This window comes from Pinus tabuliformis, chromosome 5_1 (assembly GCF_031772625.1).
Source record: "Pinus tabuliformis cultivar Carrire ecotype Pingquan chromosome 5_1, CPIR1, whole genome shotgun sequence".
Taxonomy (NCBI): Eukaryota; Viridiplantae; Streptophyta; class Pinopsida; order Pinales; family Pinaceae; genus Pinus; species Pinus tabuliformis.
The window spans coordinates 648,714,034-648,786,122 of record NC_142305.1 but is presented as its reverse complement, the minus strand read 5'-3'; the positions used below and the strand labels follow the sequence as shown (position 1 = coordinate 648,786,122).

General features: G+C 35.0%; 1 pseudogene; it reads right to left on the bottom strand.

Annotated features, from left to right (window-relative positions):
* Positions 1 to 44,441: 44,441 nt before the first annotated feature.
* LOC149166662 (hydroquinone glucosyltransferase pseudogene) lies at positions 44,442 to 46,044 on the bottom strand (annotated as a pseudogene).
* Between the last annotated feature and the right edge of the window lie 26,045 nt (positions 46,045 to 72,089).

Genomic DNA, 72,089 nt, shown 5'->3' with positions numbered 1-72,089 from the left:
CTGCTCAACGGCTTCTCTGGTTCATGGCGGACGTGCGGTTCGTGCATATGGGTTTCTGCTCCAGGTAAGTCTCGATAAACGCTTGCTTGCATTTTCATATTTCTGTATTTCACAGCTTTTACATTTTCCTCAACAGTATGTGTTTTCGTATGCTGTTTGCCTAGCCGATATACTCAGACTCTAGTTCCCTCCCATCTTGCCAGAAGGATGTTAAAATCTTTCTTCTACAAGCTTCGGAGTCACTTCATAATTTACAAGCCCTGCAGTGATATCCGCTTTAAAATTGGCTATTGGTGGTGCATTGTAAAAGTCTACTGTTGTTGCATCCTTTGCGATGAACAGCCACAGTAATTTTACTCTCCTCGAATCCTAGTCCTCTGCTCATCCTCTGCAAGCTCCCTTGGAGCAATTCGAACTAGGATCCCCTGAAAATTTTTCCGACTGTCTCTCTGGCCGTCTCTTTCGTTTTCCGGCGCCTGCATGCATCCAGGCATTACTCTCTCCAGCTACCCTTTGTCTGATAGATCCGTTTCAGGATTCGAATTGTCCTTCGTACAATCGAAGTCCGTTCCTCTGTCCTTTTCCTCTATTTTCACTTGCTGGAACATTTATTCCTTCCATTCGCTGGAAGCGATTGGTGGTTGAGCCTTGTCAGAACCTTCGACTTAGTCCATTTTTTTCTTCTCCTTTGTACTTCCTCCTCGGTTGTGCCCCTTTTGGCGGTGCATGGAGGAAGCATACGGCTCCATTGCATCAGAGGACCTCATCAATGCCACTGTCAATGCGGAGAATGAGTGGACATCTGCCACCCTGGCAACTTTGAATAGCCTGCTTGTCAATCCATCTTTGCCCAAAGCAACTCCACGTCACAGGAACATGGATCGTGGGCCCAAAAGACAGCTCAAGGCTGCGAATACTTCCTCCCCTCCACGTGCGATTCGCATCGACATCGCACAGCTGGACGAAAGACTAGAAAGTCTTCAGCAAAATGCTGTTGTTGGGAAATGGCATTTCCCAGAAATGTCTGACGCGGAAATGAGGACTTGGATAGCCAAATTTTGGAAACCGGTCATTGGATATGTACCGGTTATTTCTAGCCTTATGTGTGACTGGTATTGCTTTCATTTCATCACAACTGAAGATGCAAGCACAATCCTTGGTCGGCCCTGGGTTTATAAACGCAGCTTCCTTGCACTGCACAAGTGGTTGATGGGTTTTAATCCGCTGAAGAACACCCCGGTAAACAACTTAATCTGGGTTAAATGCCCAAATCTTCCTCTGGAACTATGGTCTCCGGAATCTCTTCAGATGATTGGCAATGCTATAGGCCGATTCGTTTATGTTGATCCCTGGTGCCTTGGCGAACGAGATAAGCGAATTGCCTGGATTCTTATCTAGAGAACATATAAGGGGGGATTCCCCGATCATATTGAAATCAATTTGAAGGATCAATCCATCTCCCAAAGATTGGATTTTTGGGGAATCCCATTTCGTTGTGCTGCTTGCAAAAAGACAGGTCATCTGGTAAGGAACTGCCCCAGTGCCAAGTTATATGCAAACAGGAAAGGCCTCAGGAAATCTTTCCTCAATGGAAGCCAATCGTCCCCCTCCTCCCCTGTGAAATCCCGGGCCCAAAGTAATACACCCCCCCCCCCCTCCGCCCGACTCAAGCTCCCCCCTCTGTCATGCACTCCCCTCCCTTCACTGAACCTTTTGATGATCCCCCTGTTCCTTCTCCGCAGCCGGCGGACCCAAAGAATTTCTCCCCCGCCCCCCAGCATATTCCTCCGCCCACAAAGGATTTTTCAGTTGGAACCATCCCTATTCTCATCTCCTCCTCGTCCCCGGGGGCCAGACCAGATAAAGGGAAGGGGAAAATGCAATTTGCTGGCCCCACCCCTCCTAACTCCCCTTTCTCCTCCCCTGTCAATCTTTTTGACAGTGATCTCGACCTCTTGTAAACCAGGGCTTCTATCCAGCTTGAACCCCTCACGATCCATAAACCTGGGGCTTGCTCGCCTGTAATCAACCTGGAATCGGCCAAGAACATTACGGTCCGGAGAAGGGGTCGGGGCAACTCTCGTCACTTCAGAGGCAGAACCATTGTGACAAATGAACGCATCCGAAATCTTTCTCTAGTTGAAGTTCCTGTTCTTGATGATACATCTTCACAGCCCCTTAGAGCACGCAAGACTGCCAAATCTCCAAAATGATCTCTGTTTTATCTTTTAACATTCGCGGTCTTGGCGTGGACCCAAAATTCATCACGCTAAAGAATTTTCTCTTCCATTCCAGGGCCTCAATTATTCTAATACAGGAAACGATGCATGGGAAGGAGGACTCTCTGTCATATTTCCGTAAGATGCTACCCTCCTGGCACATGGCTGCTACAGAAGCGTCCGGACTTTCGGGTGGCATGATCTCCCTTTGGGATCCGTCAAAGGTCAAGGCGAAGGCCTACAGTTGCTTTGCTGGAATTCTTATATCAGTATCAATCCGTGGTATTGATTTTACTATCAACATTCTCAATCTATATGCCCCGTATAAATCCCGTATCTCTTTCTGGAACAGGGTTTTTGCTTCTGAACTCTTCAATCTAAACAGTTTGATCATTGCGGGAGATACAAATGCTGTTTTGTACTCAAACGAGGTTTGGGGGATGGGCAAGATCAACAGTGCCTTGGCGGACCTCATCTCCTCTGAACTGATAAATAGGAACATGGTTGACATCATCCCTACCCAGCACAGGCCGACATGGTCAAATGGTAGGGTCGGCAAAGCCTACATTGCCAAGCGTTTGGACAGGGTTTTCATCCACTTCAGCCTCATTGACAAATTAGGCCTTCCAAAGTTGTCTGTGGAGAATGTCATGATCTCGGATCACCTCCCCATTCTCTTAACGTGGCCTCACAAGATTTTCAAAAGAGGCTACTCTTTCAAGTTTGATAATAGCCTCCTCCTGGACTTCAATCTCTTCATTCAGAAAGCATGGAAAGATATAAAGGACCGGGAGCAAAGGGATTTTATTTTTACCACCTTCAGGGAAAAACTATCCGAGCTCAGGGACCTGGTGAAAAAATGGCAGTTCCAAAGACATCAGGAAGACAGGGCGACCCTAAAGCGAGTTCAACAAGAAATTCAGTCCATTATGGAATCCACTGATTTTTCCTCTTGCTCTCTCGAGAGGAAAGCTTGCATCAGGGATCTGGAGAAACGAAGATCTTGTTTACTAAAACAGGACGAGGCAAAATGGAGGCTCAAAAGCCGTGCCACTTGGCTTGAATTGGGCGACAAAAACACGAAATTCTTCCACAAGTTCGCCAATGCTCGTATGGAGAGGAACTGCATTTGGAAAATAAAGGATGAACTGGGGAATGAGGCGATCTCGCAGGAGGACATCACTCGGCTCACGTTAAGATTCTTCAATAAAAAGTATAGCAGATCAGATGATATTACTTTCAGTGATATTCGATGGGGGATTGATCCTATGCCTGTGATGTTTGATCATGATATGAATGAGGAAATTTTCCGTCCTGTTGATGAGGATGAACTTCTTAGCGCCATGAAAACTTTCAAAAAGGACAAAGCCCCTGGCCCGGACGGCTGGACTATTGGCTTCCTCACTCACTTTTTTGACCTCTTTAAGAATGACTTGCTAAGCATGGTCTACGCCTCCAGATAGACTGGCCAAATCCACAGCCATACTTCCTCCACTCTCATCGCCCACATTCCGAAGAAAGATGAGCCTCAATCTTTCTCTGATTTCCGCCCTATTTCGCTTTGCAACATCTCCTTCAAGATCATCACAAAGATCATTGCTCTCAGAATAAAGGGAACTCTGGCCCGTCATCTCTCTCCAAACCAGCACGCTTTCCTCAAGGGTCGCAACATTCATGATGTTGTCGCCTCCACTTAGGAATGTCTCCATTCCATTGCTGTCAATAACACCAACGCAGCCATTCTGAAAATTGACTTGCAGCGGGCTTTCGATGTCATCGATTGGGGATATCTTTAATGTCTCCTCGCCAAAATTGGTTTATCTCCTACTATCATCCGCTGGATTATGGGGTGCATTGAAAATGTAAACTATGCAATTCTGGTGAATGGACAACTTTCCCCTTTCTTCAAGGCCGAGAGGGGCCTCCGGCAAGGATGCCCTCTGTCCCCTCCTCTCTTTATTCTTGCCATTGATTCCATGAGCCTCCATATCAATCGTACTGTGGCTCTGAAAGAAATGATTCCGATAAGAATCTGCAAGAACATCAAGATGTCACACAACCTCTTCGTCGACGACGTGCTCATATTTGTTATGCTCTCCTTGGCTACTTGGTTATGCATAAAATCCATCCTGGATCGTTTTCACAAAGCCTCGGGGCTGGCCATGAACAAAGCAAAAACAATCATCTACCATAATGGTGTCGACGAACTTCTCATCAGCCGGATTGCCCAAATTTTCGACATTCAATATAAGCCTCTCTCAGATGGAATCAAGTATCTTGGCTTTAGGTTAAAGGGACGCTCCTACAAGTCGACGGACTGGCGCTGGCTCGTTGATCGCTTTCTCATCAAGCTCGCTCTCTGGAGCTTCCGCACCCTCTCTTTAGGAGGCAGGGTTGTTCTCGTTAAATCGGTCCTAACACAGCTCTCAGTCTTCTGGGGTCACCTTTTTCTTCTCCCGACTTGCATTATCCAAGCAATCAACAGAATTATTTCCTGCTTCATTTGGGGAGCAAAGGCTGAGCGTTGCAAAATACACCTCGCAAAGCTGGCCCTTCTCACCCTGCCGAAAAATTCTGATGGATGGGGCATTCTGAACATCAAAATTTTTGGGGCTGCGCTTATCTGTAAATCCCTTTGGAGGGGTATTTATGGTACCAACCTGTGGAGCGACATCATTCGAAAAAAATATCTAAGAGGCAGGGGAATTGAATTCTGGTTCAGATCAGATTCTATTGGCATCAAAAGAGGCTCTGCAATCTGGCACAGTTTTCGTAGGGTCCAGCATTATTTCCTCAGCAATCTAAAATGGAAAATTTACACTGGTAGTAAGATTTTCATTGGTTTCGATTCCTTCGCTGGATTCAGAGGATCATTGCAGGTTCCCCCTCCTCTTCTTTTCTTCCTCCGCAGATCTGGCTTCTTTACATGGAACCGTATCATCAAGGAATGGAATGGATCTTCGCCCGTGCTTTGGGATGTTGATGACATTCGTCTCCCAATCGACCTCCGCCCTCTTTGGTCCGATCTGTCTTCCTCTCTTCAGCGGGGAGGCTTACAGCGCTCCATCATTGACGACCACCTGATCTGGTCCCTTCCTTTCTCTGTTCCGCACGCAAAAGTAAAGGACATATACACAGATCTCATTTCTGTTATCGCTCCAGCAAGCCGGCGCTTTCCAGTCTTCTGGTGGAAGCTTGGATGTCCCCTTAAGATTATCTTATTCTCCTGGTTGGTGCTCTTCAACAAGAACTTAACTTGGGACTCCTTGAGGCGGCGGTCGTGGCACGGCCCCAGCAGATGTGCTCTCTGCAATATGGATGAGGAGACAAACTTCCATCTCTTCTTCAAATGCTCTGTTTCCCAACAAATCTGGTATGACCTTACACAATTTTTCTCTTTTGATCATCTTAATTTCATCTCTGTGGATGCAGCGTTTGTCTGGTGGGGGCGCCAAAAAACTCTCCGGCCCATTCTGCCCATCACCATCTGGTCTCTTTGGAGGTGGCGGAACCTGAAAATTTTCGAGGACTCCTCTCTATCCGCCGATTTTGTCCTATCATCTGTGTTTGCTCATTATCTCCCCATCAGTTGAATGGGTCCTATGGTTTTTGTTTTTTGTTCTGAAAATGCTGTAAAACAGGTTCATGTTTTTCATGGTGGTTATCTGCTCAACATGGTTTTGAGATGCTGTCTAACGCTACTATAAGGCGTTTTTTCAACAATCATTCAGAACTATCTGAACATTTTGTTATATATTTCCTCAATATAATATCAATATTTTCTTTCTAGAAAAAAAAGATTTTGATACGGGTAAATATTATGCTCTAGCTCTCATGGTTCATAAGTTACAAGTTATAAATGATTCTATAACTTTAAATATTTTGTTTTAAATGAAATATGTTTATATTGAAATTTATTTCGAATATGTTATTATTGAATTAATTGTTTTTAATTTTTCAACCAGATGATATTTTTGGTGGAGCCATTGATACAATTTGGTAAAAGTGGTGCTTCTAATTTTGCACAAAGACTAAAGGGAATGTATGCTCAGCTTCTTGTAGCAAAGTTTGCGGTTGTGGATTCAAAATCTAGTTAGTGAAATATTGCTCGTACAAGGCTTTTCCTTTCTATCCATAAAATGGAGAGACATATAGTCACCCATGTTCACAGGATCGATGGATGTAAATTAACTATACAAAAGATTACAAATAACAGAAAGATGTCAATATCTAGATTTTGTTCTTATCTCAATGTGACAATGGTTTATTGTACTAAGGAGATCTATCTGGTTTGTCACTACCAGGTGAAGTCACAAGTAGACTCTAATGTCTAACTGGTGCCTATGATTGGAAGTGATCCTAACATACCCTTTTTTAAGAGTCTACTATATCATATCTCCATTACCTTCCTCTGTATAAATTATGTTTATCCCTTATGGACTCATATGTTGTGCATCTTATCAGTATGTGTGTATCTTATAGATGTAAAATATATGAGGCATTCTCCATTCTCCAATCCTCTATTGATTGTTCCTATTTTCACCTTTGATGCAAACAAGCATTGATCCCATGTGATCATCAACTTTCTTCTCCATGATAGTGTTGTTATAGGATGTATGATGCATTCATGCATGCTTATGTATGTTTGATTGCATACGAGATAGAGAGAGATAGATAGATAGATAGATAGATAGAGAGAGAGAGGGAGAGATGTGAACATTGGCATTTATTTCTTTCAGGGGGAGAGAGGTAGCTCCCATAGTGGTATTTTGAGAAAGGTGTGCATCTCAATCATTTTCTATTAGTTTTGTGCCATATCAGTTTTGAGGTTATGCTTACCTTGTGGAAATGGAAAAGATTGGATGTTTTAAGTTTGTAGTAGTTCAGGGTCCTCCTCTAATCAATTCTATTTGCAAATGAATTTAATGTCTTTATACATTTGAAGTCATCATTGTAGTTGGTATGATTAATAGATTATTGACTACATAGTTTGCCTATGAATTTTGATATTTTTGTAGTAGTTCAGGATTCTCCTCTAATCAATGATATTGGCAAATGTATATAATGTCTTTATACCTTTGAAGTCATCATTGTAGTTGTTGTGATTAATAGATTATTGACTACATAGTTTACCTATGAATTTTGATATTATAGGTATAGAGTTTATTCTTAGCATTGAGGTGTTGAAAGCTGAAATTGCCACCAAACATACAACTTTCAAATATGACACTATCATCATTGAAAATGGTTCCACTTTAAACTCTATTTGTATTTATATATTTTTTCAATATATTAATAATAAGAAATTGTTATACAATTTTAAAATAATATTTTTATTAAAATTATCTATGTAGAACCAATTGCTTTTCAAGTTACTTATCTTTTTATTTAATTAATTAAATTGCTTACTTCGTATTTTATTCTTCTAAGATATTATATTAATTGTTTTTATCTTTTCATTAAACTTATTATAACAAGAGCCAAGCGGTGGCAATGTCCAAAAAATAAAAAAACAATGACGTTGCCACCACGTGGCTCTTGTTTATTATATGTTGTCATTTTATTCCCATTTATTTTCACAATTTATCGATAGTTTGAGTTTTTTAGCATGTAACTTAGTTGGCATGATTGTGCCTAAGGTTTTCCTAAAGCTTGAATGCTAAGTTCCTAAAGTGTTATTTTTTTATGATGATGTTTTATTTTTTTTGTTTATACACGTCATCTCGCCACATAATGACCATTATTTCCCAACTGAAGAAACCTTGTTTTAGTTTCTTGCTTTTCTGAGGAAAAATGACATTGAAATTGTTGATGTTTAGGTATATGTCATAAAAATATTTTATAGGATACTTTAATTTATATTTTAGAGTTCATCATCTTTCATGTCTTATACTCTAGATTGTATCTTCTTTCATTTTAGAAGAAGAACTTAGTATTGATGGTAATAATCAGGTATTGAAGAAAGACAAGAACAATAACACTGGAGCAACAAACGCTGAAAGAGATAGAAGAGAACCAGTCTATTGATACCCTTAAGGCCAATATTCTGCATGAGACACACACATACAGATGGATGATCAAGTCTTTAGAGCTGGTGAATTCACCTGCAGTGTCTTAGAAACACAATGATAATGTTTTGAAGTGATGAAACAATATTTCATGTGTAAATTGTAGTGCAACCAATATTAAGTTGGAAACTGATATTGTAATGCTTGACATTTCATATAATATAATTTATTTACTTGAAATTATTTATAGTTGTATTTGATATTATTTAGTATTGTAATTAACATATGTAACTTTGCGTTTTCGTATTATATGAACGTGCATATTGTGTGTCATTCTTTTAACTTAGTCACAAAATCATACTAATAAATTTATGTTGATTAATAATGAACACATAAAATAAATATAAAACTACTAAATTATTAGTTTATATTTATTAATGATGAACACAAATAAAATGAATATACAACGACTAGATTATTCATTTATAATGATTATTAATGAAAGTAAATGAAATAAATATAAATTACTAAATCAATAGTTTATATAATGAATATGAACTACCAAAAAAAATGACTACTGTAAATGATAAATTTGAGATTACAAATGATTAAATTTTGCATATATATGACTATTAGTAGCTAATTTATATTATCTTATAACACGACTGAAATTTAGTTATATTTCTTTGGTCATTAATTGGTTTCAAACAATGACTAAAATTTTCATATATAAAACTATTAGTAGCTAATTTACAATATTTTATAGCGTGACCAACATTTTGGTCATATTTCTTTGGTCATTACGGTTTTTTTGGGTGATCATATAGTATTATATTTTATTGTGTATTTGGTCATTAATTGTGACAATTAATGACTAAATTAATGAACAAATTTATAACTAAATATACTACTAGACGATAAAATTGTGACAACCAATTAATGACTAAGATAAATACAACTAAAAATTGGTCGTGTTATAAGATAATGTAAATTAACCACTATCGGTCACCGACTGAAAAATGGTCGTTTATATACAAAATTTAGTCCTTTTTTAGTAATTAATTAGCCATTTTGTGCTATTGTATGGTTGACCATGATTATAAACCCATGGGATTTATATTGAACCCTAAGATTAATAATATAAATCCTATGATTAATATAATACCCTAGGGATATGAACCCTTAGATTAATAAACCCAAGGTATATAAACCCTAAAATAAACATGATTGACCATGGTTGGCAATGGTTGATTTTCATATTGACCATGATTGACCATGTTTAAAAATGGTTGATTTTCATATTGACAAAATATGTCACAATGGACCATAGTTGACTATGGTTGACCATGATTATAAACACAAGAGATTTATATTAAACCCTAGGATTAATATTATAAACCATATGATTAATATTATAACCTAGGAATATGAAACCTTAGATTAATAAACCGAAGGGATTGATATTATAAATCCAAGGGATTAATACTAAAAACCCAAGGGATCATAAACCCAAGGGAATAATATTAAACCTAAAGTATATAAACCATAAGATAGATATTATAAACCCTAAAATAACCATGCTTTACAATGGTCGACTTTCATTTTGACATAATCTTTGTCACAATGCGATGTTGGACCATGGTTGACCATGGTTGATGAAGATTATAAACCCAAGGGATTTATATTAAACCCTATGATTAATATTATAAACCCTATTATTAATATTATACCCTAGGAATATGAACCCTTAGATTAATAAACCCAAGGGAACAATATTAAATCCAAAGGATTAATATTATAAACCTAAGGTATATAAACCCTAAGATAATATTATAAACCCTAAAATAAACATGGTTTACCATCGTTGATTTTCATACTGAGATAATCTTTGTCATAATATGATGTTGCACAATGGTTGACCAAGATTGAATATAGTTGACTATGATTGAACATGATCGATTTTATTATTGACACAATCTTTGCCACAATGTGATGTTGGACCATATTTGACCATGATTATAAACCCAAGGGATATATATTAAACCCTAGGATTAATATTATAAACCCTATGATTATTATTAAAACCTAGGAATTCCAACCCTTAGATTAATAAACCGAAGGGATTATAAACCCAACGGAATAATATTAAACCCAAGGCATTAATATTATAAACTCAAGGTATATAAACCCTAAGATAAATATTATAAGCCCTAAAATAACCATGGTTGATTTTCATTTTGACATAATATTTGTCACAATGCAACGTTGAAACACATTTGAAGATGATTAATTTTCATATGGAGACAATATTTGTCACAATGAGACATTGGACCATGGCTGACCATGGTTGACAAACATTATAAACCCAAGTGATTTATATTAAACCCAAGGATTAATATTATAAATTTTATGAATAATATTATACCCTAGGAATATGAACCCTTAAATTAATAAACTCAATGGATTGATATTATAAACCCTAGGGATTAATACAAAACACCCAAGGAATTATAAACCCAAGGGAGTAATATTAAACCCAAGGGATTAATATTATAAACCAAAGGCATATAAACCCTAAGATAAATATTAAAAACCTTAAAATAAACATGGTTCACCATGGTTTATTTTCATACTGAGACAATCTTTGTAATAATGTGTTGTTTCACCATGGTTAACGATGGATGAACATGGTTGATTTTCATGTTGAGATAATATTTTTCACAATGTGACATTGGACCATGGTTTACCATGATTATAAACCTAAGGGATTTATGTTAAACCCTAGGATTAATATCATAAACTTTATGATTAATATTATACCCTAGAAATATGAACCCTTAGATTAATAAATCCAAGGGATTGATACTATAAACCCAAGGGATCAATGCTAAAAACCCAAGGGAATATTATTAAACCCAAGGGATTAATATTACAAACCCAAGGTATATAAACCCTAAAATAAACATGGTTGATCATGGTTAACAATGATTGATTTTCATAATGACACAATCTTTGTCACAATGCGACCGGGGATCACGATTGAACATCATTAATTTTCACATTGGGACAATCTTTGTCACAATGTGACATTGGATCATGGTTTACCATGGTTGATTTTCATATCGAGAAAATTTTTATCACAATGTGACATTGGACCATGGTTGACCATGGATGACACTGTTATCACAATGTGACATTGGACCAAGAGACAATTTTTGTCACAATGTGACCATGGTTATTGACAAAGGTTGACCATGGTTGATTTTCACATTGAGACAATATTTGTCAGAATGTGAAGTTGGACCATGGTTGATCATGGTTGATTTTCATATTGACACAATCTTTGTCACAATGTGGCATTCGACTAATGATGACCATGGTTAACCATGAATTACCATAATTGAACATGGTTGATCATGTTTGACCAATCTTGACCGGTTAACAATGTTTGACCATGATTGATTTTTATATTGAGAAAATCCTATGATAAACCACAAGGTTATTATTATAAACCAAGGTATATAAACCGTACGATAAATATTATAAATAGTAATATTAACATGGTTGACCTTGGTTGTCTATGGTTGATTTTCATATTGAGACAATCTTTGTCACAATGTGACATTCAACATGGTTGACCATGGTTGATTTCCATATTGCGACAATCTTTGTCACAATGCAACGTTGGACCATGGTTAACCATACCTGACCATTATTGATTATCATATTGAGACAAACTTTGTCACAATGTGGCATTGGACCATGGTTGACCATGATTTACCATGGTTGATGATGGTTGACAATGGTTGACCATGGTTGATTTTCATATTGAGACAATCCTTCTCACAATGTGACATTGGACTATGGCTGATCATGGTTGACCATGATGATAAACTCAAGTTATTTATATTAAACACTATGACAAATATGATAAACCATATGATCAATATTATACCCTAGGAATATGAACCATTAGATTAATAAACCCAAGGTATTAATAATAAAACCTGAAGCAGTGCCCATGTTGACTATACTTGACCATGTCAACAATAGTAAACCATAATTAATATATGTTAAAGTATAAATATTATAAACCTAAATAACATAGTCAACCACATTTATCCCTTGGGTTTATAATATTAATCCCTTGGTTTATAATATTTATACATATGGTCTATTAATCCCTTGGGTTTTTAATATTAATCCCTTATGTTTATAATAATAATAATCCCTTGGCTTTATAATATTGGTCCACTCATTTTATTAATATTATTTTGTTGTGTTTATAATCTGTTGGATATATAATATTAATTAGTTGGATTTATAATATTAATAATCCCTTGGGATTATTAATCCCTTAGGTTTATAATTAAACCCTTGGGCTTATAATATAAACCCAAGGGTTTAGCATGGTATTCATGTTCATCATTCTTGATTATGATGTTCATGTTGACTATAGTTGACCATGTGAATAATAGTAAAACACAATTAATATATGTTTTTTTTAACAAAGTTGGATATGTTATTTTCATTCCAAAATAGAGGAAGGAAAAGCTCCCCAATACATGAAAGCTGAAGCGATCAAGGGAAAAAGAGGAGAAAAAGACCTTGATCCTTCTTTTTCAGCTATTACATTGACTTCATAAATCCCTAACTTACCTACTACATTTAGATTGTAGATCTTAACGAACTGCTTTAGGAGCATAATACATTTGCTTGTCATGACTAAAAGTGAAAAAGATATTAATGCCGAGAACTAGGAGTTCCTTCTTTTGGTAAGCAAGTAAATTCCTGATGTGCCATGTTCCTTGTTTCTTCTTATTCTTGATTGATTGTCTTCTCTTCTTGTTGTTGATTCCTACTTCCTCAATCCAAAGCATTGGAGCTTTCTCTAGGCTTTTTAGAAATGATGTCTTGCAGAACATTGACTGTATTTTCCAGGTGCACACATTTGTTGTTGAGCTTTTAAAACTCCTTTCGATGTTCATTGAGACGATGGAGGATGAAGCCTGTCTCAGATCTGCATTTGTCTCATAACTAGTTGTGCATGGACTAAATTTGATCCAAGGTGACTTTGTGTGAATTACAATGTGGGCACGATTGGGCCTTTGGAAAAATATCAGGGGAATCTGAATAGAATATGACAGGGGGACAGAGGAAGCAGGAGAGCACGAAGGGAGTGGCGAGCACAGTTGGGGGAGAGGAAGAAGCAGACAAAGATGAGAAGTCTGGAGAAGGGAAGGCGCAACACAAGGAAAGGGAAGAAGGGGAGGGAAGATAAAGGAAAGGGAGGACAAACGAGAGGCCCGAGAGTCCTCAGAGCCATGATAACAAAGGAATTGGGAAGCGAGAATGGTAGGGGAGGAGGATCGAGGAGGGATACGAATCAACATAGAGAGGGGAGCTATGACAAGAGAGGATTTCGAAGGGAGAATGTGGTTGACCAATGAAAAGAAGAACAAGAAATGGGGTGAAAATCTAGAGATCACGATAAGGACACTCTACAGAGAGAGGATAATGAGGAGCTTAGGGAATGACTTTTTTGAAAACTTCATTGCCAATTTTTATTTCTCCCTGGGGTCGTATACAAGAGTTATTTTCATGTCTGTCAGCCTCATTATTTTCTCTTAAAACATGGTAAAAGGAGACATTTCCTAGATTTTTTAATTGGTGTTGAATTCTGGATGTGATCTGGCTAAGATCAACATTTTCAACTTCATTTTATTGACCATTTGATGAATAAGGATTGAGGAGTCACCAATAATGACAAGATTCATACAATTTTCTCTATTAAGGATTTGAGATCCCAGAAGAAATGCATAAGATTATGCTTTTTTTGTTTTTTGTTTTTGTACCAACATCCCACTCAAAAGAGATCGAGTTTTCCTTCTCTTGGTCAATAATGTAACCCCCTGCACCTCCTCTGCTTGGATTGGATTTTGAAGCACCATAAAAAAAAGACAAGGTCTCTTTAAAGAGTTTAACCAGATCAGAAATTCCTTTTCTTTCAATCTAATTTTCCAATATTTGAGCTTGTTGGGTGTAGTTATGAGAGGGAAACTCTTAATTCGGGGCATGTCTAAAACAAAATTGAGCTAACATTTCTCCTCATGTTGAAGGATATTGAAATCCAATTTTTTTACTCCTTTTGCAAAAAGGAATTTTGAAGCCAGACCCTAAGTTTTGGCAAGGATTTTTCTGATATTTGGATTTATATTTTGAAAAAAATTACTTTTTTTAGCAAGCCACATTTGCCAGCTTAGAAAGCAAGGAAGACTCCTCCAAAACCTCTTTAACAAATTCTTGTTCTTTATGTTGGGTGTATGTTATATTATTTCCACGACTAGGCCCATGCGCGGGGGTCACACGGGGGGTGATAGCCCCCCTGTTCATTGTGTTGGGCACAAAAGGGGGGGCGACAACACCCCAGGGATTTTTTTTTTGGACCCTGTATTAAGTGGGTAGACCTTCCAATGGTTTTGTGTGTAGTTTTCATGCTTGGTTTTGGATATGATGGTTTTATGCCCATGGTATTTTGTAGATCCGGTCAAGGGAACTACGATTATGTTCTAATACAGGGTTAATGGATTTTGGTTTATGGATGCTTCGGCATATATATATATATATATATATATATATATATATATATATATATATATATATATATATATATATATATATATATATATATATATATATGTATTGTAACATGTATATATATGTATTGTAACATTGAAAGGAATATAATGAAAAATCAATCTAGTAGTCTCGATTTTGGGATCTAGGGGAAAGTCTCTGTGTATATATATTTTATGTTTTATGCTATTGCCATTGTTTATTTTCTATTTTTAGAATTTGTATGAAGCTAATTTAGGTATGGGATTAAAACCTAAATTTGGTATCAAAGTTGGCTTCAAGGGGATGCCTTTGCTGCTAAGGGATTTTGCTCGGGCCTATGGTAGACCCTGTTTAGTGGGAGATCTGCGGGATCGATTCTTGTGGTGAAAGAAGATGGCGAGGAATGGAAAGATAGAGATCGAGAAATTTAATGGTTAGAGTTTTGAGTTTTGGAAACTCAAGATGGAGGATCTTTTGGTGGATAAAGATCATCGGATAGCGGTAGATCCAGATACTAAACCAATGGCAATGTCAGTCGAAGACTGAGCGAAGTTGGATCGGAAGGAAAAGAGCACAATATGGTTGTGTATCTTAGATTCAGTATTGTTGAATGTATCAAAGGAAGCTTCGGAAAAGGCTTTGTGGGACAAGTTATGGACTTTTTACCAATCTAAGTCTCTGGTGAATAAACTATTCCTACAGAAAAAGCTGTATAACTCGAGGATGAAGGATGGAGACTCGGTGACAGAGCATTTGAATGCCTTTAATACTGTGGTAAGAAAATTGTTATCTGTTGATATAAAAAATTTAGATGAAGATAAGTGCATTGGTTTTTTGTGTTCTCTACCAAATTCGTGGGATAGTCTAGTTGTTGCAATAGGTAGCAATGCAACTGTCTTGCAATTTGATGAAATATTCTCATCCTTGTTGTCAGAGGAGATGAGATGGAAAAATATGGAGGGCTAGAATGGTGATGCCTTGTCTGTATGAGGACGGTCCCAGAACAAAGACATAAATAAATCCTCATGTGGTAGATCTAAATCTCCAAGAAAACCTGTAAAGGTGTGATGGAAATGCGGAAAGGAAGGGAACTTCAAAAAGGACTGTAGATATAAATCCCCTGAGAAAGGAAAGGGATCTAATGATGCTCCTTTTGCAGAGGTGAAACCCACCTTAGATGAAGGTGGGGATGTGTACTTCGATTCTTCTTCAAGTACACATGTAGATCATGAGGCATGGTTTATTGACTCAGGTGCATCCTTTCACTTCACTCCCCATAAGGAGTGGTTTTGTGAGTATGATAAATATGATTGTGGTGAAGTCTTCTTAGGGGATGAAAGGAAGGCTAGAATCGTTGATCGTGGAAAATTCAAGTTAAATTTGCAAGGTGGAAGGATTATAACACTTATGGTTGTTCTGTATATTCCTGCATTGGCCAGAAATCTGATTTCTCTAAGCAAGTTGGATGATGCAGGAGTAAAAACAGTGTTCGAGAAAGATACCTTCAAGATGGTTCCAGGAGCATTGGTATTGATGCGAGGAGTTTGGATTCGAACTTTGTACAAGATTCATGGTAGCACTATTATTGATGGGTGCAATAGTTTTATAGTTTATGAAAGTGGAGCAGAAAATCTTGTGGTCTCTGGAGAAAAGACCATGCTATGGTATCAAAGGCTTGGACATATTGGAGAGAAGGGCCTTTGAATACTTCATAGTAATGATATGGTATAAGGTATGTCTAATTTATTTTTGGATTTTGATTTTTGTGAAAATTTTGTATATGGGAAGCAGAATTGGGTGTGTTTCCCCTTTGGTGCGAAGAGGGCGAAATGGATATGAGAGATTATGCATAGTGATGTGTTTGGACCTATGTTAGTTCCATCACTGGGTAAGATTGTGCACTATGTATCATTTATGGATGACTTCTCAAGGAATACATGGATATATTTCCTTAGGAAGTAATCTGAAGTCTTTGACAGGTTTAAATAATTTAAGGCTCTAGTGGAAAAATAGACAGAGAAGAAGATAAAGGTGTTGAGGGCAGATAATGGTGGAGAGTTTTTCAAGAAGGAATTTGAAGAGTTATGTAAGAAGTGTGGTATAGCATGGCATAAGACTACTCCATACACACCTCTGTAAAATGGAGTTGTAGAAAGAATGAACAAGACATTGATGGAAAAGGTAACAATCATGCTAAATGGTGTTGGGTTAGGACAATAATTATGGGCAGAGGCGGTGGAGACTGCATGTTACCTGGTCAATGGATCACTTTCATCAACATTTGAGGATAAGAATCCATAAGAGGTATGGACTAGTAAGAAACCCTCTCTTTCACATCTGAGGGTATTTGGATGTGATGTGTATGTTCATGTTCCAAAGGAGAAAAGAACCAAGTTGGATAGTAATTCTAAAAGGTGCATCTTTATTGGGTATAAAGATGGTTTAAAAGGTTATAAGATTTGGAACCCAAAAACAAGGGAGGTTGTGTACAGCTGAGATGTGGTGTTTAGAGAGGTGAAAGATGTTGTTAAACATAAAGTCCTACAAAAGGAACCTGAGAAGATAGAGTTTGAGAAAAATGAGGAAGAATTAAAGTCTACAGCAGAAGAAGAATCAGAAGATGAAGAGACAAAAACTCTAGCTGTGAGAAATTGGATCGAGAAAGAAGGCAGAAAGAAAGGTATAGTCCATCTTCTTTCTATTCAAATTTTTATTTATCTATTACCGATGATGATCCCAGAACTCTCATAGAAGCAATATATTTAGAGGATGTAAAACTCTAGAAAGAGGCCATGGTTGATGAAATGGCACCTTTGCACAAAAATGAGGCTTGGGATATGGTGGAGTTGCCGGCTGGAAGGAAACCCATTGGAAGAAAATGGATGTTTAAGAAGAAGATGAATGCAGAAGGAAAGGTGGAGAAATAAAAATCTCGGTTGGTAGCAAAAGGTTATTCCCAGGTGTCAAGAATTCATTTTGGTGATATTTTTTCTCCTTTTTCCAAGGTAGCTTCTATTAGATTAATTTTATCTATTGTTGTTGCTTTTGATTTTGAGGTAGAACAGATTGATGTGAAGACAAAATTTCTTCACAAGGATCTCGAAGAAGAGATCTACAAGAAGCAACCTGAAGGATTTGCAGTGAAGGGTAAGAAATAGCTGGTATGCAAGTGTTGTATCGACTACAACCACCCTCCAAAATTTTGCCTTAACCTATTTTTGAGCCTCCCTACCAACCTTACACAACACTTTGTCTTGCTTCGTCAAGTACTCAAGCTTCAAGTGTTTTCCTCGCACAAAGGCAACCTATCGATCATAGTTGATCGATTCCCCTCACAGGATGCTCACCCGGACTTGGTCCAGCTACAGGCTGAGCAACTTCCCCTTGAAAATTTCTCATTTATGGAGGGCAACAGCCTTCCCTCTAGGAATTACGCAATCCTCTCTGATAGTCTGTTGCTCTAAGATTGTGCAATCCTACCAACCAACCCTCCCAGCAGGATTTGCACAAATTTTCCCAGCAGCAAGTTGTTCAACCTAGGAATTGCGCAAATTTGGGTAGAAGTCAGCTGCTCTACCCAGAAATTGCGCAAATCTCCTGGGCAACCAGCCCAGCTCCCAGCCAGAACTGTGCATTTTTCTCTAGCAGTGGAGCAGTCTCTTGCATGTGCAGCTGAGTTTACTGGTTCCCTCTGCGACTGAGCAAAACAGACTTGCATGCATGGGCTGATTCTCCCAAGGGAGCATGCAAAGCCATCCCTTGTTTCAGGGATCTATGCTTAGCAGTTGGAGGATAGGTGCAAGATGCAATTCTGAAACCTCCCACCAAGTGTCACTTCCCCTAGATTCGTGGCATGCACATCACATCGTCGATGTTGTCAAAATTTATCAACCGGAAACTGCAGAGCTCATTCCTCAATCAAGCTTGCATCTCTGACATCCCACATCACATCTAGGAGTAGTCGGCACATTCAGCTCAACTGTTTTTGGGTAAGCCCACTTCCCATGCCTTGTGCTACATTTCTGTCGCTTTTTGTGTTTTCGCTTGTAGGAGTACTGTTTGCTTCATTTTTTTGAACACTTTCTATCGTTTACATATATACTAGCTTGTCCTAGCTCTGTTTTAGTTTTCGTTGCTATCTCACTGTTGTCGCATGCATGAAACTGTTTTGCATGGACGTTCACCCAATCGACGAATTGCCTCACCCACATGCATGTTGATCTGTTTGTTGAATCTTTCATTCATGTTTTGCATGCACTGTTAATCACTTATACTATCACTTAGTGTCGCCATGCATTCACTAGCTTACTTGCTTTCAGTCACTCGAGTCAGGCCAACCTTGGCCCGGGCTCCGCCTTCACCAAGGCTGGATTGCGCAATCTGGGGAAGGAAGGCTTACCTTCCTCTCCATATTTTCTCATTCCTGACCGGCACTGGCCTCCAGGACCATTTTGCACATTTCTGGAGGACAGTGGCTACTTGGCCCAAGAAATTGCGCAAATATGTCCCTAGGCCAGCAGTCCTTCCCAGCTGGAATTGTGCATTATGCAATCCCAACAGTCAACAGCCAGACTAGACAATGCATTGTGAAGTTCTAGTAGTCAACCAGTCTCCCAGCAGCCCAAACTGTGCATTGAGCAGTCTTGGATGTCGGTCTCCCGACCTCTCAGCCGAAATTGCACAAACTTCATGATCATTCACCCAGGTATGTTTCAAGTTAGTTTTCATGTTCATTTTGGTTTTCAACTAACAAATTGCTTGCCATAAGTGTTGCCATGTCTCTAGGTATCGTGGGTGTTCATCTGCCTCTCAACAATATAGGTACAATGCTTTCTAGGAGAGTAGAGACGAAGACACCGTTAAGAGCACATTTGGGGATGCAGTCAATCAAGTGTCTATGGAATTTCCTACCCATGAAGACATCAAGTTGTTCATAGACAAGGACATCAAGATATGCATCATGAACAACAGCTGAATACAACATACCAAATGCAATGAATGCAAGATGAGGGTTGTTGACAACATGGAGGTGGAATAAGGTTGCAAGCTCAAATAGGTCCATTAATGATGAAAGAAACTTTGGAGACTCTGGCTATGAAGTGACGACGCGACATGAATATCGCGCGAAGGTAGAAGATGGAACAAAGAAGGAGTTGCATGTGCTGAAGCAACAACTCAGGAAGAACATGAAGTTGCATAGACAGACAAATGAGTTGCAACAGGAATATGAACATCAGTGGGTGCAACATGCACTCACGGATGAAACTGTGACCGTACAAGTTAAGGATCCATCTTAGCAACTGACACGGAGAAGACAGGGTGAGCAATGTTGTTGATCACATGCAAGGGATTTAACAACATGCATGTCTTTGAGCGCTTGCATGCAATCCAACCCATTCAACACACTCCCTAAGGCAAAGACAAGAAGTAAGTCCAACTCGGGTTGAACATGTACTTCGGCAAGTTTATGTGCATGACCACTAGCACACACTTGAAGATCAGCACAGACACTATGCATCAGTGTGTTTCCGGTTCAACCGTACCCAAGAAGACCATGCACATGTTAGCATACAAGTTGGATGAAGGGGCTAAACTAATGCACTAGTTGCAATGGAGGCAATAGTTCGCTTTAGCAAGATGTCACCATGAGGTGCATGCACACCATCACGGACAACCAAGCTTGGCATCATCTCACCACCTTCACCATCACAAACATATCAAAGAGTTGGTCTCACCACAATGGAACGAGTTTCAGTGATGTCTTGCAAGGCTTGCTCAAGCCATGTTGTCTCACATGAGTACATGTGCATTATAATGTTGAGTCATGTCAAGTGTAAGTCAAGTGTCAATAGTTGGATGTAATAGTCATAGAGTAGGTGAAAAGTCATGAGGGTATTTGAACTGTCACAAAGGGAAATTTCAAGGGTCACCCCACCCTTTGCTATAAATAGTCCCTCATAACTCATTGTAGAGGCTTTTGGTCAGCCAAGCTTCTAATAAGACTATTTTGAAGAAGGCTTGGATAGTATTGTAAGGCGCCTTGGCTTCTCCATTGCACGGAGCTAGTACATCTCTTTGGAGGAGCATGCAGATGTGGCTATAATGTTTCACTGTTGGGGCTAGTAGGTTTACATCAATGTATTGTATGATTGTGACTTACAATTCTTTATATAATAAGAGTCAATACATTTTCATGCATATGTTTTTACAGTAGTTGGATTGCTCCAGTTTCTTTAATGATATGTGATGTTTAACTTACGTACTTGTGTATGAACTGATTCACATGCAATTATATGAATCATTTTGTTAATGTGTTGCAAATGTTGTTAATGCTTTCATCGTCCATGTCAACTGCTTTTCCAGACATCAGATAGACATTTCACTTGAATCTTGCTATAACAACCATCACACTCATCTCAGACTGATCTATGAGTGTTGTATGTGTTATCTTACCTTGTATGATGTGACTGTTGCATCTGAGTGGACTGATCTGATGAAATCTGTTCATGTTCTTTGTGTTATGTGTTCCTAGCCGAGTCGGGATTGATCCCTTTCAACCTAGAACTCACCTTCACCTCCTTTCCCTTTCAAAGTGTTGGAACCTCTCATACACCTTCCTTGACTCACTTCATCAGTCACACCCTTGCTGCTGACACAGTTATTCTACTTGCATCTGTGAGACACTTCGATCAAGGCATTACCTTACGAACCACTACTGGGACTCCTACACCAAACAATCTAAGGTCTAATTAGGACTTCTTACCAGGGATATCCCCTTGACATGTTGGCAGGTCTAGCACTGTCAACATTTGTGGCACTAGAAGGAGGGCCTGATGACAAGCTGTGTCTCCTCATCTAATTTTGAACCTTTGCATATCTTTCATGGAGTCTTGCACTCTTCTTCCCTCGAGGTGTTTTTCAAATCATGAAGATGTCTCCATCTCAGGGAAGCTTTTCGATCTCTTTTCCACTCACATGTATGATGGTGAAGGTGAAGTGGCTTGGCCTGAGCACTTACACAACTTTCTTTCCATGATTCATGAGGAAGATGAGTTTTCTGACGAACAGGACAGTTTGCTACTTGCATACACACTTCACGAAACTCTGTTTCGTTGGTTGCTCAGCCTACAGGCTGACACCATGCACTCATTTGAGCACTTATGTGACCTTATTGAAGACACGTTCTATCATTTTGATTCGGACCATCTTGACTAGAAACTGTTGCAACAAGGGAGGGCTTCACATGAATCCATTATTGATTTTTGGAAGCGCTTCCGTGACTTGCAGTTTCAAGCTCTGAGGAGCCAAATGAAAATTTCTTATCTTTGGGACCGGTTCGAGTACTGCCTTAAGAAATATGCCCATCCCAAGAGAAAGTTTGAGATCAAGCCTCGCTCAACATTCTTCGTCGATGGAGCTGCGGAATCTCATGTGGAAGCGGGCATTGTCTCAACTGATTGTCCACCTTCCTCTTATTCAACAGCTCCACCACTGCCTAGTGATGTTGAGGATCATGCTCACACACCTGTTCATCCTTCAAACCCTCCCAACATCACTTCACTCAATTTTCTCACAGATTTGGTTGTGAGTCCTTCGAGTTCTCATATGCATTATTTTCTTCAACCTTTGTCTTCGCACTCAGGTGTTCTCTCTGGATGATGTTGTCTTGTCTTCGTCCATTCTAGACTCTTCACTTGTTGTGAACAAGGAACAACCCACTGATGGAGTCGGTGTTGTGCAACCAACATGCACTGTCATTCATGAAACTGCCATCCATGATTTTTCATGTGTATCTTCATCCACGGATGCACCCATTGTTGATCACTCGCAGGACTCACCGGATGTTAGTCCATCATTCGACAACAGAGAGGATAAGTTATTCTTTGAGAATCCACTTGATATTTTATCTGCTCTTTCTGGAAATGCATAGGGTGAACATCCTTCCTTCTCATCTACCCCTCTGTGGGATTCATCAAATCATGAGGATGCTGACCAACATCCTGAATTTTCTGATCTTGGTGTCGTGATCTCTTCACCTCATCATCTGATCATGATGTCAATTCACTCATTGTTAATTCACCTAAGCTACTGGTCTACGAAGATCAATCTATCAATGAAGTCGAAACCCCATAGCCTGTCGAGGCACTTCAGCCCAAGCTGATGGTTATGTCAGGCCCTCGTCATCCATAGGTTGGTTTTGCTTCAGATCAGAAAATTGTTCAAACACTCAAGGCTCCTCATCACTCATATGTATGCACTCAAGATCAATCTAACACTCAGATTTTACTTCCTCCACTCGAACTACATGATCCCATTGCTCATGCTTTGGAGGAGTCTTACATTGCAATCACTCATGCGCGATGCAAGTTATCTTTATTTCTTTCATTTTCTTGCATGTCTCTATCAAGAGTGTGCTTATGCTTCAAAGTTGCACTGCCACACAACACCACGATAAGTTTGCGGACTGTCCGTCATGCACATGCACTCACTTATGTCCCGTGTACACTTTGAAACACAAAGTGTGGTTGTCTTCATTATTATATCTTTCTTGGTTGCTGGTTCGCACAACTGGGTTGCTCGCGGACCAAGCCTTCACCAACGTGGGTCTACCAATGCGCCGATGGCTGCATTGGAAGTATCACTTCATGTGATCATGCCCATGCACCGTTAGTGTAGAGTAGGAGTAGTGTTTACTTTTAGTTGTTTGCTTGCATGCTTGTTTGCATACATGCTTTGTTTGCTTTTTTGTTTGTTTTCTTGTTTTTTACTTGCTTCGCTTTCATTTTTGCTTCTGTTATTGCTTTGATTTGTTGATTGTTAGCTCGTTCTCCTGTTTGTTTCATAGGTTAGTTTTGCATGAAACCATGTGTGACTCATGAAACGAGCTGGGTAAAGTACTAAAGGTCTTGTACAACTATCACTACTTGGTTATTTGTCATCTTGCCTCTGTATGATGAGCTTGTTACTTTTAGTCCATGATACGTCGAAGGAAAATATGTATTTTTCGAAGTGAACCTTGGTGTAAACACAACGCTTGCGCACTAACTAGTTTCACCTTCTCTAGTTGATTATTTTTGGGTTAACCCTTGTCAGCTCAATCAAGAAGAGTAAGGTGAGGGGGAAAACCTTAACAAGAACATCAGAGATATAATAAAATACTTCTCTGCCGGAACAACCTCTCCTACTCTCAATAAGTCGGGATCCCTCTTCCGCCTCTGAAATGAATAAGTGATATGCACAGTGAAAATGAAAAAAATGAAAAGTAAAAAAAAAACCAAAATGAAAAATGAATAAGGCGAAAGAAGAGAAAGGCTTCCTGCACAAGGAGGTGATGCAAGTAACTCCACAGGGTACTGACCAGGCTTGCTGGCAGCGGAGCCATGCTTGTATTCCTATGTGACTCCACCAGGGTACAGTCCATGCCTGCTGGCAGTGGAGCAACACCAGAGATGAAACTAAGACTCTGAGGACTATACTGCTTATGCACCTATATGCCCCTCAACCCCAATAGAAACAATTGTGTTGGCTTGGCTTGGAATGTGTGTCAATTGACCAAGATTCTGGCAGATGCTACATCTTACAATCAAACTAGTGTGAAACCAATATGAGATGAGAGCTGAACAATACTTCCTGAGGTGTTAGACTTTCTTTTCACGAACAAGGTCCATTTAGAGAGATGGAGTTCTACCAGTGTGTTGCCAAGTGTTGTAGCGGCTACAACCACCCTTAAAAATTTTTCTTTAGCCTATTTTGGAGCGTCCTTGCCAACCTTACACAAAATTTTTGTCTTGCTTCGTCAAGTACTCAAGCTTAAAGTGTTTTCCTCCCACAAAGACAACTTGTCGATCATAATTGATCCATTCCCTTCACAAGCTGCTCACCCAGACTCGGTCCAGCTGTAGGATAAGAAACTTCTCCTTGAAAATGGTGCATTTTTGGAGGGAAACTAGCCTTCCCTCTAGGAATTGCGCAATCCTCTCTCATAACCTGTTGGGCTCCAGGATTGTGCAATCCTGCCAGCTAACCCTCCCAGCAGGATTTGTGCAAATTTTCCCTACAGCAAGCTGTTTAGCCTAGGATTTGCGCAAATCTAGGCAGAAGTCAGCTACTTTGCCTAGAAGTTATGCAAATCTCCTGGGTAGCCAACCCATCTCCCAGCCAAAAATGTGCATTTTTCTCCAGCAGTCGAGCAGTCTCTTGCATGTGCAGTTGAGTTGATTAGTTCCCTCCGAGACTGAGAAAAATAGACTTGCATGCATGGGTTGCTTCTCCCAAGGTAACATGCAAAGGCATCCCTTGTTTCAGGGATCTATGTTTAGCAGTTGGAGGTTACATGCAAGGAGGAATTCCAAAACCTCCCACTAAGCGTCACTTCCCCTATATTCGTGGCATGTGCGTCACATCCTTGATGTTATCAAAACTATCAACCGGGCATTGCAAAGCTTATTCCTCACATCAAACCTGTAGCTATGACATCCCACATCAAATAGAGGAGCAGTTGGCACATTCATCTCAGTTGTTTTTGGGTAAGCCCACTTCCCATGCCTTGTGCTGCATTTTTGTCGCTTTTTGTGCTTTCAGTTGTAGGAGTATTGTTTTCTTGATGTCTTTGAACACTTGCTGTCGTTTACATATATATTATCTTGTCCTAGTTTTGTTTTAGTTTTCATTGCTATCTCACTACTGTCGCATGCATGAAATTATTTTACACAAACGTTCGCCCAACCGACAAACTGCCTTACCGACATGCATGTTGATCTGTTTGTTGAATCTTTCATTCATGTTTTGCATGCACTATCAATCACTTCTGCTATCACTTAGTGTCGCCATGCATCCACTGACTTGCTTTCAGTCACTCGTCGGCGAGTCAGGCCATCCTTGGCCCAGGCTCTGCCTTCACCAAGGCTGCATTGCGCAATCTAGGGAAGGAAGGCTCACCTTCCTCTCCAGATTTGCGCATTCTTGCCTGGCATTGGCCTCTAGGAATTTTTTGCACATTTCTGGAGGATAGTGGCTGCTTGGCCCAAGAAATTGCGCAAATCCGTCCCTAGGCCAACAGTCCTTCCCAACTAGAATTGCGCATTGCGCAATCCCAACAGTCAGCAGCCAGACTGGACTATGCATTGTGCAGTTCCAGCAGTCAACCTGTCTCCCAGCAGCTCAGACTGTGCCTTGAGAAGTCTTCGTAGTCGGTCTCCCGACCTCCCAGTTGAAAATGCGCAACCTTCATGATCATTCACCCAGGTATGTTGCAAGTCAGTTCTCATGTTCATTTTGGTTTTCAACTGACAGATTGTTTGCCATGTCTTCAGGAATCGTGGGTGTTCATCTGCCTCTCAGCAGTACAGGTACAATGGTTTCCAGGAGAGCAGAGACGAAGACACCATTCATAGCAAATTTGGGGATGCAGTCGATCAAGTGTCTATGGAATTTCCTACCCACGAAGCCATCAAGTTGTTCATAGACAAGGACATCAAGATATGATAACAACAACATCACGGTGAGAAACATCATGAACAACAGCTGAAGACAACATACCAAATGCAACGAATGCATGAGGAGGGTTGTTGACAACACGGAGGCGGAACAAGTTTGCAAGCTCAAACAAGTCCATTGATGATGAAAGCAACTTTGGAGACTCTGGCTATGAAGGGATGACATGACATGAAGATCGCACGAAGGCAGAAGATGGAACAAAGAAGGAGTTTCATGCGCTGACAACAACTCAGGAAGAACATGAAGCTGCACAGAAAGACGAATGAGTTGCAACAGGAACAAGAACATCACTAGGCGCAACATGCACTCACAGATGAAACTGCGCCCGTTCAAGTTAAGGATCCAACCCAACAACTAACACAAAGCTGACATGGTGTGTAGTGTTGTTGATCATATGTAAGGGATTCAGTAGCATGCATGTCATTGAGTGCATGCATGCAATCCAACCCATTCAACACACTCACCAAGGCGAAGACAAGAAGCAAGTCCAATTGGGGTTGAACATGTACTTCAGAAAGTTGATGCGCATGACCACCAACACACACTTGAAGATCAGCATGGACACTCTGCATCAGTGTGTTGTCGGTTCAACCGTACCCAAGAATACCATGCACATGTTAGCAGACAAGTTGGATGAAGGGGCCGAACCAATGCACCAGTTGCAACGGAGGCAAGAGTTCGCTTCAGCAAGATGTCACCATGAGGTGCATGCACACCATCATGGATGACCAAGCTTGGCATCATCTCACCACCTTCACCATCACAAGCATGTCAAAGAGTTGGTCTCACCACAGCGGACCAAGTGTTAGTGATGTCTTGCAAGGCTTGCTCAAGCCATGTTGTCTCACATGAGTACATGTGCACTGTAATGTTGAGTCCTGTCAAGTGTAAGTCAAGTGTCAATAGTTGATGTAACAGTCATAGAGTAGGTGAAGAGTCATGAGGGTATTTGAACTGTCACAAAGGGGAATGTTTTAAGTGTCACCCCATCCTTTGCTATAAATAGTCCCTCATAACTCATTGTAGAGGCTTTTGGTCAGCCAAGCTTCTACTAAGACTATTTTGAAGAAGGCTTGGACAATATTGTAACGCGCCTTGGCTTCTCCACTGCATGGAGCTAGTACATCTCTTTGGAGGAGTAGGCAGATGTGGTTGTAACATTCCACTGTTGGGGCTAGCAGGTTTACATTTTCATGCATATGTTTTTATTGTAGTTGGACTGCTCCAGTTTCTTTAATGATATGTGTTGTTTAACTTACATACTTGTGTATGAACTGATTCACATGCAATTATATGAATCTTGTTGTTAATGTGTTGCAGATGTTGTTAATGCTATCATCGTCCATGTCGACTGCTCTGCCAAACATTAGATAAACCTTTCACTTGAACCTTGCTATAACGATCATCACACTCGTCTCAGACTAGTCCATGAGTGTTGTACATGTTATCTTACCTTGTATGATCTGACTGCCGCATCCGAGTGGATTGCTCCACCAGAAGTTGCACATGTACTTTGTGTTGTGTGTTCCTAGCCGAGTTGGGACTGATCCCTTTCAACCTGGAACTCACCTTCACCTCCTTCCCCTTTTGAAGTGTTGGAATCTCTCATACACCTTGACTCACTGCATCAGTTAGATCCTCGTTGTTGACAAAGTTATTCTAGTTGCCTTTGTGCAACACTGCGGTCAATGCATTACCTTAGGACCGACTGTTGGGACTCCTACACCAAATGATCTGAGGTCTAATTGGGACTTCTTATTGAGGAGATCCCCTTGACATGTTGGCAGGTCCAACACCGTCAACAACATGTTAAAAAAGTCTCTGTATGGGTTAAAATAATCACCAAGGATGTGGTATCAGAAGTTTGATACATGTATATGGGGACTTGGCTTCACCAGAAGAAAAGAAAATCACAATGTGTATTTAAAATTAATTGGAGACCGTGTTATTTATTTGGTCTTGTATGTGGATGATATGTTGTTGATTGGAAATAACAAAGAAATTATCTAGGAATTGAAGACCCAATTGTCCTCCAAATTAGACATGAAATATCTTGGTGCTGCAAACTATATTTTGGGCATGGAAATTAAACGAGTTTGAGAAAAAAGGAATCTTTAGTTAAACCAAAGGAAGTATGTTGAGACAATATTGTAGAGGTTTAATATGCATGATAGTAAATCAGTGAAGGTTCCTATTCCAGTCCGTGTAAAGTTATCTGCTGAACAATGTCCCAAGACAGAAGAAGAGGAAGAGTTCATGTCTCGTGTTCCATACGCAAGTGCTATCAATAGCCCAACGTATGCAATGGTATGTACTAGACTAGACATTGTACATGCAGTGGGAGTATTGAGCAAGTTTATGTCAAAACCAAGGAAGGAGCATTAGAAAACATTAAAGCGGGTTTTTAGGGATTTGCATGGCACTAGTGATTATGGTTTGTGCTACCAAGGAAGACCAGGATTGGATAGAGTGTTGGACATCCATGGATTTGTTGATGCAGACTGGGCTGGAGATCTAGATTAGAGAAGATCTACAAGTGGGTATGTGTTTAACCTATTTGGAGTTGCAGTCACTTGGATGAGTAAGAGACATTCTGTAGTGGCACTTCCAATACAGAGGTAGAATACATGGTAGCCACTCATGCAAGTAAGGAAGCAGTTTGGTTGCATAGATTGTGTTCAAGTATGGGGTTAGTAAAACGAGCTATAAGGATAGACTGTGACAGCCAAAGTGCAATTTTCTTGGCAAAGAACCCTACTTATCATTCAAATACAAAGCACATTGATGTTCAGTATCACTTTGTAAGGGATATGGTTGAGGACAAAAAGGTGTTGCTAGTAAAGGTGGACACTTTGAAGAATATTGTAGATGCATTGACAAAGTCTATGAGCATTGAGAAGTTATCTTGGTGTAGAGAAACAATGGGCGTTGCAGGGCTGGACCAATGAATAAGCTCTCTTGTGGCCCATTGTGGAAAGAAAACAACAAGTAGGAGAATGTTGGGTGTATGTTATATTATTTCCACGACTAGCCCCATGCGTGGGGGGGGGGGGGGTCATGGGGGCATGATAACCTCCCTATTCATTGTGTCGAGTGCAGCAGGGGGGTCACAGGGGGGGTGAAAACACCCCTAAGAATTTTTTTTTTGGACCCTATATTAGGTGGGAAAACCTACCTATGGTTTTGTGCGTGGTTTACGCACATGGTTTTTGGCATGATGGTTTTCTGCCCATGGTATTTTGTAGATTCAGTCAAGGGAAGTATGGTTATGTTCTAATCTAGGGTTAACGTATTTGGGTTTATAGATGCTTCAACATGTATATATATGTATTGTAACATTGAAAAGAATATAATGAAAATTCAATCTAGTAGTCCCGGTTTTGGGATCCAAGGGAAAATCTCTGTGTATCTCTATTTTATGTTTTATGCTCTCGCCATTGTTTATTTTTTGGTTTTAGAATGATATTAAGGTAATTTCTATATGGGGTTAAAACCTACACTTTAAAGCGTAGGGGTATCTATCTTTCCACTTCAAATAGAATATAGAGAGGGGGGCGTTAAAATTTATGTTGGCTTTGATTGGGCAAACCAATAAATTCCATCATTCTTCAGCAAATTTGCCACTCATGAATAGATGTTGGATTGTTTCTTCCTCTTCTTGACACATGGGACATCTTGATGTCCCATGGATGCCTTGTTTCTTTATTTTTTTCTTCTGTTAGGATCTTTCCTTTAAGCATGGTCCAAATAAATATCTTGATTTTTGGGAGACTCTCTATTTCCCATACTACTTTCCAGAGAGGCCAATCTGGTTGACCATTATCTTCTTGAAGCTTCATATACCTGATTTTACTAAAAATTCCCCTCTAGACGGGTTTCATTTGAATTTGTCTTCTTGATCGAGACTTATAGGAGCTGCATGCTTAAGGTGAGAAAGGGGCAAGTCCCGTTGATTGTTGAGAAAAGGGAAAAGTCTAGTGGGCACCAATCTACCCAAGAATTATCTTGATGATTCCATTATGAGATTTGTGCAAGGGAGTGAATTCCTTTATCTATCATCCAAGTTTTGAGAGGTTGGATGCCTTGAAGATCAGAAAGAGGAGATTTACCCAAGATACTATCTTTCCATAAATTTATATCTTGTCCACCACCCGGAATTCTAGATGTGTTTTCTTTAACAAGAGGGAGGGATTTTTTGAGTAACTTCCAGATTTGGGAGCATGGTGTGATGGGTATTTTTTCAGAGAGAAGAAATTGTCGAGAAGTATTTAAGTATTTTTCCTCCAAAACTTTCTTCCACCAGGTGGGTTCTCCTACTATGAATCTCCATATTATCTTAGCTCCAAAGGCAATATTATTTAGCCCAGGAAGTCGAATGGAAATGCCTCCATTTTCAAAAGGAGCAGTTACTTTATTCCAGTTTACCAAACTGAATTTTTTGGTCTCCGATTTACCTCCTTGCCATAGAAATTTTCTAATAATTAACTCTATTTTCTTTTGAACACCAACAGGGGCTTGAATGATAGAAAATTGATAGAGAGGAAGAGCTGATAAGACATATTTGATCAAAGTGATCCTCCCAGCTAGGTTGAGCCAGAGCATGCCCCAATTATGATTTTTTTCATTTTTTCTATGGCAGATTGCCAAATCTTTGACTTTAGAATAACTTTTGAAATTGGAAGCCCCAATTTGGTTTGAAAGGAACTCCCAGAATTTGGGAGATACACTGTAAAATTCTTGGAGGGGTGTTCCAACCATAAATACTACTTTTTAGATTGTTTAGGAGACACCCGAAGACCTCCAAAAATCTGTCCAAAATGATTTTGAACCTTCTAGCAACTATACATGAAGTGCCTCCTAAAAATAATGTGTCATCAACAAACAAAAAGTGGTTAATATTCTTGACTCCTCTATTGAAAAAGAGCCCAGTGATAGAGCCATTATGTTTGCAATGCTCCAAGTTCCTGCTAAGAGATTCTGCCATTATGATGTAGAGGAAAGGTGAGAGTGGGCATCCTTGTCTTAAACCTCTAGAGATTTGAAAAAAGCTACCAGGTCTTCCATTGATGAGGGGGGCAATCCAGGGCCCTATGATGCAAGCTTTGATGATGTCTATAAAGTCTGTATTGAAACCAAATTTATGGAGGACAACAATTAGGAAAGAGAGGTTGACTCGATCAAAGGCATTGGCCATATCGAGTTTCAAGATGAAGCCTTGTTCATTTATGGACATACTTGATTGGATTTCTTCTTGGACCAACATAATATTATCAACAATTTGCCTATTTGGAACAAAGCCTCCTTGATTTTCAGAAATCAAGTTGGAAAGAAGAGGCTTAAGCCAGTTGGCAAGAATCTTGGAGATAATTTTGTATGAGGAGTTGCAGAGAGATATTGGTCTAAAACGATGAAAGGTGGAGGGTTTCATTTCTTTTGGAATTAGGGCTAGATAGGTGGAATTGGTATTGCCACCTATTTTCTTTTTTTTAAAGGCCCATCTGATCATCTTTAGAAGGTCCTTTTTAATGAGCAACCAGAAGGTACAATAGAAGGCTATGGAGAACCCATTAGGTCCCAGAGCTTTATCTGGATGGAGATTCCATATGGCAGATTTAATTTCTTCTTCTTTTACTTCTTTTATAACCATTGGCTTTGTCTCTTCTATAATTAGTTTAGGAATATGTCTTATGAATTCTTCATAATTTGGATTTCCAAGATCTGCTGAAAGAAAATATTTGTAGTGCTGATGAGCCTCTTTTTTTATTTCTTCCTGTCCCTTTATTTCAGTCTCTTCTTCCCCTTTAATTGTCTCAATATGGTTTTTAATATTTCTCATTTTAGTGGTGTTGTGAAAAAAAGGTTGTGTTTTGATCCCCAACCTGAATCCACAAGTTTCTAGACTTTAATCTCCAAGTCTCTTCCTCATTTATGTTGTTCTTGTATATTTCCCAATGAATTTCTTTTTCTTTCAGCTGATTCTCTTTTGTTTCTTCTCCTTCCTCCATACTCTTCTGCACTTTTTCTAGCTCCCTTTGCAACTCTATTTTCTTTTGTTGAGGTTCTTTATAATGCAATCAAGCCCAATCTTTTAATATTTTTTTTGACATTTTTTAAACTTTGATTCCCAAACAAAGCTTGGGGAACCATTAATACTATGATTCCACGCTGTGGATATCAATGTTCTAACTTCTTCATGATTAGCCCATAGGGGATTGTATCGAAAGGGAAGAGGTCCCAAATTTTCGCCTTCCCCGAGTGTGATGGTGATAGGCTTATGATATGAAGCCGCTGAGGGAATAATCTTAGAATTCACTGCCTTATAATATGTTATGATACTATCTTGGATTAGAAATCTATCTAATCGCTCTTTAATATTACCCATGCCTAGCCTTTTGTTGCTCCAAGTGTATTTTCCATTTTTGGGCAATATGTCCATTAGATTATGAGTTTCTATTATATTTTCAAGCTTATCTCTGAAAGGGTCTGCCTAAAAAATTCCTCCTTGTTTTTCCTCAGCATTTAAAATCAAATTAAGATCGCCTCCAATAATGATATTTTTATTAGTTTTGGAACTTAATCATTGAGTCAAGGATTACCATTAGTGATCCATGTCTCGGTAATGAGAGGGAGCATAAATGTTGAAAAGATAGATTTGATAGCCTGGAATTTTATTTCTGAGCTCAGTCTTGATCAAATGTAGCTCTTTAAATTGACTTAAAAGCTCCCAAGCGGACTCTTTCCACATTGTGCAGATTCCACCTAAAGCACTAATTTCTTTTATTGTTGTTCCTTCATAATATTTTGTTTTTTGGATGATCTGATTCATTTCTTGTTCAGAAGCCTTGGTCTCATGAAATAGGAAGAAATTTGGGCTTTTAGATTTAATTAGATCTTTTTCTATATTGATTTTCGAAGGATGCCCAAGGCCACTACGATTCTAGGAGACCATATACATTATTTTCTTTACGTTGGAGAATAGGGACCTTTTCATTGAATTGTCTGATGAGTTTTTTCCTTGTTACATTACTTTTTATATACATGTTTCCATTGGTTGTTGAGTTCCCATAGCCATTTCTTTTATTGTCGTTTCATCCCTAATTTCCTTATTGGATTTCCTTCCAAGCTTCGTGTGACTGTTAGATGGAAAGAGAGATTCCTTAGACTGATTCCTTAGGGGGGTAAGAGAGGAAGGGGAACAAGGGGAGGGAGGAGGGGAGGCAAAGGTTTCGAGGGGGAGAGGTGGGACATCATCTCTAGTGAGGAGGGGATCAAGAGGGGGTTCAAGAGAGGAAAAGAGATTGAAATCTAAAGGGAAGGAGAGAGAGGAGGAGGAAGGAGGGGGGTCAGAGGAGGTAGGGGCAGAAGATTTTGAAGGCTTGGATCCAAATTTCTTTTCTTAACAAGCTCCTATTGTGGGTCTTGAGATTCTGCTACTTCTTCTACTTGTTCTTTTGAACATCTATTTGCAAAATGACTGTATTCATGACATACCTTACATTTGAATGAAAGTTGTTCATAGTCCAGTTGTTGAATGTGTGTCCAAATATCTACCTTGATCTTCACTGCTTTTGGAAGCCCTTTCCCCAAGTCCACTTCCACACAGATGCGGGCACAGGCATGCATATTTTCTTTGGGTTTGCTTTGGTCTATATATTTCCCAAATGCATTGCCTATAACTTTAACAAATCCATTTCCCCAATAATGAAGAAGAATGTGGGGCAGGTAGACCCAAACTGGCACAACGTTAGGGACTTCGAGCTCTTAATCGAAGCCCGGAGTCCACCTATTTAAATATAAACCTCCAGAATCCCTGAAATAAGGCCCATTTTTTAAGATGAGATCTTTGTCTTCTCTGGTTTCGAAATAGAAGGTAAAAAAGTCTCTACCACATAAGCAAGAATATATTTTTCCTTGAGTTGAGGGAGACTAGTTCCGTTCCACCCATTTTTGCACAGTTTTTGGGAAGGGCCAAAGGTTAGTGAACTGGCCAACTAGACCCTTCTCAGATATAGAGAGAGAAACACTACAGTGCATTGCAGGAAGAAGAACAATTTTTGGAATATCGTCAAGCTTTTTAACGAACTTGGAGACAACAGGATGATCTCGACGGGGTTTATCCAATATCCAACAGATTAATATACTATTAATGTGTCACTGATAATATATTGAACTCATAATTTCTTGAGTTTATAGTTAGTTTAATCCTTGGGTTTATAATTGGTTAAGAAAACTACCGAAATCATGGAAATAACAGATTGTTAAAGACATGCAATACAACAACTAAGGCAATATAATAGTTTTTTTATGTAGCTTGTCGCTAAACTCTTGAATTTTCAAAACATGGCATATGCTTGGGCACATCTATCTATTGGGTTAACTACAAAGGAGGAGGGAGGATTAAGAATAAATGAAGTAACATCACTCTAGGGCAATTAAGAACAAAATGGTGAATACAATGTGGATAAATAATTTAAACTTTTCAAATTTTGTGTTTTAATCTATTTTAATTATTTTTTGTTGCAATTAGTATATGTTAGAATATATACATGTAGAATCCTCTTGAAATGGCACAATGGAAACATTATCTTAGAAGGGTGCATTTTTGCTCTAAAATAGTCATGTGCAAATGATTTTGAAAAGTCAATGTATTTCACTAATAACTATTAAGATTGGAACATTTTCTGAATATTAACACAATTATTTCTATTAGCTAAATAAATAGCTTATGAAAAATAGTATTTGTTAGGTTTAATAATAACCAATATATGTTTAAAAAATTCATTACATCATAATAATAATAATAATGGAAGGGAAAATTGTGAGATTCTATTTTTGTCTTTTAAAATAAAAATATTTATTCTATAAAATAAGTTCAATTAATTTATGTCAATTGGGTTTATTTGATGTTAGGAGGAATGATTGGGATCTTCTCTACTCAATTTCAATTCTCTCAAGTGATATGATGAACTTTGATGTAATGACGTTGAGTTTTTGTTGAAATGAATAAATAATTCCTTGAATATGAGAATCTATATATTCAACATTTCCAAAATAACACAACCCACATGACAAACTCTTTCATCCCATAATTTATTAGAAATTGACCAAAACTATTGTAAAAAATAAATTCTTTATCATCATTTTAATACGATATTGAATAAACGTTTAGAAACATTTAAATTACCTCTACATCATAAAAATATATGTGAAAGTGGCCAAATAAACTAAAGCAAGCAAATAAACTATCTAATGACATTTTGGAATCCAATTCGATCGGGGTTCCTATTCAAATATGGGTTCATAATTTTATACACCTTAGAACCATTTACGAAATTGTGACATATGGAAGTAGAAGTGCAGTGGCGACAACTAGAAATAACATATTCGAACATCACCTTCGAAGAGATACCAGCAATAACATATTCGAACATCACCTTCGGAGAGATAGCCTAAGAGATCGGTTGCATTTGTGAACCATATAAATTAGTAAATTATATAATGTTTTATTATTTCGCCTACACATATACTAAAATATTATTTGAACTAGTATATATCATATGTTTAATTTTAAAGTTACATTATACAAAATGTATATATATAAATTTGAAGAAGGAAATATCCATCTTTGACCTTTCCCATAAATCCCAATCTCATCTATGATATGCAATTTGAAGCACAAGCCGATATAAAACGCGGATGCTTCTGAAATATGTACAAAAGATGTGCACCGGTCATCATCGATTAGCTACATCACTCCCTACTCCATGTGATTTGATCCGCAATTGGACCCGCAATATTATCAAAAACATCAATTACGTCTTACTTTGCAATTTAATTCTAAAAAATAGTTTCATTTGATTCATCAAATTTTAGCCCTATTTTAATAGGCTGCTGGTTGATTGATCTGATTGAGTATTTATTGATTTATTATGACTAGCACAAGCCCTATTTTAATAGGCTGCTGGTTGATTGATCTGATTGAGTATTTATTGATTTATTATGACTAGCACAACCACATTTACCAATTTGATTGATATACAACTACATTTTCCAATGTGGTTGATATACGCTGATAGGCTTATATCAACCACATTAATAATTATTATGGGTATTTAGAATTATTAATAATCATATAAATATTAGTTTTTTTTTTTTTTTTCGGTAAGTAAGCACCCATGGGGGATTTGAACCAATAACCGATTGCAAGGAGTGCTTTAACAGTGCACCCATTTACCATCAATCCAAAGCCCGTGGACAACTATATAAATATTATCAACTAGATTTAGGATTATTAATTTCTATATAAATATTAACAACTTTATATTATTATATAAATATTATATTAATATTATAATAATAATATAAACTCCATTAATTAATATTAAGAATAACTCTAAATTATCATTATATTATTAAAATAATATAATAATAATCTAATAATAAAAAAATCATAACAATTATATTGTATTATTATTATAATAATAAACTATAATAATAATAATATTTATTATAATATTATAATAATATACAAATATAGTTATTATTTTTTTTTGCTTGTTAAGACTAACCTACGCACCCACGGGGATTTGAACCGGTGACTTATCGCAAGGAGTGCCTTAACAGCGCACCCATTCACCGTCAATTGAAAGTCCCGTAGGCAACAAATATAGTTATTATTACAATAATAATATAATCAATATTATTATAATAATAACAATAAAGGCCAAATATTTATGATAATTAATAACTATACAAATAATAGCAACTATATTCTTATATATTTATATATTTATGATTATTATATTAATATAAAATATTATTATTATTATTCTTAGACTTTAGTATTTTTAATATTTATCTTGGGGTTTGTATACATTAGGTTAATTATTATTGGTATTTAGTGTTATTAATAACTATATAAATATTAACAACCAGATTATTTATATATATTATTTAATAATAAGAATAGCTCATAATAATATTAGATCATCATTATATTATTAAAATAATATAATAATATAAAATTATAAAAAAAATCATAACAATTATATTGTATTATTATTATAATAATAAAATATAATAATATTAATATTAATAGTATCTGATTATAATATTATATTATTATAATAATATAAACTATTATGTATGCTGGGCTATCTGGATAGCTCGGAATCAGATCATCTTTAACAACAAGGCTCCTCATTGGCCGACAATTCTGAGTCACACCATTGTTGATTATAATATGCTCCCTGAGATAGACCGCACTGCGCCAACACGTTCTTTTGTTCCTATTACCATTGATAAAACAAAGCCCTGGGCCTATTTTGATGGCTCTGCTCAGGATGAGGGATGCGGCGGAGGAGCAGTATTATATATAAATGAATCTCACTGCTTTAAGATCCAGATTAAGCTACAAAATGGCACCAATAACTTTGCAGAATTAAGCACCGCAAAACACATCATACATTTTGCTATCCAAAATCAATGCAGACACCTTCAACTATTTGGAGATTCGCAGATAGTTTGCAATTGACTGAATTCTGCATCTAATTGTTTTGCTTTCTCTCTGAGACATATTCTTGACGAAGCCAAAAGACTGATTACATCTTTTGAATCTTTTGTCTGTCGCCATATTTACAGGGAACAGAACACTGAAGCTGACCAACTTTCCAAAGAAGCAGCGCACAACCATCTAGATCAATGGCTGATACAGGAGGAGATTGATGGATCCTTCCATCAATACTATCACAGGCCTTATATGGATCTTAATAGAAATGGGTCTCAGACCCGTACATAATCAGACACAGCTGATATGTTCCTTTTTGATACATGTTCTCATGATTGTACAGTCTATATACAGAAACTGTCTATAACAGTGCTCTCTGCGTAGAGCAATTTTGATATTAAATTTTTGTTTTTATAGCAGATCTACATGACTCCCTGCGTGGAGATCCAGATCATACAGGATCTTTTTTGATAACTTGACTGGCCTATGGCCACAAACGAATATGTGACCAGCATCTACAAAATGTAATTTCTTTCTTTTAATAGAAATTACAATTTTTTCCTTATGGGAAAAAATATAAACTATTATTATTATTATTCTTATTTATCTTAGGGTTTGTATACATTAAGTTAATTATTATTGGTATTTAGGATTATTAATAACTATATAAATATTAATGACCAGATTATTTATATAATTATTATATTAATAATATAAACTCCTAATATATATTAATTAATAATAAGAATAACTCATATTATTAAAATAATATAAAATTATAAAAAATTCATAATAATAATAATAATATCTTATTATAATACTACAATAAAATTATATTATTATTATAATAATATACAAATATAATTATTATTATAATAATAACATAATCAATATTATTATAATAATAACAATAAAGACCAATTGTTTATGATAATTAATAACTATACAAATATTAGCAACCATATTCTTATATATTTATAATTATTATATTAATATTAATATATATATATATATATATATATATATATTATTATTATTATTATTATTCTTAGTCTTAGGTTTTAGTATTTTTAATATTTATCTTAGAATTTATATACATTAGGTTAATTATTATTGGTATTTAAGATTATTAATAACTATATAAATATTAACAACGAGTTTATTTATATATTATTATATAAATATTATATTAATAATATAAACTCCTAATATATATTAATTAATAATAAGAATAGCTCATAATAATATTAGATTATTATTATATTATTAAAATAATATAATAATATAAAATTATAAAAAAATCATAACAATTATATTGTATTATTATTATAATAATAAAATATAATAACAATAATAATATTCGGTAATAATATTATATTATTACTATATTATTCTAATAATATACAAATATAATAATCATTATAATAATAATATAATCAATATTATTATAATATATTATAATAATAACTATAAAGACCAATTATTTATGATAATTAATAACTATACAAATAATAAAAACTATATTCTTATATATTTATCATTATTATATTAATATTATCATAATAATATAAACTCATAATAATAATAATAATAATAATAATATTAATATTATTATTATTATTAGGCTTTAGTATTTTAAATAGTTATCTTAGAGTTTGTATACATTGGGTTTAAAATACTAGTCTTTTTTTTTGTTTATTATTACTTAAGGGTTTAATACTAAAATCTCAAGGGATTATGAACCAACGGGGATAATATTAAACAAAAATGACTAATATTATAAACTCAAGGAACAATTAAACCTAACTCTTTAATATTATAAACCTAAGGAATTAGTGAACCCATCAGATAAATATTAAAACCCTAAGAGATCAAGGAGCACAAGGAATTAATATTACAAACACAAGAGAAACATAAAGATGACCATGATAGATATTATAAACCCAAGTTAATAATAAACCCAAAGGATTAATACTAAAACCCCAAGGATAATGAACTGAAAAAAATAATGTTAAACCTAAGGGACTAATATTATAAACCCAACATTGGTAAACCCTAATATAAATATTAGAAAGACAAAAATAAACATGGTTTATTTTCATGGTGAGAGAATCCTTGTCACAATGTGACATTCAACCATGGTTGGTCATGGTTGCCTATGATTGGCAATGGTTGACCATGATCGATATTATAAACTTAAGAGAATAGTAAATCCAAGGCATTGATATTATAAACCCCAAGGAATAATAAAACTAAGGTATTAATACGAAAACTCCAAGGGAATAATATTTAATCCATGGGGCTAATATTATAAACCCAACATTGTTAAACCCAAATATAAACACTACAAACACTAAAATAAACATGGTTTATTTTCATGGTGAGTCAATCTTTGTCAAAATGTGACATTCAACCAAGGGACTAATATTATAAAACCAACATTGGTAAACCCAAATATAAATACTACAAATACATGGTTTATTTTGACGGTGAGACAATTCTTGTCACAATGCGGCATTCAACCATGGTTGACGATGTTTGGCTATGATTAACAATGGTTTACTATGATTTATATTATCAACCAAAGGGAATAATAAACCCAAGGGATAAATACTAAAACCCAAGGGATTATGAAACCAAGGGAATAATATTAAACCCATGGACTAACATTATAAACTTCACATCGAGTAAAGGCAAATATCAATACTATAAACACTGAAACAAACATAGTTTATTTTGATAGTGAGACAATCCTTGTTACAATGCGACATTCAAACATGGTTCACCATGTTTGGCTACGATTTATATTATAAACCTAAGGGAATAAAAAAACCCAAATTTTGATATTATAAACCCAAATGAATAATAAACCGAAGGGAGTAATACTAAAACCCCAAGGGAATATGAACCCAAGGGAACAATATTAAATCCAAGAGACTAATATTATAAACCCAATATTCGTAAACCCAAATATAAATATTACAAACACTAAAATAAACATGTTTTATTTTCATGGTGAGACAATCTTTGTCAAAATGTGACATTCAAGTATGGGACTAATATTATAAACCCAACATTGGTAAACCCAAATATAAATACTACAAACATTAAAATTAACATGGTTTATTTTTATGGTGAGACAATTCTTGTCACAATGCAACATTCAACCATGGTTGACCATGTTTGGCTATGATTGACAATGGTTTACAATGATTGATATTATAAACCAAAGGGAATAATAAACCCAAGGGATTGATATTATAAACCCAAATGAATAATAAACCCAAGGGATTATGAATCCAAGGGAATAATATTAAACTCAAGGGACTAATATTATAAACCCAACATTCGTAAAACCAAATATAAATATAAAAATGTCTAAAATAAACATGATTTATTTTCATGGTGAGACAATCTTTGTCACAATGTGATATTCAACCATGGTTGACCATGTTTGATATTATAAACCTTGTTGGAATAATAAACCCAAGGGATTGATATTAAAATCAAAATGAACGATAAACCCAAGGAATTAATACTAAAACCCCAAGGGATTATGAACCCAATGGAATAATATTAAACCCAAGAGCCTAATACTGTAGACCCAACAATCGTAAACCCAAATGTAAATATTACAAATACAAAAATAAACATGATTTATTTTCATGGTGAAACAATATTTGTCAAAATGGGGCATTCAACCACGGGACTAATATGGTAAACCCAAATATAAATATTATAAACACTAAAATAAACATGGTTTATTTTCATGGTCAGACAGTCTTTGTCAAAATGTGACATTCAACCATGGGACTAATATTATAAACCCAAATTTAAATACTACAACACTAAAATAAACATGATTTATTTTGACAGTGAGACAATCCTTGTCACAATGCTAGAATCAACCATGGTTGACTATGATTGATATTATAAACCTAAGGGAATAATAAACCCAAGGGATTGATATTATAAACCCAAAGAAATAATAAAACTAAGGGATTAATACTAAAACCCCAAGGGATTATGAACCGAAGGGAATAATATTAAACCCATGGGACTAATATTATAAACCCAATATTGATAAACCCAAATATAAATACTACGAACACTAAAATAAACATGGTTTATTTTGATGGCGAGACAATCCTTGTCACGATGCAACATTTGAACATGGTTGACCATGGTTGGCTATGATTGACAATGGTTGACCATGATTGATATTATAAACCTAAGGGAATAGTAAATCCAACTTATTTACTTTATAAACCCAAATGAATAATAAACCCAAGGGATTAATACTAAAACTCGAAGGGATTATAAATCCAAGGGAATAATATTAAGCCCAAAGGATTAATACTAAAACCCCAAGGGATTATGAACCCAAGGGAATAATATTAAGCCCAAGGGACTAATATTATAAACCCAACATTTGTAAACACAAATATAAATATTACAAAGACTAAAACAAATATGATTTATTCATGGTGAGGCAATCTTTGTGACAATGTGACATTTAACCATGGTTGACCATGATTGATATTATAAACATGAGGTAATAATAAACCCAAGGGATTGATATTATAAACCCAAGGTATTAATGCTAAAACCCCAAGGGATTATGAACCCAAGGGAATAATATTAAACCTAAGGGACTAATATTATAAACCCAACATTCATAAACCCAAATATAAATATTACAAACACTAAAATAAACATCATTTATTTTCATGGTTAGAAAATCCTTGTGACATTCAAGCATGGTTGACCATTGTTGGCTATGATTGACAATGGTTTACCATGATTGATATTATAAACCTAAGGGAATAATAAACCCAAGGGATTAATATGAGAAACCGAAAGGAATAATAAAACGAAGGGATTAGTACTAAAACCTCAAGGGGTTATGAACCAAAGGTAATAATATTAAACCCAAGGGACTAATATTATAAACCCAACGTATATAAACCCTAAAACAAATATTATAAACATTGAAATAAACATGATATACCATTGTTGATTTTCATATTGAGACAATCCTTATCACAATTTCATGTTCGACCATGGTCGACATCATAATAAACCGTGTTTGACTTAGGAATAATAAACTATTAGTCTGCTATAATAATCTTCGGGTGCTCAGGTTGGCTAATATTATGTGAATTCTTTGGAATCTATTTGCGATTGTATATTTAGAAACGAAAATGCATTTAATTCTTAACCTTTTTTTATAAATTAAGTCTTACTTTGCAACTTAATTCTAAAAAATAATTTCAATTCTAAAAAATAATTTCATTTGATTGATCAAATTTTAGCCCTATTTTAATAGGCTGCTGGTTGCTCGATCTGATTGAGTATTTACTGATTTATTATGATTATTTATAATTAAAGTATAATAATTAATATGAAATTCAGCTTTCATCTTTCTCTTTGTTTGTTACGTGAAGAAGCACCCACCAACCGAGTCTTCACTTGCCAGTATTTTTATTTGAAAATGAGTTACATGGTCTTCACTGGCCAGTCTTCTTATTTGAAAATGCGTTAAATACTTTGAATATTACACTATGATGAACGGATTTTGTAAAAGATTCCTTCCTTCCAAACAGAAGTCTCATTTCATATTCCATTGGAGTAGTTTAGGGAGGTACAGAAATTGTTATAATATTGGAGTAGTTTAGGGAGGTACAGAAATTGTTTGGACAGTGAAAGTGGTTGAACGGATTTTGTAAAACATTCCTTCCTTCCAAACAGAAGTCTCATTTCATATTCTATTGGAGTAGTTTAGGGAGGTACAGAAATTGTTATAATATTGGAGTAGTTTAGGGAGGTACAGAAATTGTTTGGACAGTGAAAGTGGTTGGAATTTAGGTTAAAAAGTTTTAAAATTTTTTGTAAAGAAAGTTTTTGAATCACATAAAAATAGATTTAAAACAATCAAAATTTTTAGAACACTTTAAATTATAAAATTGGACAACTTTTATTTAAATTTACAAAATTCCCTATTAAATTTTAAAATATGACTCAAATTTCCTTAACTTTCAAAACGAAAAAACGTAATCGCTAGATTACGGCTTATCTATCATACACAGCCGTGCTCATTACTTTGACTTATTGATTGTAGTAACATACGAAAAGTAGCTGAACTTTGTCATTACTTAGGGAAAGGTGAATAAACATAGCTTTCAAGCAGTTTTCATGATTTCCGTGATTCGGAATAGATTCGTAAAAATGAAACTCTGTAACTTCAATAATTGAGTCGCGCCTTTTCGATGTGTCACATCATTTGATATTCATAATACGCTGAGATTGTAAATAGACTCGGCAGAAATATATCGGTCATGGTAGCCATTTATACATTATTCTCGATGGTCAAGTTTTATTATGGATTTGGTTAGCAAGGTGATTCAGGATTAAATTGTATGGAGTGATTGTGCTTTATATTAAGGGAGGAGAGGCGGAGAGATGTTAAAAAATTTAGTCAATTAAAACTAATGTGACGCAGGTCAAATGCAATCTCTGGATAACTTGACTGTTTAATTACAGTGAGTCTCCACTCTTCATATTACAGAGCAAAATTAGAAAATCATAAACAACTTGAGAAACAAAATATTATTGAGGACACCATGCGGAAAAATAAACTAAACCAGAGAACGGTTGAGATGCTCTCATCCAAATTCGCTGTTCCCGATAAAAATACAAAATAGAAAACGCACTCTGAAATGACAGGTTGTGAGTTGATTTTATTGTTTCGATGGAGTTTACTTAGAGAAGAGAGCCGCCACAGCTGCGAGGGCCTGACTCGAACTTCCACCTTCTGCCAGAGCTGCTTTGGCGCTCTCCCTCAATTCTCTGGCCCTCGCCGTCTTCTTCTTTCCTTCCTCTCCTTCCATCAATTCCTTAGCTGCTTTCTCCACTTCCTCTTTCCCGACAATCCCATCTGCTCCCCTCTGCACTCTGATAGCCATTTTAATGTCGTTAACCAGGAAGAAGGCGGTGGTCCTCTGCTCAGCTTGAAGGGGCCAAGCAATTATGGGAACTCCATGTGAAACGCTCTCCAGCACCGAGTTCCAACCGCAGTGACTCACAAAACCTCCCGTGGACGGGTGAGCCAAGATGGCAACTTGAGGGGCCCACGAGGTCACAACCAGACCACGATCCTTGGTCCGCTGTTCGAAACCCGGGGGCAACTGTGCGGAAACCTCTGGATTGGAAACATTATTGGGAGGGCTGGGGAGAACCCACAGGAAACGCTGCCCGCTGCCTTCGAGTCCGAGAGCGAGCTCCACGATTTGGGCAGCTGATAGAAAACTTACACTCCCGAAGGAAACAAAGAGAACGGAAGCTTCAGGCTGTTTATCCAGCCATTGCAAGCTGCCGCTCCCATCAGATTCAGGCGGAGAAATGAGGGGCCCGACCGGATATACAGAGGGTATCCTTTTCCCGTCAATCTGGCCACTGCGGAGAGCTTGAACGCTTCCACGCTCCAGATCCTGAAACGAATTTACGAGAATCCCGTCTGCATTCAACAGCTGATTCGAAAGGCGGAGGAAGAGGTGATAAAACGGACCCGACTTGTCCTGCATCGGATCCGGGAAATCCCGGGCAGGTATGGGTGGAAGTCCAGGTACCTTCACCGGACCGTCCAAATCCTTCAAAGATTCCGGCATCCTGGCATCCATGGTGGGATGGTAGAGAATGATAAAAATATTGGAGGCAGATCCAGTGTACAGAACATAACTGGGTATCTGCAGCTTCTTGCTCATCTCGAGCGAGCCAGTGCAGAATATATCAGTGATGAAAGCACTTATGGGATTGGAAAAATCACTGAGCAGAGCCCTCAGAACATTTTCGACTAGGCTTGTGCACTTCCCCATTACTTTGAATATCTTTGCTAGTGGATGCATCTTCTTTTCTTCAGAATCCATTTCCACTTCCGGGAGTTCAATAAAACGGATGCTCAGTCCTGAAGACGCCAGAGACTTTGTGTAAGCGGTCTGAGAAGGGGACACCATGAACTTGGCGGTGATGAATGTTACAGAAAAACCATGGTCGGATGCCAACAGCTTCGCGAATTCAAAGAAAGGGATGAGGTGCCCCATTCCCGCCGATGGGAAGATAGCTATGTTAGGCTTCCTCGCATCCATTCTTCGTTCGTTACTCAACTACTTGGCCCTATTCACATCTCAGAGTGCAGAGAGCGTAGTTATTTATATAGACCGGGGTCGTGTAGATGCTTCTCACTCGTCTCTTTGTGCGGATAAAAACGGGACACGATCCGCGCCATTAGACCACAGCAAGATATGACAAACTGGACCAAACATGACGTATGCATCAATCAGACACTTGTACTTCAACAGTAAACTATATCTATAAATGTAGTACCCTTATGATTCAATGGCCTCACTATTATTACTCAGAATATAGCGTAGTCTAAAAATGCAATGCCGTAAATTGTTTCAGAAAATAATGGATTTTTTATTTTTTATTTTTTTTTTTGGAAATTCTAAGTTGTAAGATTTTGGGGTGTTTCTATAATTTTTAATGGTGCTGAATCTATTTTCACTGCAAAAACAAAATTAAACACAAAAAAAAAATGGATTTGATAAATAATATTGTTTGGCTAAATGTCCATGACTACATGTGAGATCTGTTGAGACTATATAGATGTGATTTCTCTACTTTAAAACAAAAAGTAACATTGTCTAATTATTATATATTTTTGAAGTTTTTGATTGGAATTCAAGTATAAATTTTGATATTTTGGTGTTTAAAAATTATTTTGGTTGTATATATAGATTTAGTACCTTGAGAAACCTTCAAAGCATTCAAATTGTGGAGTGTTGACAACTTAAATTGTGATTCCAAAAAAACTGTGAAAAAATCTAAACAAATTCAATATAAAAATGTCCCAAAATAACTTCCAAATCTATAACAATTAAATTACTACCTACAATTTTTCCCACTAGAAAAAATTTAAAAATTACTACTTACATTACTACTCTTATTAATCATTTAATACATATATCCTCAAAAAAATTTCGAGGAATTACCGTCAATTTTTTTTCCAAAAATCTAGCAGTGGTGGTGTTTGAATCATGTTTTTGATGGTGGAAATGGCCGTAGTCTAACTAGCTAGAGGAATTGCCCATAAAGTTATGGAAATTCCGGTCATATTAGAGAAAACCCCGCAAGGATTTTTGAAAATCCGAGTTATAGTTGTTAAAATTCAAATTTTTAGGTGTCCTAGATGTTTTTGATGGTGTTGAATCCATTTCCACCATCAAAAATATGATTCAAACACTATGTCTACAAGATTTTTTGAATTTTTTTTTGCCGGGATTCCGGCCACTTTTGGCCGTCCGGCCAATTCCTCTGCCTTGTTAGACGACTCCATGGAAATGAACTCAACACCATCACAAACTTCTGGGGCGCCTAAAATCTTGAAATTTGACAACTATAACATGGATTTACAAAAATTCTTGCCAGATTTTATCAATATCTTGCCAGAATTTCTATAATTTTCAAAGCAAATTTGCAGGTTGGTTAGACTAAGACTATTAGGAGTCTTATTAATTATTTGATACATATATACTATATATGTAATTCATTGTAATTGTTTTTGGACTAGGCTAATGCTACACAACTAGTCTTATTAATCATTTGATACATATATAATATATGTATTTTTTTGTAATTTTTTTTTACTAGGCTAAGCCTAGGCCAAAAGTTTTAAGTACTTTCCCAAAAATATCTTTTTCCATGAAATTTGAACCTATAACTTAATATAAACTAAAATTAATCTACATCTCATGAATATATATATCTACATCTCATATAGACTAAACCCCATCTACAAACCATATATAAAAAATATATATATCTATCTCTCATGTAGACTAAACCCATCTACAAACCATATATATAGTCTATTATTAGATCATCAAATTAATACTGTTGACACCTAATCCTCAACGGATGGGTGAACTGGACAGTCATCAAGAAGATGAACTGATCCGTCATATTTATGTATATAACTAATAGTTAGCTAATGAATAAATCAATCAGTTTTTTCTTCCGCTCATTTATTCTGGAGTTACCCTGGCCTGACATGGTATCAGAGCACAGGTCCCAGAAATAGTTGTAACTCCTGCTGTCCTGAGAGCTGCTCAGTTCTGAGCGCTACTCTGACATTGATTCCCTGGCCTGACTGCACTATAAGCGTTTTCATTCAAGGCGGTATTACGCTCTCTGACTGCCAGAGACTGAGCGCCTCTGTCCTGAAGACTGCGCACTATCCATAATTATGCGCTGCTGAATGTGCGTTGTTCTCAGATCATGAGCCATTGATATTGAATGCGCATAAGCGTTGATGCGTTTCTGATTTTGAATTCATAAGCGTTGATGCGTTTCTGATTTTGAATTGATATTGAATGCACCTGAGCGTTGAACACTGTAGAGCACCTGAGCGTTGAATGCAGTTTGAGCACTGTATTCGGATAGACTAAGAGACCCGGTGTCTCATTGATTGTTTACATACCCACCTCTTCAGTGGCCTCCTCGTTCCCAACATATTCTTCATCCATCTCCAGCTTTTTCAAAACATGACGTGCCAGCAGAAGACCAGTGTCGTATGCTGCAGCATAGTTTGTAAGCCCTACTTCGAGTCCATAACGAGGAAACTCCCTAGAATAAGCAGCCGACATAACAACATCTCCCGCAAGAGTTGCATAAATGATCTATGCCACCACATCCTTGTTACTGAACCTAATCGGTATTTGGGTGTGTTGTACCTGTTCTTATCTTGGTTGATCAGACGGATCCTATAAGCTCCGGGAAGGGAAGGGATTCGAACTCACAGCCGGGTTGATCCAAGCACTGAATCTTTGTATCGTCAAAGGATTGGAGGCGGATTATCGAAAGCCGTTAGGTGATGTGCCAAACGAAAGCTACTATGCGGATCCTCTTCAGAATGAATTTGTTTGGGTTTGCTAGTTTATGAAAACATTTGGGCTATATTAAACGTGTTAGAAGTGAGGCACGGGCTTTAACCAAGCTGTTTGGCATGTTTAAAGGAGACCAACAATGCCTGCGGACCTCATTTGAAGTTGATTTGCAAATCAGTTAACCGGACCCTCTTCTGCAAAGGGATTTACGTCGACCTGATTTAGGAGCCTCTGTTGCTGGAGGTCCTCCTGCATATCTCGGATCATCTTCGCTGTATCGCTAGATTTATAAGCTGCTTATGGTGATTCGTTCTGCGTTGATTGCATGCTGATGTATTTATAATACATTGAAATTTTTTATGATCACTTTATATGCGGTGTTCCTTTTATCTGAGATAGCGGTGCTGAATATTTATATATGCATTAACATTTGCTATGGTGGTGCTTTATATGTGCACTAACGCTGTATATGTGTGCACTGTGGTTACATTAACCAGCATTTGAGTTTTGAATGCGTAGTCAATACATATGTAATATGGTGAGGATATTTGGAGGGCTTTGAAGAAACAGTAAAGTATTTGCCAATTTTTTAGTACAATTTCACTGTACATCAGTAGAAATTTTTTTATCAACAGAAATGTCTTATCAGCAGAAGTCTTTTTTTAGCAGAAATATTTTTTTTCTACAATGCATTCAATCATCTCTATGGTCGGAATAGTTCTCACTGGCAAGGAGAACTATTCTGAATGGTCTCGGATGGTAAAACACACCCTCATCTACAATGAGTTGTGGAAAGGAGTGTGTGTCGGAGAAGAAGACAAAGACACTATGCAGCCTACATCAGATAAAGAACTTGTCATTTGGGAAAACAAGAACAGCAAAGCCTATGCATTGATCGCAGCATCTGTAAATGAAGAAGTAAGTCGTCATATTTCATCCTATTCCACTGCCTTTGAAGCTTTACAAAAGCTGAAAGAACTCTATGATACACATTCTGCACTAGAAGTTGTTCAGCTCATGATTAAACTCTTCACTCTTGAACTGAAAAATAATGATCCTCTTGCTCTTGCATCTGAAATAAAGTCTATAATGCATGATATTAAATCCACTAAGGTTGAGCTGGATATCTCTCTTATTGCCTTTCTCAAGCACTCTATCGTACCTACTCCAATTATCTTGAGTCTTTACAAGCAAATGGAAATCTTAAAGATATAACCTTTGACTCTCTTGTGAAAAAGTTTGCTGAAAGAGAGAAAGCCTTTGGAAAGAAAACAGTCCCTGAATCTTCTGAAGAGACTGTTTGCCTTGCTCATAAAGAAAAGCATCCTGCTCAAGATTCTACAAGAGGAAGAGGTGGACGAAGAGGAAGAGGAAGATACTTCAGAGGCAGGGGGGGCAGACATTCTCAAGCAGAAAAGGCAGATCTACATTGCATTCGCTGCAAACGAAATGGATCACATGATGCTTCTACATGCAAGCTACCATGGGACAAAATTGAGCAGAGAAGAAATCAGCAGAAAGGTAAAACTGATGACACAGACAAAGGTAAAGCACCTGAATCCGCTCACTATATTGAGGCACAATGTAACATTGGAGTAAATGAAGATTTGTTTAATGCTTCACTTGCTTCTTCGAAAAATGACTGGTTGCTTGATTCAGGAGCAACCTGTCATATGACTCATAGGAAAGATTTTTTTGAAGATTTCACTGATAATGTTGATGGAGCAGTATACTTTGCAGATCAGTAAAAAATCAAGCCATCAGGGCTTGGCACAATCAGGCTTAAACTGCGTGGTCTTCCAGACTTTCTTCTGGATCATGTTCTATATCTCCCACAACTCAAAAGAAACTTGCTGTCCCTGGTCCACATCCGCCAGCAAGGTCACTCCATTCATATGTTTGATGGCAAGCTTGAGATAAGAAAGGCATCTGACCACTCACTTGTCATGAGGGGTATAGAAGAAGAAAGACTTCTTAAACTGCAAGGAACTTCTGCTTATGCACAACATTTCTCATATATTTCTCATCATGAAGAAGGTACACTTCCATCAAGTTTATTATGGCATGCTAGATTTGGACATTTAAACTATGATAGTCTCCGCTTGTTGAAGAAAAATGGTGTTGCTGGTTTGCCTACAATTCCTAGAAAACATAAGCAATGTGATGCTTGCATTCTAGGAAAGCATAGCAAACAGTCTTTTCATGATTCACATTCAAGAGCACATAGGAAGCTTGAACTCATTCATTCAGATTTATGTGGTCCAATGCCTGTTTCTTCTGCAAATGGAAATAAATATATCATGACATTTATTTATGATTACACCAGAATGTGTTGGGTTTATTTATTGAAGAACAAATCTAATGCTTTTCAAACATTCAAGAATTTTCATAAATGGATTGAAAATGATGCACAATCTCATATTGGGTCTACTCGCACTGATAATGGAAAAGAATATACATCAAATGAATTTGAACACTATCTTCGCCAACATGGGATTAAACATCAAACAATTGTGCCTTATAATCCTCAACAGAATGGTGTAGCTGAAAGAATGAACAGAACAATTTTGAATATGGTACGATCCATGCTTTTCTTCAAAAATGTAAAGGCAATGTTTTGGGCTGATGCTGTTCTATGTGCTTCATATATAAAGAATATATGTCCATCTAGTGCTATAAGAAACAAGACTCCTTATGAATTGTGGTATGGACATGTTCCTTCGGTAAAACATCTCAGGATTTTTGGTTCCACCTGTTATGCTTTAATACCAAAGGTACATAGAAACAAACTTGGTGCTAGAAGTCGTAAGTGTATCTTCCTGGGGTATTCAAACACATCTAATGCATACCGCCTCTATGATGAAGTAAATAAAAAGTTTGTTTTATCTAGAGATGTCATTTTTCTTGAATCATCCAAATCTGACAATGTTGTTGAGCGGCAACTTGATCGCTTGGATAGATTCACAAAACCAAAATCATTTCAAGAGTTTGATAATCAGATTCCACATCTTGAAGGGGGGATTCCTATACTAGATCAACATGTGGAATCTTCTTCTGAAGAACAATCTCCCCTGCATGACACTCCAACAACGGATGATGCTTTAAGTGATGTAATTGATAGAATTGGGAGACTTAATCTTGATTCAGACCCAACTCAATCAACAGAGCAGCCTGGACCATCTCAGAAAGGTCCCCCAAAGTGGCTGACAAAGACACTTGAAAGTGTTCATCCTGATGAAATTGGAAAAACAGGAACCAGAAATACAAACCGACAAGATGGAGGTGATGTAGATAACTCTAATTCACCTGTTGATATGGATGTTGCTTATGATTGTGAATTGAACTTGTCTACAGATTTTGAACCAACTTCCTTCAAAGAAGTTGCTTCTCATGATGAATGGAAAGAAGCGATGCAGAAGGAGTATGATGCCCTCATAAAGAATGGCACTTGGAAGCTGGTTGATCCTCCATTTGGAACCAAACCAATTGGCTGCAAGTGGGTCTACAAGAACAAATACAAAGTTGATGGCTCACTTGACAAGCACAAAGTTAGGCTTGTGGTAAAAGGTTTTGCACAGAAGGAAGGGGTCGATTATGAGTAAACTTTTGCCCCCACAGCAAAATGGGCCACCATCCGGACACTCTTTGCACTAGCTGCTCAGAACGGTTGGAAAGTCCATCAAATGGATGTAAAAACTGCATTCTTGAATGGAGATCTAAAAGAGAATGTTTTTATGTCCCAGCCTGAAGGATTTGCTGTGAAAGGACATGAACATAAAGTATGCAAACTTGTGAAGTCCTTGTATGGCCTCAAACAAGCACCACGAGCCTAGTATGAAAAACTAACTGAGCATCTTCTGAAACTCAACTTCAATCATTTTGATTTTGATGATGCAACTTTATTTGTCAAGAAAGTTGGCAAAACAGTTGTATATCTTGTGGTATATGTAGATGATCTTTTAATGACAGGGAACAATGAAAGCTATATTGCATCCATAAAGAAAGAATTAGGAAATTTTTTTGAAATGACTGATTTGGGCTATGTTCATTACTATCTTGGCATTGAAGTAACCCAACATCCAAAGTCCATATTTCTTTCTCAAAAGAAATACATTGGAGATTTGTTAAACAGATTTGGAATGACAGAGTGTAATCCTCTTTCTACTCCAATGGAACAAAACTTGAAGCTCACATCTATTGAAGGAAAGGAATTTGAGGATGCAACAAAGTATAGACAGCTTGTAGGAAGTCTCATCTACCTCACTACTACCAGACCAGACACTTCATTTGCTGTTGGAATCCTCTCCAGGTTTATGCAAAAGCCTTGTGAGGGACATTGGTCTGCTGCAAAAAGAGTTCTAAGGTACTTGAAGGGAACTCAAGACCTTGGAATCCAGTATACACAGGTGGACGACTTCAACTTGATTGGATACTCTGATTCAGACTTCGATGGAGACAAAGAAACTGGGGTATCTACTTCAGGATATGCTATGAGTCTTGGATCAGGAGCTGTCTCCTGGAGATCACGCAAATAATCAGTACCAACAGATTCCACAACAGAAGCAGAATATGTGGCAGCAGCTGAAGCAACGAAAGAAATTGTGTGGCTCAGGAAAATTCTTGAAGATTTGCAGGTAAAACAAATACAATCAACTCCACTCATGATTGATAACACCTCTGCAATAAAGTTGGCCAAGAACCCAAAGTTCCATGATCGTACTAAGCACATCAATACTAAATGTCATCTGATCCGACATCATGTTGAGGCCAAAACAATCCATCTCCGTCATTGTTCCACAAACGAGCAAATTGCAGACATCTTCACCAAAGCGCTTGGAAGAGAAAAGCTTGAAAGATTCAGAACGATGCTTGGATTCACCAACATCCCTTCAGATTAAGGGGGGAATGTTGACACCTAATCCTCAACGGATGGGTGAACTGGACAGTCATCAAGAAGATGAACTGATCCGTCATATTTATGTATATAACTAATAGTTAGCTAATGAATAAATCAATCAGTTTTTTCTTCCGCTCATTTATTTTGGAGTTACCCTGGCCTGACAAATACATTCTTTTTTTTGTCTATAAGATAACAAATAAACCTAGCACAAATATTTATTTGTTAAATGTATATACTTTATCCATATATTATATAACTTTATTTATTAAATATATAAATAATCATTTATAAATAATTAATAAATACTCTATTTAATAATAATATGTTATTTTCAAATTTATTTATTAAATAATATATAATGTGATATCTCACCAATAAAAAAGATATGCTTAACAGCTACATAATAATATGTTATTTTCAAATTTATTTATTAAATAATATATAATGTGATATCTCACCAATAAAAAAGATATGCTAACAACTATTCATAATACATTGGTAGATAATTTTCATCAAACCAATATCATATACTCAAACTATTCTGAATATATTGATAGATAATTTTCATCAAACCAATCTCTTTAAATAAGTTATTGATTGTGATAAATTGTATCATCATTCTGTAAATTGATATGAATTTTATTATTAATCAATACCGTTTAGATACCTATTTTAAGTTTTGTCCCGTTAATCATATTCAAAATAAATATAGTTGGAAAAATATTTTAACACATGGCAAATTTATGCCCGGCACACTATTCTAAGCTGCAGTTAAAAATCCATGTGCACCGAACAGGGGTCCGTTCTCGTCCTCGATTACGTTATCAAAATTTAAGCCAAGGGCCCCTCCTCTCTCCAAGCCTAAATGGTGCAGACTTTAAGTCTAAAGTTGAATCTTAGATGTAATTTTGACCAGTTAGGATAAAGTTGGAAAGATAGGTGACTCCCTGAGTGAGACCTTCTCTTATATGTATATTAATGTATATTAAAGGTTACAAAAACCAGTTAGGATAAAGTTAGAAGGATAAATGTCTCTCCCCTTTTATATTTATTTATATATATATATCAAATGTTATAATTTTTGTTAAGTGATAAATTACTAAATTTATTGTCTAATGGGTTTAGATTTAAGGGTGGAAAGAGAGCAATTTTTCATCATTGGGCAATGTTTAATTTCCATACGGGTTTAATTTGGAGCCATGAGAAATCTTGAGGTAGTGGTCAAACAAGTGGTTGCACTCAGAGAGATTATACTAAATGGTCTATTTGGCTTGTGCACACATAAGTGGATCAAATCCAACCCCCATGTCCTCCTTTCAAAACAAGTGGTTGCACCCACAAAGGTTATATTAAATGGTTTTGTAACATGAAGACACATAAGTGGATCAAAGCCCAACCCCATGTCCTCCTTTAAAAAGTCTCATTGTTTGGATCGAGTGGTTGGGATAATCGATTATTATCCCCTCCACTTAGTTTCAATTCCCATGAGGCACATGTTTGGCTCGTTGTGAAAAGGCTGAGTAGGCTCCCCCACCCTTTGTGGAGTCTCAACTCTTGCTAAGTCATATTTTCGTAGTATATCTGGCTTACAAGTTGTTATATATATGGCTCCCCCACCCTCTGTGGAGTCTCATCTCTTGTTAAGTCATAAGTTCCTGGTATATATGGCTTGCAGATTGTATATATGGCTCCCCCACCCTTTGTGGAGTCTCAACTTTGCTAAGTCATAAGTTCCTAGTATATCTCGCTTGCAGGTTCTTGTATATATGACTCCCCCACCCTTTTTTGAAGCTCAGCTCTTGCTAAGTCATAATTCCCTGGCATATGGCTTGTGAGTTGTTGTATATATGGTTCCCCCACCATTTGTGGAGTCTCAACTCTTGCTAAGTCATAAGTTCTTGGTATATCTGGTTTGTGGACTGTTGTATATACCACTAGGTTTTACCCCATGCCTCACTCAGATTACTCCAAGGAGTTGGGTAAAAATAAAAAATAAAAAATAAAAAATAAAATACTAAATGTATCATACTTTGGTGGTTAATTGGTAGTGAAAATAAATTTTACTTATTATTATCCATGGATACATCATGACTCATCATCATCATTGAAGGGATACTACACCCACTAAAATGATGCATTAATATCACATAAGGGAGTACACTTTCACCCTTGTCAAATGATTATGGTTCTTGGACCATTAACTTATTTACTAGCTCTTAGCTAGTTAAAAGCAATTTTAGGAATAAATCCAAAACCAAATAGTGGTTTCTTCCTAGATAGTCTTTGCAAGAAAGTCATATCTTATACTACAATCATTAAAGTTATAATGGTGGATTCATGTGCTCTCAAGTAGCATGTAGCATTAGTCTCGTATTAATCCCTCACATGAAACCAAATACTAGCCTAAGTTGTTGTTTAACATTTTCCACCATTAAGGCTACAACAATGGGTCATGTTCTTTCAAGTAGCTTCTAGTTTTAATCCCATACATGAAACAAAAAATTTCCCCAAGATATAGGTTAACCTTTTTCCAAGGGAGAGATCAATGTTATATACTCATGTATTGATTTGTTTCAAAGGAACCAAACCTATCGTAACTCAATTTAATATTAGTCAGAGTGCAACCATCAATGGCTACTCTCCATGAATGTTTGCCATTGAGGACAACCATCATTTTCTACTCTTCATCATTCATAAGGGAGAGAACATGTATTGTCATTTAACATGTTTTATTTAACATGTTTCCTAATGTCTAAGCATCCACATGAAAGTCAACATAAAATAATATGTTTTTTAATAACACTTAAACCTTAAACCTATATATAAAATAAAACACTATTCCAATGACAATTTAAACTTTATATATATATATATATATATATATATAGATATAGATATATATATATATATATGTATATGGTTTGGGTCTTGATTGTCTCATTTGAAGCATATTCTATAAGAAGAGAAGAAATTTCAAGGGGTTTCCCCTTGGAGGGGTTTTGCCCTGGCTCTGAGCCTAAATTCTGTGACTATTGTCTTTACTAATTTTCTCTTGATAATTGTTTGTTGAAGAATATCTAATAAAGAAAACACAAGAAGATAAATAAAGTTCAGAAGCAATTATTACGATTAAGGAAAATCTGAATTAATAGCTGCTAATTGCATTTCCAACAACTATAAACCTTCATTAATACCATGTGTTCCCCACAATGCTCCTCCATATTTACATTATGTATCTTGAGTTCCCCTTCACCAATTGCATACCTCAAGTACACCAATTATTGTAAATAAAATTCACATTTCTTAAGGTTTCTTGATAATTAATGCTTTTCTAAAGTCTCTAACACCTACATGAGATGTGAGATATGCTATTCCCAAGTAGATCTGTAAACCAATATATCATCTATGTACAATATTACAAATGGATCTAGAGAGGGCATAATACATCATTCATGAAACACAAATGTAGATAGTGCATTCATAAACCAAAAGGAAATGCCAACCATTCATATATCCTTTGCCTTGTCTTAAAGGTAATCTTTTGGGTCTCTTCTTTTTTAGCTTGTATCCTTTGATATCTCAATTTGAGATCCAACTTGGTGAAGTACTTTGCATATATGTTATAAATAATCTAGCAAGTAATTGTTGTTGGGTAGAGGGTATTGGCTGTAGAGGGTGATCTTATTCAAGGATATATTATCGATACACATTCTCCATGTCCCATCCTTATTGTGTACTACAACAATAGGTAACCCAAAAGGTGTGTTTCTTGGTTGAATTAACCCTGTCTTCAATAGTTGCTACAATTGTTTATTCACTTCATTTTCTTCTAGAATAGTTTTTTTGTAAATCCCTATGTTTCATAATAGGGAGATAGGTAAAAAGTGCAATTTCATGCTCCATTTCCTTCTTATGATCCTAGAGAACCTCCATGTATTCCAACCAAGCCTCTCCAACTAATGTTACTACACTTTAGTACATCCTTCTAGAGTTTCATTTACATTTACTGATTCATTTCTTGGTTGATTCTCTCTTCAAAAGAGAAACACAAGCTTCTTAGTAGAGTTGGTCAATTTCTTGGTTTAGTTAGAATTTACCAATGTGATATTGAATTCAACTTCATGTACATTAATGATAAAGGACTTTCCATCCTTGATTAAGTCATATTATGTTTCTCTCCTAATTAAGATTAAACCCTCATGCATATGTAGGGGCTTCCAAACACTACATTACACACATCAAGTGGTACTACATACAATTCCAATTCATCAGTATAGTTTGCACTTATATAAAATTTGATATTACATGGCATAGTTACATTGAGCTTTACATCCTTATTTACTGATCCCAATTGATACAAGTGAGGATGGTCATGAAATTCCAATCCAAGTTCATTAATCAAATATGAGGTTGGCCTATGAACCATAATCAAATAGAGCATCCACATTTGTCTTCTTCACCTAGATCTTAATATGTAACTGTTTAGTCATGTCGTTCTTTTTCTTTTCATGAAGTTTTTTTCATATTCACCACCTCTTGCAATGTAGTGTAGATAATTTCTTTTCATACACAAGTGATCTCTTCTCTACTTAGTTCCTTGAGCTCGCTACTAGCATGTTTTTCTTGGAATCTATGTTATGGGTCCTTAGATTTAGTTCGATGTAGCTTTCAACACTTACATTCGATGTGAAAATAGACAACACATTAGTTATACTAGTTGTTTGATTCCTTGCATTGATGTGTAGTGGTTCTTGTGTTCTTCTTTTATTTTCACATGATCTCCTTTCCCTCCTTGGAAACATTTTAGTGGTCTTTTTGGTTGGCCCTATAACTTTAGTTAGGAAAATGAAATCTTTTACTCATCCCCTGTTATTAACACTGAAATAAATTTCTAGCTATTGTAACCATTGATTTGATTTAATAACATCAATCTCATCTCTGTAAGGTTTTAAGTCCAATTTCACTTCATTTTAAAATTGTTTGGGAAAAAATTATGGAACTGGAACTTTCTCTCTTTCTATAGCACTTTTTTCAACTCTTTTTCTACATCTTTGTCATCTTCAAATATCTTGTCTAATCCAATTTTTTTTTTGTTAGAGATACCATAATCCTAACAAGTTCCAAAATTGTTCTCTAACGCTACCATGAGAATACCCATTTTACAAGATGTTAACCACTTTGCTTTTAAAATTGAAAATTGAAAATTTATTATTTTTAAAATTAAATGTTACACTGACAATTTAGTTTGAAATTTATTTCAAACAATGAATATAAGAATGTATTATAAATAAATAAAAAGTAGCTTATTGATGCTTTACAGGGATGATGCAGTGTTTGATCTTTCAACCTCATCGATGTAGAACGGATATATAAAGCAAAGAAAACAAATCAATATATAATGTGTACAACGAGGAAAAAAGAAGCGCTTGTCTTACACAGAGGACTCATAGATAGGGAGGAGTTTTTAAGGATGCGTGAAAATGACTTACATAAAGAAAAAAGGGAAAACACTACATTCTTTTCTAGACAACCAAGGAGAGCATCAAAATGATTTGTTAATTGTATCCTGCAAATTATAATATAAACACTACTTTCTTTATTATGTGAAGTGGGATGAGCTGCAATGAACAATTACAGCATTAGCCCGACCTTTTTTTTATTATGTGCATTGGGACGAGATGCTAATAGCAACTTTACTGCAGGAAGTGAAATATATATATATATATATATATATTTTAATAATTTTTTATTAAATATATATTTAATAAAATAATTAATAAAATTTATAAAATTAATATAACAAAGTTTTCTAATAACTTTGTAGTTTACTATTTAATAGTTATGTTATTCTCACCTGATCAAATAATTAATACATTTTATTGTCCTGAGAACTCCCACTTGGCACAGACTCCAATTAGATAAAATATCCACAACTTAAGTCCATATAAATTAAGTAAAAATAAAACGACTTTAGCCACCCAGCTAAAAATTGCACTTTTGTTTGATTACAGTAATTTCTTCCCTGGGTATCAAAGCTCTCAAGTTTTTGTCAGAGGAAATTGCACTTTTGTTTGTTTACAGTGATTTCTTCCGTGGGTATCAGAGCTCTCAAGGTTTTTTCAGAGGAGAAAGCAAAACAATATACTCGGTTGGGTTACAAACCGTATAAATATAACAAGAAAACATGCATTATTTTAGTGGAGAAGCTAGAATAACAAGAAAATATACATTGTTTTATTCCATTACATTAGTTAAAAAATCCATTTTTTCATATCGAATTTTTAGGTTTATTTTACTTTTGAATCACTTAAACAAACTATCTCGTTTTTGGATCTATATTGTTAAGTTTATTTTACATTTTGACCTCCTAAAAAACATTTAAACAACGACTCCATCATCATCATGCTTACAGCCTTACAATAACACACTTATTGAAAAGTATAACAAATTCATTGAATAAGACTACATGTTTGAAGCTTCTCCATTTACATTTAAAAAAAAATTATAAAAGATTTTTTTCATAAATTAACTTAACATATGCCATTTTTTTATGGAAATAAGATTTATAATATTTTTTTATAGTTTATTTTTTATTATTAGATGAGAAAATTTTAAATTCATTTTTTATCAAATTAAATTTTAATTTTTTATTTAAATAACTAATGTTTTTAAATATTGTAATAACCCTATGATCATAGTTGTATCTTTACGATAATACACCTATTGAAAAGTATGATAAGTTCTTTCACCAAAACCACATACTTCAAAGCCTTTAATTCTTCCTGAAATATCAAAAACATTTCTTTAATCATTACAATTTAATATATTATATTTAATTATTTCAATTAATTTAACAACATTTTTTTAACATAACTATGTGAGAATAATTTGTTTATTGTAGATTCTATATTTATCATTGCAATGTTTTGCAATATTTGAACCAAATTATGTATGGAATTTTCTCTCACTATTTAAATATTAACATATATAATAACTTATACACATTAGGGCCAAATTACACTACAATATTGATAAAAAATTACACTACAATATTGATAAATGTCCATAGAAACATTATAATTTAATAGTATATACAATAAAACAAAGTGAAAATGAAAAGATATATAACCATAACCATAGTGTAAAACATTAAATATATATATATATATATATATAAAATGAACTTTTAAGGTGTTTTTTTAAACCGAGCCTCATCATTATGCTCATCACAATAACATATCAATATTTTGTGATATTTGTTATAATTAAAAAATTCATAAATAGGTAAAACTAAAAGACATCTTTAAAAAAATAAAAAAAATCAATAAGAAAATGAGTGAATTATTCAAATTCAACCTAAGCTACCAAAAAACAACATTTCTAATAAATTCAATAAAAACATAAATAAATTTATATTAAAGAAAAATATATATATTTTTTTCAAAATATTTAAGTGTTACTTAATTAGGTTTCTTATATATATATATATATATATATATATATATTATTTTTGACTAAACAGTAATATTACTTTATTTTTTTATTCAATACACATAAACATTCTAGTATGTTATTGAAAATTCACCTTTTAACGTTAAACTCACAGGATAAAATCATTATTACATTGTTTTCAAAACTAGGTTTCATTGATAGATACATTAAATCCATCATGAAAAGTGCATTTAAAGTGAATAAAACAATTTTGACTCTTTTTTAATTTGTATCTTATTGTTTTGTTATGTAGTGCGTTGTACAAGAAACATTGTTTTCATGTGCTTGCACCTAGTACATGTCATGTGTCAAAGTCAAACATTATAGGAACTTAAAGTCTATTGGACTATTTGGTTGGCATTATTATTAGTTTTGCTTATAGGTTTGTTTCAATTTAATACATATATATTTACATATTTATTCCCTATGAATAAAACACATTATTTAGAAATGGGAAAATGTGTGAAGGTAGATTTGATCACCTCTTTCAATTGTGTTTACATAGAACTCAATATTTTGGTTGATAAATTATCAAAAAATGGACTCTAAAGTTTAGGACTTCAGACTAGATTATTCTACTTGAGTTTAGAAATGGTTTTCTTGTCAACATTATTTATAAGTCAACATTTTTTTCATGGATTAGTTTATATATATTATATCTAATAGTTTAGTCAACATTTTTTTCTTGGATTAGTTTATATGTATTATATGTAATATGCAAAGGCATCTCCTATATGCCCCCCAACCATAGGTCGTTACAGTGTGGGGGAATTTTTTGTACATGGTCGAGCTCGTGATAGATCACGTAGCCCACTCAGAGTGTGTGTTCCACTCATAGATCCTACCTCTAACACCAGTCAAAGTGTCAAAGGAACTGTTTCTATCTCTGTTGATGATCATGCTACCAACAGTGGACCTTCTTCACCTGTTTTAGGTACACCTTCTGCATTTTTAAATTCTTTTTAAAATTTATTTGTTTATGCCTTGAAATTGTCTTAAATTTTTAAATCATATTCAACTAATGTGTTTGAATTTAATGTATATGTTATTATGCTTCTATTTTGTTAAATATATATGTTAAATTATGTTTATGATTTGTAAACCCTCAATAGGGTGAAGCTGAGGATCAGAGTGCAACATCGACCCCTCCGTGGGACAATGCTACAAGTAGTATCACATTGGAGGATGTTATGGCCCAACATACGAGGATCACACGAGAGTTGTGTAACACACTAATAGGTCACCTACTAGGCATAGTTTGTATTTGATGTTGGATAACATCAATAGGTTGATCGAGACATACCAGAGGTTGGGCCCATAGAGCTGCCTCCTACATTCCATATAAAGGATTAGAAGGCATGAGGTTAGAGGCCGACATACTTGGGAGGTGGTGAAATAGGCCCCCAAGAACATTGATGTTCGTGGGGAGTTATTAGACATCCCTTTGGATCGCCCTACTAGACATAAAGGTCCGATTCTACTCAAATATTTTAAGAATGTTGTTGCAATGCATTTTGTGTATGATCAATTCATTGAATCTTGGGGCTTGTTTCCCCACCATGACGGGGTCACCCTTTATTTTTCTAAGCATATATATGCATAATTCATGCTACATATGAGGCCAGATTACACTAATACTAGATCTCATTATTATGGACCTTACTTGGGACATACCTATGATCACGACGAAGCTTGTAGGGACCTTAGGCATGTACCACCATCTCCGAGATTGTTGCTACTACTGTCTCGGAGCATGGTATTGTCGGCAAAGCAAGAGGAGTCATTGTAGCTCAGTTCTAACACTAGGGATACCATTGCAGATAGCATGAAATGTCATTAGTCAATGCACATGTTGCATTGGATAGAGAGATTAGTAGACTGCCACCATTGCCTCATGATTTACCAGTTCCTTTGTATGAAGATTCATTTCTCGTGATTTTACTCGTTGAACAACATATATGTGTCGTGATTCTATCCATGACACTTGGAGGTGTACAACCTGCACGATACATCGTCAAATTATGCATAATTATTTATATTAATTTAGTTCGTATTAGATTGCATTTATATTAGTAAGTTCATGATAACATGTAGACACAACCCAACTACATGGATGAGCTTATGAGGTCATCCGAGGGGGAAGTTGATCAGCTAGACCATCCTCCACCAGTGCATATTTCCATGGATTCTCCTCCACCTCCACCTCCACCTCATAACACTCATGTGGAGGAGAGTCACTATGTACAACCACATGGACCAATAGTTGAGGTAAACTTTTTTATTCCTAAGATTTCAACTATATATATATGTATATATATATATATATATATATATATATATATATATATATATATATATATATATATATTAAGTTACATGCATGCTAATTAATTCATAGACTAATTATAATTTGTCCTTGCCATTGTGTACATGGGCCCATATGCAGAGTGTTGTCGATGTCGCAGTTATGTGGACACATGAGTGGGATGATGGGTATAAAGGCATGTTGCCAATGCGGGTACATCGATCCAATCTCCAATCTTTGAGCCATAGTCAGGGGAGCACCAAACCTAGATTCATCAGACACCCATCCTATCTGACTTGCATTTGGAATTGAGTGAGGTTGTTAGCTTCATATATGTAATTAAAAATGTGGTTCAAAATCATTTATTTCCATATTTTATTTTATTTTATATCTATATATATATATATATTTGTACAAATAATGATCAAATTAATTTGAATCTAAATGTGTTATATTGCAATACCGGATTATGGACACTTATTTTACGTAGTAGAACTCACATAGGAGTTCTGGTGTTACTTAGAGTGGATAGTTTTCAAGCCCATTTCATAGGGCACATTCACATGTGATATGTAGACATTGTATATTTTCATACATAGACAATTTATGGATGTATATGAACATTATTTCAAGTTAAGGATGCCTATTATTCAATTTATGGATGTTCATGTTATATTTTTAATGTATATATACTTTCATATGGATATTTTATTGATACTTTTAGTTTATGGATTTGTATTAATCTTGTTTATGGATGTTTATTAATTTTTAAAGTTTATAGATTTGTTAAAATTATTTCGCTAGTTTAAGTTTTTTCCTATATATTATAACTTTTATTAAAAGAATATAACAATTTTGATTTCTAGTTTCATAGATTAGTACAATCTTAAGCTATGATGCAAGTCAATTTGATACTTAAAATGAACTAAAATATATGATGGTTCAATTAAAATACACAAATAGGATTGAGTTAAGTTTTAAATTCAATTTTAAAATATGTGTGGTCAACAACAAATAAGTTTTATTCAATTTTATTTATTTTGAGGTCAACTACAAGATCTTAGTCATAATATGATATTTAAGTCATATATATTGGAATTTAATATGTACTAAAAAACAATTAATGATATATGTTTCTATAATTTTATCTATAATTAAATATTAACTTTCCTAAATTTACTTGGCTATCTCAAGGTTCAAGTAAAAAACACAAATGAAATTGAAATAAGTTTTATTCAATTTTAAAAGATGCCTTGTAAACAACAAATAAGTTTTATTCAATTTTATTCCTTTTGAGGTCATCGACAAGAGCTTAGTCATAATATAAATACAATCTTACTATGATGCAAGTCACCTTGATACTTAAAATGAACTAAAATATATTATGTATCAATTTAATATTGAGTATAGAAATACTTACAATCATGCTTCATATTGCCTTGTAGAAAATGTTTTTTAGTGTAATCAACATGTATGTTGTGACAATTCAATTTTAAAAATAAATTATTTGAGTTCTAAAGTCATATATACTATAATAAAAAAATCTATATATGAATTTTTTTGTGACCCATCCTTATACCATTGCATGTCAACATTTTAAAGTATAAGTATTTCAATTAATTTCTTGTCTCACGGTTCAATTAAAAAGCACAAATAGGATTGAAATAAGTTTTATTCAATTTTAAAATATGTAATGTAAACAACAAATTAGTTTTATTCAATATTATTTCTTTTGAGATTATCTACAAGAGCTTAGTCATAACATGATATAAGTCAATCATATTGGAATTTAATATAGGTAAAAAACAATATATGATAACATTTCTACAATTTTAGATATAATGTTATCATCTTTCCTAAATTTACTTAGCTATCCAAGTACTTCAATCAATTCCTTATGATTGAAATAAGTTTTATTCAATGTTAAAAGATGTGATGTAAAAGTTACAAATAAGTTTTATTCAATTCTATTTTGTTTGAGGTTAGCTATAAGAGCTTAGTCATAACATTATATGTGTGTGTGTGTGTGTTTGTTTCATTTTTTACAATCTAATATGAACCATGGAAAATGAGAATAATAAGTATGTAGATAATTACAAATAGTTTACAGTGTCAAGAAGCAAACATTTCAATTAAGTGAATATTTTATTTGAGATAAAAATTCAAGTATTTTATTTATGGTTGAATTACTAGAACATAGAAATAAATGCATGTCATCAATAATTTTTTTGTGCTTGTACTGAATTCAATGCACAATGTTAATCTAATTACCATGAAATTAATATACACCATACATATAGTTACATCAAATTAGAAATGAACATCTTCATTGAAACCAATGTATCTAATGCAAGCAATCATATAGGATGAGAAATCAACATCTACACTAAAATCAATGCATAAAATGCAAATAATCAAATAGGATTAGAAATCAATATCTACACTAAAATCAATGTATCTACTACAAGCAATGAAATAGGATTAGAAAACAACATCTACACAAAAATCAATGCATCTAGTGCAAGAAATCAAATAAGATTAGAAATCAATATCTACATTGAAATCCATGCATCTAATGCAAAAGAAATTCTTCACTTTCTCTACCCCCTCACTCCATATATATATATATATATATATATATATATATATATATATATATATATATATATATCCCTCCATTTCTCCTTCTTTGTCTCTCTATATCACCCCCAAACATACTCTCTCTCTCTCTCTCTCTCTCTCTCTCTATATATATATATATATATATATCCCTCCATCTCTCCTTCTTTGTCTCTTTATATCACCCCCAAACAACACACTCTCTCCCTTCATATCTATCTATATCTCCCTCCCTCCCTCTCTCTTTATCTCTCTTATTCCCTCTCTCCCCCTTCCATCTATATCTATATCTCTCATTTTTTCTCCTTCTTCTTCTCTCTATATCACCCCACAAACATACATTATTTCTCCATACTATTTATATCTCTCTCCCTCTCCCTTTCTCTCCATCTCTTCCCCTCTGTCTCACCTTCTATCTATTTCCATCCGACTCTCCTCTCTCCCTCTCTCTCCCCACCTTTCTCTCTTTATGTCTTTCTTCTTACCTCTCTCTCCCCCCTCCAACTCCAGCTCTCTCTCTCCTTACCTCTGAAGTCCTCTCTCTCCATCCCTCTGAAGTCCTCTCTCTCTTACTTTATCTCTCTCCCTCCCTCTAAAGTCCTCTCTCTCTTCCTTCATCTCTCCCCCTTTCTCTTCCACCTCCCCCCCTCTCTCTCTTTTCATCCTCCAACTCTCTCACTATCTCCCTACCTCTCTAATTCTCTCTCCCCCTTCTCTCCATCTCTCCTTATTTTTCTTTCTATCTCATCCCCAAATATATATAATCTCTTTCCATCTCTTCCTTGTCACTCCCCCTCTCTCTCCAAATTTCTCGCTCTATATGTCTTTCTTCTTCCCTTCATATCTTTTCCTGCAACTCCATCTCTCTCTTCTTCTCTTTCTCCTCCACTCTCTCCTCCTCTCCCTCTCTCCATATTTGTGTCTGTCTCTCCCTCTTACCCTTCTCTACCTCTCTCTTTCCTCTCCTTCTCTCTTTCTTCACTCCTCTTCTCTCTCCCTCACTTTATCTCCATCTCTCCCTTGTCACTCCCTCTATGTCTCCACCTCTATCACTCTAGGTATTTTTTCTTCCCTCCCATATATATTTGGAGCTAATATATATCATAATATATTAATATATATTATAATATAACAAATTTTATATTATATTAAAGTTAATATTATATTGATACAAAATTAATAATTTAATAATAATAATAATAATTTTTAAATATTAATATTAGATTTAATAAGGTTTCTACATGACATGATAACAAAAGTTATATTAAAATTTGGAATTTTAATGTGGTAAAATTTTTTGTGGAAGGTAAATTTACGATCCATTCAAATTCAAGGTATAAGATAAGGTATCTTTTAAGCATGAACAAACATACTTTCATATTTCCTTCATACTAGGTTGTAGAATGCTACTCTGGGTGCAATAATATACAAATTTTCTAATGTTGCTCATAACCTAGATCCACTTGAATTTTCATTTTTAGTAAAATAATATAATATCAATTTAGTTAAATTATTAATCGATTAAATTTTAGATCTTTATTGATTCTAAAATCTAAATTATGGGATTATGGGATTCACATAAGGATTTCATTTTTTTTATAGCTCGATCGAGCCCCTAGCTAACCACGTAAATGGCTTGATCGGGGGTTTAGGAAACCCTCGATTGAGTTATTTGAATTTAAAATTTAAGTGCTCAATTTAGCATTTTAAGCACACGACCAAGCTATTGAGGTCCCAAAAACCACAATTTTAGCACCCCTTATGCAATTTTTTTTGCAACACCATTTTTTACCCTAATGGACTTAGGGAAAATTTGTCCTTAGGTGGTAGAGTTGATCTTGTTGGATTCATGAAGGAATCCTCCATTCAATGGCATATGAGTTTCACAGTTTTGAATTCATATGCTATTTTTCATCTAATTTCTTTTAGTCATAATGCTTGAAATGTTTTCAGAAAATTTTAAAGAGGTTGAATAAAAAATCAATAACATAAATTATACACAATGACAAAATTTAAAAAAATATCACTATCTTCGTTTATGCGTCCTCTTCAAAAGGGTACTCTTGGTTTTTCGATTTATTTAAATAGTTGAAAAATAAACTTACGCGAATAGATGTTTGCAAAATGCAATTGAAATATTACTTTGCCAAATTCAAAAAATAATATATATATATATATATATATATAGATATATTTTGATATGGAAAACTTAGTTATCTCCATTTTAGATTAAGTTATGCTACTCGAACACACACACATACCTCTTAAGATGTGTGAAAATTTGCAAGAACAAACATTTCATTTAATAGAAAATTTACATATTATATGTCACTAATTTTTCTTTTAAAAAACCTCATTAAGACAACAACATAATTCTCCACAATTTTTTTTACTTTGAATCAAAATTCACATTTGTTAATATGAATTTTGAAACTTTCAATTCGATAAAAGAATAAATTTTTTAAATTTCATCACCACATTTGTCCTAGAAATGTAACCTATCTTCATGCATTCACCCATTAACATATTTATTATAAAGTTCTCTTTTAAATTTCATCACCACATTTGTCCCAAAAATATAACCTATCTTCATGCATTCACCCATTAACATATTTCTTATAAAGTTCTTGTTCAAAGATATCTCTGAATGCCATTTTAAAATCAATCTATGCCCTAAGTAATTAACGGTTTGCTTTGCGGAGATTTCTTTAGATTTGGTTTCTGTTGTGGTGATTGAATAAATACATTACAGTTATAACTAAATTTGTGCTTGCTTTAAGACTGATATAATGAATTTTGTGGTTGTTAACTCATGACCATATCTCTATCTTTTATTCATATAGATCGATAATAATACATTCCATATTTTAACAATAACTTCACATGTACTTGTTGAAGGATTAACACACTGATTCTCGATATAATTGAATTGGGATGCATTAGCCCAGACAATAAAGCTGAAATATTACCAATCTATTCATTCAGGTGTCTTCCCTATATTTCACTATTAACCTTGTAAATAACAAAGTTTTTTTTCAAATTCTTTCATTTTTATACTTGCTCATGGCATGTTATATTGTTTTTGGTTTTAGTAAAAACAATGAAGTGTTTTTGGTTTTAGTAAAAAACAATTGACTTTCAATTATTTTTTAAATAGATTTTATAAAATTTATTAAAGTTTAGAAAAAATTAAATATTAAATTAAATATTTTGAAAAATAAAAATAGATTTTGATTTTTTTTTAAATTTAAATTTCTATTTTTTCATTGGTTTATATAAATGAAGTGACTAATTTTATAGAGATATAAATAATATTTGTGAAAATATATATATCTATATCTATATATATATATATATATATAATTGTTTTTTTTATATATACTATCATGTGTCATCATAATACACATATCAAAGTCAATATTTATCACCAAATTTCACTCAAATTTCATGAATTGTGAATATTTGACTTGACATGTTATCATTAAAATATTTCATAACTAAAATGTCATTAACAACTTTTATTGATTTGACATGTTATCATTAAATTATTTTATAGTTAAAAAGAATTAATCTATTTTTTTAGTAAAAATGTATTTTTTACAAGTCAATATGAAAGCAATGTGTAACTTGAAATGTTACACATAATATTAAAATAAATTAATAATAAAAAATATTTCAATATTTATTAAAAATAAATTATTTTAATATCAACTAATTAAATGAGACAATTTTTACTAAACACATTTTTAACAATTTTCACCAAATTAATAAAACTAGCACAACTAAATGAATAAAATAGTTAATATATGTGAATAAGCATCATTAAATTCCACTTATAATAATACCAATTAACATATAAAATAATATATATAAAATAAAATTTTAAAAATATTTTTTTTTACCACAAGATTTTAAAAAATTATTAAATTAAAATTTAATAAACCACTCTTTAAACACATCATTTAATGACACAACAATATAGTTTATTTTTCCATTCATTGCTATTCTACTTTCATATATATATTTCTTCAGTTATCTTAAAGCTATTTACATATATTTATTTTTTAATCTTAATCTTTTATATTAATATTTTTTTATGATACAAAAGCTTTGCTAACTTTGAAATAAATATTTAATAATTTTGTGTAACCATTTAAACCATCATAATATTTCATTAATTATTTTTTTAGAACGTATTATTTTATGTTTATATGCATATTAATTAAATTGAAATTTCTAATTAAAAAGTATGAATATTTAATTTTTATAATTCATATTTAAATTTCTATATTTTTATTTTTTAAATCAAAATTAATTTATGCTTTGTTATGAATTTATGAATTGCTTTTTACCTAAAAGATAGATACAACGTTGAATTTATGAATTTATACAACGTTGAATTTATGAATTTATGAATTACTTGTATTACATCAGAATGAGATGCGAAAATTAAGCACAACTTTATTTTAGTTTTTGGTATAAGTAATGAGGTCATTGTACATGATAGGTTGAAAAAAAAAAGAAAAAACATATTTTTTATTAATTTTTATAGCATGACAATTTTATAAAGGTGATAATGAAATTATGGTAGTAAACATGTACTCATGATTCTATGAAGAAATTGATATGCATCTTATGTGCTTGATAATGTAAAACTAAAAACTTGACATGAAAATGCAAAACCAATTTAGTTAATATGGGAATTAAAGAGACAATAGTTATTTGGCGAAGATGTGAGGAAACAATGGTGCAATTTTATGGAAGTAATGAGTATAAACATAAGATAGAAAGAAACTAACCTTGGGAAAACAATAAACCTCTTATTAGAATAAGATGATGGAAACATATTTTATAAATAGAAAACAATCTCAAGAAAGGAAGAAAATTTTCTAAATTTGATTTCCAACAATAGCAGTATTTATTTGACGTATGGAGGAAAGGAAGAGGAGGAACATGCACATTCTATAGTGAGGATAATGAATGGTAGCCTTGTAACCATAACCAACTCGGAAGGAGGAGGATAAATTAAACTCATAGTCAAAATATAACCTTCAAAAATAATGATTGCGAGGAAATAGAGGCAACTTATAATTTGTTTAGAAGGGGGTTGATATCACTATTTGATGGACTTTATATAATACATTGGTGTTCATAAATCAAGAAGACACTTGACTTATGTTATAGGAATGCACTATGAAGTTCATGGGAAGAATAAGGAGGAATTTACAAAAAATAAATAAATGATAATGAATGTTAACCCTCATAACAATGATACCCTTAGACTAATGATGCAAATACAAATTTTTCTGGGTAGATACTTAAGGTGGTTGAGTGGAAGTATCGTAAGAAAGGGTAAGAAATTGATAAGAAGGGGCAACCTCTTTTAGAACATGATGGCAGATTTTGGAATAGCCATAATATTCTAAAGGTACTCCCTGAATGAACAACTCGATGGAAAATGGTTGTGGAATCATATAATTATTTCCATATAAGAACATGATGATAATCACTATAAGGTTGATTTAAGGATGATGCATATAAGGAAGGAAACATTGGTGATCAACTAATGAAGTTGAATATTAAAGAAGGTCATTTTCAAGGGCCCTAAAAGCTATGATAACATTCGATTAAAGAAGTGAATCTATAATAAAATTGATGAATTGGAGTAAGATGAATTATATTATTAGAGGAATAGTAACAACATTTCCAAGTGTAAAAAATTTATGCATTTAAGAGAGGAGGAAAGTAAAGCATGATGGCTCAAGGTGAGAAATCAAGGCCAATTTGATAATAATTCCATCTTTCACATGGAATATCAGGAAATTGAGACTATTGGAGAAAACAAAAATATATCTAAAAATATTCGGTATAGGAAGTGAAGGGGTGATTCTATCAAGAAGAAAGTTATCTTAAGGATATTTGTGAGTGGATTGATCAACATGATTGGTAAGGGTCAAAGTGATGACCTATATAATTTAGAAGTA